The sequence below is a fragment of the Nerophis ophidion genome, linkage group LG21 (assembly GCF_033978795.1).
Source record: "Nerophis ophidion isolate RoL-2023_Sa linkage group LG21, RoL_Noph_v1.0, whole genome shotgun sequence".
NCBI classification, from domain to species: Eukaryota; Metazoa; Chordata; class Actinopteri; order Syngnathiformes; family Syngnathidae; genus Nerophis; species Nerophis ophidion.
The window spans coordinates 47,175,544-47,247,632 of NC_084631.1; the positions used below are offsets into that span (position 1 = coordinate 47,175,544).

At 28.6% G+C, this 72,089-nt stretch overlaps 1 protein-coding gene across 1 annotated transcript; it reads right to left on the reverse strand.

The window, feature by feature from the left end:
• Positions 1-14,639: 14,639 nt before the first annotated feature.
• LOC133540236 (endonuclease 8-like 1) lies at positions 14,640-28,355 on the reverse strand. The gene is made up of 9 exons (XM_061882827.1): positions 28,296-28,355; positions 26,063-26,120; positions 21,329-21,437; positions 21,177-21,261; positions 20,966-21,087; positions 20,862-20,889; positions 20,710-20,780; positions 20,454-20,645; positions 14,640-14,755 (listed from the first exon to the last, which is right to left on the reverse strand). Exons 2-9 carry the CDS (start codon positions 26,068-26,070, stop codon positions 14,729-14,731), a joined length of 642 nt encoding a protein of 213 aa, XP_061738811.1. The 5' UTR covers positions 26,071-26,120; positions 28,296-28,355; the 3' UTR covers positions 14,640-14,728.
• Positions 28,356-72,089: the final 43,734 nt, after the last annotated feature.

A 72,089-nucleotide genomic window follows, 5' to 3' on the forward strand; every position in this document is an offset into this window, starting at 1 on the left:
ACATGATGTGTGATACATGATGTGTGATACATGATGTGTGATACATGATGTGTGATACATGATGTGTGATGCATGATGTGTGATACATGATGTGTGATACATGATGTGTGATACATGATGTGTGATACATGATGTGTGATACATGATGTTTGATACATGATGTTTGATACATGATGTGTGATACATGATGTGTGATACATGATGTGTGATACATGATGTGTGATATATGATGTGTGATGCATGATGTGTGATACATGATGTGTGATACATGATGTGTGATACATGATGTGTGATATATGATGTGTGATGCATGATGTGTGATACATGATGTGTGATACATGATGTGTGATACATGATGTGTGATACATGATGTTTGATACATGATGTGTGATACATGATGTGTGATACATGATATGTGATACATGATGTGTGATACATGATGTGTGATACATGATGTTTGATACATGATGTGTGATACATGATGTGTGATACATGATGTGTGATACATGATGTGTGATACATGACGTGTGATACATGATGTGTGATACATGATGTATGATACATGATGTGTGATACATGACATGTGATACATGATGTGTGATACATGATGTGTGATACATGATGTGTGATACATGATGTGTGATACATGACGTGTGATACATGATGTGTGATACATGATGTGTGATACATGACGTGTGATACATGATGTGTGATACATGATGTGTGATACATGATGTGTGATACATGATGTGTGATACATGATGTGTGATACATGACGTGTGATACATGTGTGATACATGACGTGTGATACATGATGTGTGATACATGATGTGTGATACATGATGTGTGATACATGACGTTTTTTACATGATGTGTGATACGTGATGTGTGATACATGATGTTTGATACATGACGTGTGATACATGATGTGTGATACATGATGTGTGATACATGATGTGTGATACATGATGTGCGATACATGATGTGTGATACATGATGTGTGATACATGACGTGTGATACTTGATGTGCGATACATGATGTGTGATACATGATGTGTGATACATGACGTGTGATACATGATGTGTGATACGTGATGTGTGATACATGATGTTTGATACATAACGTGTGATACATGATGTGTGATACATGATGTGTGATACATGATGTGTGATACATGATGTGTGATACATGATGTGTGATATATGATGTGTGATACATGACGTGTGATACATGATGTGTGATACATGACGTGTGATACATGATGTGTGATACATGATGTGTGATACATTATGTTTGATACATGACGTGTGATATATGATGTGTGATACATGACGTGTGATACATGATTTGTGATACATGATGTGTGATACATGATGTGTGATACATGATGTGTGATACATGACGTGTGATACATGATGTGTGATATATGATGTGTGATACATGACGTGTGATACATGATGTGTGATATATGATGTGTGATACATGACGTGTGATATATGATGTGTGATACATGACGTGTGATACATGATGTGTGATATATGATGTGTGACACATGATGTGTGATACATGATGTTTGATACATGATGTGTGATATATGATGTGTGATACATGACGTGTGATATATGATGTGTGATACATGACGTGTGATACATGATGTGTGATATATGATGTGTGACACATGATGTGTGATACATGATGTGTGATACATGATGTGTGATACATGATGTGTGATACATGATGTGTGATACATGACGTGTGATACATGATGTGTGATACATGATGTGTGATACATGATATGTGATACATGATGTGTGATATATGATGTCTGATACATAATGTGTGATACATGATGTTTGATACATGATGTGTGATACATGATGTGTGATACATGATGTGTGATACATGATGTGTGATATATGACGTGTGATACATGATGTGTGATACATGATGTGTGATACATGATGTGTGATACATGATGTTTGATACATGATGTGTGATACATGATGTGTGATACATGATGTGTGATACAAGATGTTTGATACATGATGTGTGACACATGATGTGTGATACATGATGTGTGATACATGATGTGTGATACATGATGTGTGATACATGATGTGTGATACATAATGTGTGATACATGATGTGTGATACATGATGTGTGATGCATGATGTGTGATACATGATGTTTGATACATGATGTGTGATACATGATGTGTGATACATGATGTGTGATACATGATGTTTGATACATGATGTGTGACACATGATGTGTGATACATGATGTGTGATACATGATGTGTGATACATGATGTGTGATACATGATGTGTGATACATAATGTGTGATACATGATGTGTGATACATGATGTGTGATGCATGATGTGTGATACATGATGTGTGATACATGATGTGTGATGCATGATGTGTGATACATGATGTGTGATACATGATGTTTGATACATGATGTTTGATACATGATGTGTGATACATGATGTGTGATACATGATGTGTGATACATGATGTGTGATATATGATGTGTGATGCATGATGTGTGATACATGATGTGTGATACATGATGTGTGATACATGATGTGTGATACATGATGTTTGATACATGATGTGTGATACATGATGTGTGATACATGATGTGTGATACATGATGTGTGATACATGATGTGTGATACATGATGTGTGATACATGATGTTTGATACATGATGTGTGATACATGATGTGTGATACATGATGTGTGATACATGATGTGTGATACATGAGGTGTGATACATGATGTGTGATACATGATGTATGATGCATGATGTGTGATACATGATGTGTGATACATGATGTGTGATACATGATGTGTGATACATGACGTGTGATACATGATGTGTGATACATGATGTGTGATACATGACGTGTGATACATGATGTGTGATACATGATGTGTGATACATGATGTGTGATACATGACGTGTGATACATGATGTGTGATACATGATGTGTGATACATGATGTGTGATACATGATGTGTGATACATGATGTGTGATACATGACGTGTGATACATGTTTGATACATGACGTGTGATACATGATGTGTGATACATGATGTGTGATACATGATGTGTGATACATGACGTGTGATACATGTTTGATACATGACGTGTGATACATGATGTGTGATACATGATGTGTGATACATGACGTTTTTTACATGATGTGTGATACGTGATGTGTGATACATGATGTTTGATACATGACGTGTGATACATGATGTGTGATACATGATGTGTGATATATGATGTGTGATACATGACGTGTGATACATGATGTGTGATACATGACGTTTTTTACATGATGTGTGATACGTGATGTGTGATACATGATGTTTGCTACATGACGTGTGATACATGATGTGTGATACATGATGTGTGATACATGATGTGTGATACATGATGTGTGATACATGATGTGCGATACATGATGTGTGATACATGATGTGTGATACATGACGTGTGATACATGATGTGCGATACATGATGTGTGATACATGATGTGTGATACATGACGTGTGATACATGATGTGTGATACGTGATGTGTGATACATGATGTTTGATACATAACGTGTGATACATGATGTGTGATACATGATGTGTGATACATGATGTGTGATACATGATGTGTGATACATGATGTGTGATATATGATGTGTGATACATGACGTGTGATACATGATGTGTGATACATGACGTGTGATACATGATGTGTGATACATGATGTGTGATACATTATGTTTGATACATGACGTGTGATATATGATGTGTGATACATGACGTGTGATACATGATTTGTGATACATGATGTGTGATACATGATGTGTGATACATGATGTGTGATACATGATGTGTGATACATGACGTGTGATACATGATGTGTGATATATGATGTGTGATACATGACGTGTGATACATGATGTGTGATATATGATGTGTGATACATGACGTGTGATATATGATGTGTGATACATGACGTGTGATACATGATGTGTGATATATGATGTGTGACACATGATGTGTGATACATGATGTTTGATACATGATGTGTGATATATGATGTGTGATACATGACGTGTGATATATGATGTGTGATACATGACGTGTGATACATGATGTGTGATATATGATGTTTGACACATGATGTGTGATACATGATGTGTGATACATGATGTGTGATACATGATGTGTGATACATGATGTGTGATACATGACGTGTGATACATGATGTGTGATACATGATGTGTGATACATGATGTGTGATACATGATATGTGATACATGATGTGTGATATATGATGTGTGATACATAATGTGTGATACATGATGTTTGATACATGATGTGTGATACATGATGTGTGATACATGATGTGTGATACATGTGTGATATATGACGTGTGATACATGATGTGTGATACATGATGTGTGATACATGATGTGTGATACATGATGTTTGATACATGATGTGTGATACATGATGTGTGATACATGATGTGTGATACATGATGTTTGATACATGATGTGTGACACATGATGTGTGATACATGATGTGTGATACATGATGTGTGATACATGATGTGTGATACATGATGTGTGATACATGATGTGTGATACATGATGTGTGATGCATGATGTGTGATACATGATGTGTGATACATGATGTGTGATACATGATGTGTGATACATGATGTGTGATACATGATGTTTGATACATGATGTGTGATACATGATGTGTGATACATGATGTGTGATACATGATGTGTGATATATGATGTGTGATGCATGATGTGTGATACATGATGTGTGATACATGATGTGTGATACATGATGTGTGATACATGATGTTTGATACATGATGTGTGATACATGATGTGTGATACATGATGTGTGATACATGATGTGTGATACATGATGTGTGATACATGATGTGTGATACATGATGTTTGATACATGATGTGTGATACATGATGTGTGATACATGATGTGTGATACATGATGTGTGATACATGACGTGTGATACATGATGTGTCATACATGATGTATGATACATGATGTGTGATACATGACGTGTGATACATGATGTGTGATACATGATGTGTGATACATGATGTGTGATACATGACGTGTGATACATGATGTGTGATACATGATGTGTGATACATGACGTGTGATACATGATGTGTGATACATGATGTGTGATACATGATGTGTGATACATGACGTGTGATACATGATGTGTGATACATGATGTGTGATACATGATGTGTGATACATGATGTGTGATACATGATGTGTGATACATGACGTGTGATACATGATGTGTGATACATGACGTGTGATACATGATGTGTGATACATGATGTGTGATACATGACGTGTGATACATGATGTGTGATACATGATGTGTGATACATGATGTTTGATACATGACGTGTGATATATGATGTGTGATACATGACGTGTGATGCATGATGTGTGATACATGATGTGTGATACATGATGGGTGATACATGATGTGTGATACATGATGTTTGATACATGACGTGTGATACATGATGTGTGATACATGATGTGTATCACACATCATGTACCTCATCATACTTTACTAAGGCCGGGAGTCATCGATTACATTTGTGTATGGACTAAAATCCTTCCTTTACAAGACTGAAAGTAGCCCAGTGGTTAAGACTGTTGCATGAGAACAAACTGTACAGAGTTCAAACCCCACTCCGGTCAGCAGTATTTTTTCCACCTCATCTTACTCCAGTGAGTCAGGGGTCGTAGATAACATTTGTGTATGGAAAGAAATCCTCTCTTCACAGGACCAGGGATAGCTCAGTGCTTAAGACAGGTACTGGGTTCGAATCCCACTCATGTTGACAAAATTGAGTTTAAGCTTGTCACACTTTACTGAGCCAGGAGTCCTCGATTACATTTGTGTTTAGAACACAATCTTCTCTTCACAAGACCCAGAATAGACCAGGGGTTACGACATCTGACTCGGAATGAAAAGTACTGGGTTCAAATCCCACTCAGGTTGACTGTATTTTGTTCTATCTCATCAAACTTTACTGGGCCATCAGTCCTCGATTAGATTTGTGTATGAAAAAAAAAAATCTCATCAAGACGCAGGATAGCCCAGTGGTTAAGACTGCTGACTCTGAATGACAGGTACTGGGTTCGAATCCCACTCATGTGGACAAAATTTTGTTTAAGCTTGTCATACTTTACTGAGCCAGGAGTCCTCGATTACATTTGTGTATAGGACACAATCTTCTCTTCACAAGACCCAGGATAGACCAGGGGTTAAGTCATCTGACTCGGAATGAAAAGTACTGGGTTCAAATCCCACTCAGGTTGAGTGTATTTTGTTTTACCTCATCAAACTTTACTGGGCCATCAGTCTTCGATTACATTTGTGTATGAAAAAAAATATCTCATCAAGACCTAGGATAGCCCAGTGGTTAAGACTGCTGACTCTGAATGACAGGTACTGGGTTCGAATCCCACTCATGTTGACAACATTTTGTTTAAGCTTGTCATACTTTACTGAGCCAGGAGTCCTCGATTACATTTGTGTATAGAACACAATCTTATCTTCACAAGACCCAGGATAGACCAGGGGTTAAGACATCTGACTCGGAATGAAAAGTACTGGGTTCAAATCCCACTCAGGTTGAGTGTATTTTGTTCTACCTCATCAAACTTTACTGGGCCACAGTCCTCGATTACATTTGTGTACGAAAAAAAATTGTCTCATTTAGACCCAGGATAGCCCAGTGGTTAAGACTGTTGACTCACGTTGAAGACTGTGGGGTTCGACTCCTGCTTGGGTCGATGTGAAATTTAAAAGATCAGCTGGAGGCTGCAAGTTGACAAATATTGTAACTGTGTCATTTCTCCCATGTAATGTTAAAATAATAATTTAATTTACTTTTTTTTTATCCAATTACAATTAACCTATTTTATTTTATTTGTACCCAGGAGAGCTCATTGGTCAACGCTCTTTATTTATCCTATTCCCACCCACCTCAGGAGTTACACTCACTCGCACACACTCCTACACACACACACACACACACACACACACGCGCACTCATTCTCACACACACACACAGGTAACCCCTGAGGTGTCATCATTGACTATTTGACATTTTATTTTGGATTATTATTAGCTTTAGTGTTGACTTAATTTTTCAACTATATGTTAGTCAAAGAAGTAGCACATAACATTAGTCTGTGTGGGGGAGAAGAAGCAGCCCACAATGTATGTCGTCTTGACGCCATACTGCCAAATTACTGACTCCATGTATGGGATTTGAACTCACTACCCCTGTATTAGGAGCCCACAGTGTTGACCATTGAGCTATCCTGGGTCCCAACAAAGTTTGGTTTTCGCTCATATACAAATGTTATCAGTGAACTATGATCAAGGCAAAACAAAGAACAAGAACTTCCCAGATGTGGATTTGAACCCAGTAGTACTGCGTGTGAGGAAGCAGTGTTAACCATTGAGCTATCACAGGTCCCACTAAGTATTGTTTTTCACTCATATACAAATGTAATCAGTGAACTATGATCAAGGCAAAACAAAAAACTAGCTCTTCCTACAAATGGATTTGAACCCAGTAGTTCTGCATGAGAGGCAGCAGTCTTAACCATTGAGCTATCCTGAGTCTTGTTGGAAGTGTAGCCTGGCTCCTTCATTAATGGAATCGTGACATCTGTCCCAGTAAACTACGATTGAGGTGGAGCTCAATTTTGAACTGAAGTTACATATCAAACCAATTGGGATTCAAACCCAGTACCCCCATATTTGAAGCTCACAGTGTTGACCATTGAGGTATCCTGGGTTCCATCAAGACATGATTTTCACTCATATACAAATGCAATCATTTAACAATGATAGAGATGAAACAAAAAACAAGACCTCCCATCTTGTGGATTTGAACCCAGTAGTACCGTGTGAGAGGCAGCAGCCTTTACCATTGAGCATTTTGGGTTCTACTACTTCCTGATCTGGATCAATATACCAATGTTACATACCTGTTGTTGAGTAGTTGGTGTGTGCCATGTCTCTCAGGTGTGACATACCTGTTGTTGGTTTGTGCCATGTCTCTCAGGTGTGACATACCTGTTGTTGGTGTGTGCCATGTCTCTCAGGTGTGACATACCTGTTGTTGGTGTGTGCCATGTCTCTCAGGTGTGACATACCTGTTGTTGGTGTGTGCCATGTCTCTCAGGTGTGACATACCTGTTGTTGGTGTGTGCCATGTCTCTCAGGTGTGACATACCTGTTGTTGGTGTGTGCCATGTCTCTCAGGTGTGACATACCTGTTGTTGGTGTGTGCCACGTCTCTCAGGTGTGACATACCTGTTGTTGGTGTGTGCCACGTCTCTCAGGTGTGACATACCTGTTGTTGGTGTGTGCCACGTCTCTCAGGTGTGACATACCTGTTGTTGTCATACCTGCCAGCTTGTCTGCAGCAATAAACAAGTCATCAATTGAGTCCACAACATGTTTGATGTTTATTCCTCTCATGTTGAAGTAGTTCCCATCTGCAGTTCGCCCACTGCACTCTATCGCCACCATGTGGTCATACCTGCAACAACTTCATAGTTCTTTGAAACTATCGCCACCATGTGGTCATACCTGCAACAACTTCATAGTTCTTTGAAACTATCGCCACCATGTGGTCATACCTGCAACAACTTCATAGTTCTTTGAACCTAAAATCTATTGAGATATATATCGTATATATGGAGCGGAAAACACAACCCAAAATTCAAAGTTTCTTCATGCGACGTAGCCGGCCTACTTCACCACAGTCTGTAGTCTATTGCCCCCCCCCCAGGCAAAGATGAGATGGAGATGTGATGGTGACGACTAACACATTTTCTGGGGGGGAAATCACTGCATAGATAACATTTGTGTATGGAAAGAAATCTGTTCTTTACAAGACCAAGGATAGCTCAGTGGTTAAGACTGCGGACTCTGAATGAGAGGTACTGGTTTCGAATGCCAATCTAGTTGACATCATTTTGTTCAAACTCATCATACTTTACTGAGCCAGGAGTCCTCAATTACATTTGTGTATGGAACACAATCATAGCTTCACAAGACCCAGGACAGTCCAGTGGTTAAGACTTCTCACTTGGAATTAAGCGCACTGGGTTCAAATCCAGCTCTAATTGATTTTTATTTTTTTTTTCCCCAAGATGGCGCTGCTGTAGTGGCTGCTGTTGGCAGGAGCTCCGTGCTCTTGTGTCATCATTTTGTGTTTCCCTCTTGTTTTCATGTCTTATTATATTTTTTTGCCTTTTGGTCCGGGACCCTTTGGGACTGTGTGACAAGGGGGGGCACTTTCGTGACCTCTGTGGTGCTTTTTGTGGAATTCTGGATCTTCCTCCCAGGAGCCTTTTGACCATGGAGACCAGCTGCTGGGTGTCTGCCACACCGGAGTCGCTTTGGAGGGACTGGAGGAGATGCGGATGAAGGGACAGGTCTGCGGAGCAAGCTCTGAGCGCTGGGACGGAGAGGCTTGGCGGTGTCTTGGCTGGGTGAGCGGGTGTCGTACACCTCAGTCTCCTTGGACGTATCCTCGCTCATCCATGCGGACTGGACACTGGCCGAGTGTTGGTTGGCGGCTTAGAGTGGAGTCAGTTCTCTTGGTTGCTTTGTTGGGTCTGCTCCTGTTTCTGGCCACGCTCCCTCCACCCCAGTGGACGATGGCGTGGAACAGCGCAGAGACCACCACAGTGTCTATGTTTCTTTTAGTTGTTATTCATAGCTGGATGTAGAAGTGTCTGCTTGTATCCGCTGCTTTAATGTCTTTCATGTCCTTTGTCTTCTTTGATGTTTACCTCTTACACACATGTGAGAGGGATGCGTACTATGGCTATGAGTTGTTGTTGTTTTTTCCCTTGGCCTCAGTCTGGACCCCTTCTCCAGGGCCCAGGTTTAGACCATTTTTATTTTAGTATATTTTATTTTATTTTATTTTAATCTTCTATTTTTTTCACCCATTCCCAACCTCATTATACTTTACAGAGCCAGGAGTCCTCGATTACATTTATGTATGGAACACAATCTTATTGTCACAAGACCCAGGGTAGACTAGGGGTTGAGACTGCTGACTTTGAATGAAAAGTGCTGAGTTCAAACCTCACTCTGGTTGATAGTATTTTTTTTTTTACCTCATCATACTTTACGAAGGCCGGGAGTCATCGATTACATTTGTGTATGGACTAAAATCCTACCTTTACAATACTGAAAGTAGTCCAGTGGTTAAGACTGTTGCATGAGAACAAACTGTACACAGTTCAAACCCCACTCCGGTCAGCAGTATTTTTTCCACCTCATCTTACTCCAGTGAGTCAGGGGTCGTAGATAACATTTGTGTATGGAAAGAAATCCATTCTTCACAGGACCAGGGATAGCTCGGTGGTTAAGACTGCTGACTCTGAATGACAGGTACTGGGTTCGAATCCCACTCATGTTGACAAAATTTAGTTTAAGCTTGTCATACTTTACTGAGCCAGGAGTCCTCGATTACATTTGTGTATAGAACACAATCTTCACTTCACAAGACCCAGGATAGACCAGGGGTTAAGACATTTGACTCGGAATGAAAACTACTGGGTTCAAGTCACACTCAGGTTGACTGTATTTTGTTCTACCTCATCAAACTTTACTGGGCCATCAGTCCTCGATTACATTTGTGTATGAAAAAAAATATATCTCATCAAGACCCAGGATAGCTCAGTGGTTAAGACTGCTGACTCTGAATGACAGGTACTGGGTTCAAATCCCACTCATGTTGACAAAATTTAGTTTAAGCTTGTCATACTTTACTGAGCCAGGAGTCCTCGATTACATTTGTGTATAGAACACAATCTTCTCTTCACAAGACCCAGGATAGACCAGGGGTTAAGACATCTGACTCGGAATGAAAAGTACTGGGCTCAAGTCCCACTCAGGTTAACTGTATTTTGTTCTACCTCATCAAACTTTACTGGGCCATCAGTCCTCGATTACATTTGTGTATGAAAAAAAATATATCTCATCAAGACCCAGGATAGCCCAGTGGTTAAGACTGCTGACTCTGAATGACAGGTACTGGGTTTGAATCCCACTCATGTTGACAAAATTTTGTTTAAGCTTGTCATACTTTACTGAGCCAGGAGTCCTCGATTACATTTGTGTATAGAACACAATCTTCTCTTCACAAGACCCAGGATAGACCAGGGGTTAAGACATCTGACTTGGAATGAAAAGTACTGGGTTCAAATCTCACTCAGGTTGTGTGTCTTTTGTTCTACCTCATCAAACTTTACTGTGCCACAGTCCTCGATTACATTTGTGTATGAAAAAAAATTGTGTCATCAAGACCCAGGATAGCCCAGTGGTTAAGACTGTTGACTCAGGTTGAAGAGTGTGGGGTTCGACTCCTGCCTGGGTCGATGTGTAATTTAAAAGATCAGCTGGAGGCTGCAAGTTGACAAATATTGTAACTGTGTCATTTCTCCCATGTAATGTTAAAATAATAATTTAATTTACTTTTTTTTTATCCAATTACAATTAACCTATTTTATTTTATTTGTACCCAGGAGAGCTCATTGGTCAACGCTCTTTATTTATCCTATTCCCACCCACCTCAGGAGTTACACTCACTCGCACACACTCCTACACACACACACACGCGCACTCACGCACTCATTCTCACACACACACACACACTCACAGGTAACCCCTGAGGTGTCATCATTGACTATTTGACATTTTATTTTGGATTATTATTAGCTTTAGTGTTGACTTAATTTTTCAACTATATGTTAGTCAAAGAAGTAGCACATAACATTAGTCTGTGTGGGGGAGAAGAAGCAGCCCACACTGTATGTCGTCTTGACGCCATACTGCCAAATTACTGACTCCATGTATGGGATTTGAACTCACGACTCCTGTATTAGGAGCCCACAGTGTTGACCATTGAGCTATACTGGGTCCCAACAAAGTTCGGTTCTCGCTCATATACAAATGTTCTCAGTGAACTATGATCAAGGCAAAACAAAGAACAAGAACTTCCCAGATGTGGATTTGAACCCAGTAGTACTGCGTGTGAGGCAGCAGTGTTAACCATAGAGCTATCCCAGGTCCCACTAAGTATTGTTTTTCACTCATATACAAATGTTATCAGTGAACTATGATCAAGGCAAAACAATAAACTAACGCCTCCTAACAATGGATTTGAACCCAGTAGTTCTGCATGAGAGGCAGCAGTCTTAACCATTGAGCTATCCTGAGTCTTGTTGGAAGTGTAGTCTGGCTCATTCATTAATGGAATCGTGACATCTGTCCCAGTAAACTACGATTGAGGTGGAGCTCAATTTTGAACTGAAGTTACATATCAAACCAATTGGGATTCAAACCCAGTACCCCCATATTTGAAGATCACAGTGTTGACCATTGAGGTATCCTGGGTTCCATCAAGACAGGATTTTCACTAATATACAAATGCAATCATTTAACAATGATAGAGATTAAACAAAAAACAAGATCTTGTGGATTTGAACCCAGTAGTACCGTGTGAGAGGCAGCAGCCTTAACCATTGAGCATTTTGGGTTCTACTACTTCCTGATCTGGATCAATATACCAATGTTACATACCTGTTGTTGAGTAGTTGGTGTGTGCCATGTCTCTCAGGTGTGACATACCTGTTGTTGGTGTGTGCCATGTCTCTCAGGTGTGACATACCTGTTGTTGGTGTGTGCCACGTCTCTCAGGTGTGACATACCTGTTGTTGGTGTGTGCCACGTCTCTCAGGTGTGACATACCTGTTGTTGGTGTGTGCCACGTCTCTCAGGTGTGACATACCTGTTGTTGGTGTGTGCCACGTCTCTCAGATGTGACATACCTGTTGTTGGTGTGTGCCACGTCTCTCAGGTGTGACATACCTGTTGTTGGTGTGTGCCACGTCTCTCAGGTGACATACCTGTTGTTGGTGTGTGCCACGTCTCTCAGGTGTGACATACCTGTTGTTGGTGTGTGCCACGTCTCTCAGGTGTGACATACCTGTTGTTGGTGTGTGCCACGTCTCTCAGGTGTGACATACCTGTTGTTGGTGTGTGCCACGTCTCTCAGGTGTGACATACCTGTTGTTGGTGTGTGCCACGTCTCTCAGGTGTGACATACCTGTTGTTGGTGTGTGCCACGTCTCTCAGGTGTGACATACCTGTTGTTGGTGTGTGCCACGTCTCTCAGGTGTGACATACCTGTTGTTGGTGTGTGCCACGTCTCTCAGGTGTGACATACCTGTTGTTGGTGTGTGCCACGTCTCTCAGGTGTGACATACCTGTTGTTGGTGTGTGCCATGTCTCTCAGGTGTGACATACCTGTTGTTGGTGTGTGCCATGTCTCTCAGGTGTGACATACCTGTTGTTGGTGTGTGCCATGTCTCTCAGGTGTGACATACCTGTTGTTGGTGTGTGCCATGTCTCTCAGGTGTGACATACCTGTTGTTGGTGTGTGCCATGTCTCTCAGGTGTGACATACCTGTTGTTGGTGTACCAAAAAGTTCTATCTTGGTTTCATCTGACCACATGACATTCTCCCAATCCTCTGCTGTATCATCCATGTATCCATTTTGTTATAAACTCAACTCGTCGTATTTGGAGAATACTAAGTTGCATCCCAAAAACACCATACCTACTGTGAGGCATGGGGGTGGAAACATCATGCTTTGGGGCTGTTTTTCTGCTAAGGGGACAGGACGATTGATCCGTGTTAAGGAAAGAATGAATGGGGCCATGTATCGTGAGATTTGGAGCCAAAACCTCCTTCCATCAGTGAGAGCTTTGAATGGTTGACCAAATACTTATTTTCTACCGTAATTTACGAATAAATTATTTAAAATTCCTACAATGTGAATTCCTGGATTTTTTTTCCACATTCCGTCTCTCACAGTTGAAGTGTACCTATGATGAAAATGACAGACCTCTGTCATCATTTGAAGTGGGAGAACTTGCTGACTAAATACTTTTTTGCCCCACTGTATGTATACATTTTACAGGACTCTCATCGTCTGCCTCAGAGACCCAAGTAGTTTTTAGTGTATTATGCAAATGAGCCATGTTAGTCATTGTAGGAGCCAGATCATGTGTGTATGTCACGTGGTGTTTGTGGATGTGTACACAAGGAACAGAAGCATGTGTCACGTGACATAGGTGGCCGTCACCATAAAGAAGGTTTTTTTACCTGTACTCAAGAGGGAGAGAGGAAAGAGTAGAGCTCGGTAGCCATCATTTCTGCTCGGTTGGTAGAGTGGCCGTGCCAGCAACCTGAGGGTTCCAGGTTCGATCCCCGCTTCTGCCAACCTAGTCACTGCTGTTGTGTCCTCGGGCAAGACACTTTACCCACCTGCTCCCAGTGCCACCCACACTGGTTTCAAAATGTAACTTAGATATCGGGCTACACAATGTAAAGCGCTTCGAGTCACAAGAGAAAAGCGCTATATAAATATAATTAACTTCACATTAAATCAAATAATTTACTGTATTGTGAATTGTGATTGAAAAGTATGCCAAGAATAAACGTGTGGAATGTTTATTAAAAATATGTATCATGGAATAAAAACAGTATTTTCCAATAGATGTCCTTTACTTGACATTCTGTCTTGTCAGTCTCCCGCTACGTGTCTTGAAGCCTGCAACAAAAAGTACGTTTACCACACTTATAGTATAATCTACAAAAGGTTTATGTGTATCAAAACACATGCAAACTTGTTAGCACACGCAAAGCTGATCTAAATATTTGTCGATTAATGAGCAAAATAAGGAGTGCAATCCATCCCATCCATCCATTTTCTACCGCTTATTCCCTCCATTTAACATATTTGTCTTAATGATGTATGCAGAATATATGTTGATTATCAGAATGCCCACAATACTGGGAGGAGAAAATGCAAATACAAATCACTCAACATGAACAGTGAGATTTATCAATGCTGAAAGTGTCCTGCAGGCAGTATCGTGCCTCTTAAAAAGTCTGAAATCTGCGTGCAAACTGGCATAGTTGCACACAGGGCTGTGAGAAAGGAGGCCATCATGCTGCAAAGACAACTGACATAGTTGCACACAGGGCTGTGAGAAAGGAGGCCATCACGCTGCAAAGACAACTGACATAGTTGCACACAGGGCTGTGAGAAAGGAGGCCATCACGCTGCAAAGACAACTGACATAGTTGCACACAGGGCTGTGAGAAAGGAGGCCATCACGCTGCAAAGACAACTGGCATAGTTGCACACAGGGCTGTGAGAAAGGAGGCCATCACGCTGCAAAGACAACTGACATAGTTGCACACAGGGCTGTGAGAAAGGAGGCCATCACGCTGCAAAGACAACTGACATAGTTGCACACAGGGCTGTGAGAAAGGAGGCCATCACGCTGCAAAGACAACTGACATAGTTGCACACAGGGCTGTGAGAAAGGAGGCCATCACGCTGCAAAGACAACTGACATAGTTGCACACAGGGCTGTGAGAAAGGAGGCCATCACGCTGCAAAGACAACTGACATAGTTGCACACAGGGCTGTGAGAAAGGAGGCCATCACGCTGCAAAGACAACTGACATAGTTGCACACAGGGCTGTGAGAAAGGAGGCCATCACGCTGCAAAGACAACTGACATAGTTGCACACAGGGCTGTGAGAAAGGAGGCCATCACGCTGCAAAGACAACTGACATAGTTGCACACAGGGCTGTGAGAAAGGAGGCCATCACGCTGCAAAGACAACTGACATAGTTGCACACAGGGCTGTGAGAAAGGAGGCCATCACGCTGCAAAGACAACTGACATAGTTGCACACAGGGCTGTGAGAAAGGAGGCCATCACGCTGCAAAGACAACTGACATAGTTGCACACAGGGCTGTGAGAAAGGAGGCCATCATGCTGCAAAGACAACTGACATAGTTGCACACAGGGCTGTGAGAAAGGAGGCCATCACGCTGCAAAGACAACTGACATAGTTGCACACAGGGCTGTGAGAAAGGAGGCCATCATGCTGCAAAGACAACTGACATAGTTGCACACAGGGCTGTGAGAAAGGAGGCCATCATGCTGCAAAGACAACTGACATAGTTGCACACAGGGCTGTGAGAAAGGAGGCCATCATGCTGCAAAGACAACTGACATAGTTGCACACAGGGCTGTGAGAAAGGAGGCCATCACGCTGCAAAGACAACTGACATAGTTGCACACAGGGCTGTGAGAAAGGAGGCCATCACGCTGCAAAGACAACTGACATAGTTGCACACAGGGCTGTGAGAAAGGAGGCCATCACGCTGCAAAGACAACTGACATAGTTGCACACAGGGCTGTGAGAAAGGAGGCCATCACGCTGCAAAGACAACTGACATAGTTGCACACAGGGCTGTGAGAAAGGAGGCCATCACGCTGCAAAGACAACTGACATAGTTGCACACAGGGCTGTGAGAAAGGAGGCCATCACGCTGCAAAGACAACTGACATAGTTGCACACAGGGCTGTGAGAAAGGAGGCCATCACGCTGCAAAGACAACTGACATAGTTGCACACAGGGCTGTGAGAAAGGAGGCCATCACGCTGCAAAGACAACTGACATAGTTGCACACAGGGCTGTGAGAAAGGAGGCCATCACGCTGCAAAGACAACTGACATAGTTGCACACAGGGCTGTGAGAAAGGAGGCCATCACGCTGCAAAGACAACTGACATAGTTGCACACAGGGCTGTGAGAAAGGAGGCCATCACGCTGCAAAGACAACTGACATAGTTGCACACAGGGCTGTGAGAAAGGAGGCCATCACGCTGCAAAGACAACTGACATAGTTGCACACAGGGCTGTGAGAAAGGAGGCCATCACGCTGCAAAGACAACTGACATAGTTGCACACAGGGCTGTGAGAAAGGAGGCCATCACGCTGCAAAGACAACTGACATAGTTGCACACAGGGCTGTGAGAAAGGAGGCCATCACGCTGCAAAGACAACTGACATAGTTGCACACAGGGCTGTGAGAAAGGAGGCCATCACGCTGCAAAGACAACTGACATAGTTGCACACAGGGCTGTGAGAAAGGAGGCCATCACGCTGCAAAGACAACTGAACAGAGAAGCCTTTGTTCTACGTGTGCATGTCATATTTGGACTGTTAGAAATAAAAAGAAGAAGATATATATTCAGCAATATCATTTTATAGCTGCTGGACAACTTAAAGGGCCGATTAAACCAAAGTCTATTAATTTATGTTGTTTTTTAATGGTATTCCTTTTTTGATTTAGAAAATATGCACCGTATTTTTCGGACTATAAGTAGCAGTTTTTTTTTCATAGTTTGGCCGGGGGTGCGACTTATATTCAGGAGCGACTTATGTGTGAAATTATTAACACATTACCGTAAAATATCAATATTATTTATCTCATTGACGTAAGAGACTAGACGTATAAGATTTTATGGGATTTATGGATTAGGAGTGAGAGATAGTTTGTTAAAGGTATAACATGTTCTATATGTTCTAGTTATTTGAATGACTCTTACCATAATATGTTAGCTTAACATAGCAGTTGCTTATTTATGCCTCATATAACCTACACTTATTCAGCCTGTTCTTCACTATTCTTGATTTATTTTAAATTGCCTTTCAAATGTCTATTCTCGGTGTTGGCTTTTATCAAATAAATTTCCCCCCAAAAATGCGACTTATACTCCAGTGCGACTTGTATGTTTTTTTTCCTTCTTTATTATGCATTTTCGGCAGGTGCGACTTATACTCCGAAAAATATGGTATTGAACAAATATATAAACGCAACACTTTTGTTTTTGCTCCCATTTATCATGAATTGAACTTAAAGATCTGAAACTTTTACGATAGAGAAAATATATATTCCTCTCAAAAATTACTTACTGGGTGACATGTCCGGTGAGTATGCTGGTCATGCAAGAACTGGGATGTTTTTAGCTTCCAGATCCTTGCAACATGAGTTAGTAAATGTTATTTATAAAGGTGATGGCCTCGGGTGATTAGTACAACAATGGGGCTCAGGGTCTCGTGACGGTATCTCTGCGCATGGAAAATGCCATCAATAAAATGCACGTGGTTTCGCTGTCAATAATAACATACCAAAACCTCTGTATTGTGCCAGACGCCATTGAGTGTGAGCATTTGCCCACTCAAGTTGGTTAAGAAGACAAACTGCAGTTAGGTCGAGACCCCGATGAGGACCACGAGCATGCAGATGAGCTTTCTTGAGACAGATTGATTGATTGATACTTTTATTAGTAGATTGCACAGTTCAGTACATATTCCGTACAATTGACCACTAATTGGTAACACCCCAATATGTTTTTCAACTTGTTTAAGTCGGGGTCCACGTTAATCAATTCATGGTAGTTTCTTACAGTTTGTGCAGAAATGCTATGGTTAAGCAAACCAATTGTTGTAGCAGCTGTCCAGGTGGCAGGTCTCAGCCAATCAATATGGTCTGCGGCTGTGAGGCCAGTTGGATGTATTGCCAAATTCTCTGAAACACCTTTGGAGGCGGCTTATACTAAACGGCCTGGGCTACTGGGTGTGAAGTTGGAGAAGATGCAGGTGGAGGCCCCCTTGGTGTCCTGGGTTGTAGATTACCTGACTGACAGACCACAGTATATGCCACTGCAGGACTGTGTGTCTGACAGGCTGGTCAGCAACACCGGGGCCCCGGAGGCTACAGTACTCTTCCCCCTTCCTCTACACCATTTACACCACCCATTTCCACTATCAGTCAGAGTCCTGCCACCTTCAGAAGTTTTCTGATGACTCTGCGATAGTGGGGTGTATTGAGGAAGGTGATGACGAGGAATACAGGACACTGGTGGAGGACTTTGTCACATGGTGTGGAAAGAACCACCTCCGGCTCAATGTTACGGAGACCAAGGAGCTGGTTGTGGACCTGGGAAGGAGGAGGAGTACTCTGGCGACCCCTCTTTCCATCAAGGGGGTGGATGTGTACATGGTAGAGGATTATAAATACCTCGGAGTACACATGGACAACAAGCTGAATGGGTCAAAACACGCTGAGGCCCTCTACAAGAAGGGACAGAGCCGAATCTATATTTCCTTTGGAGGCTAGGATCCTTCAACGTCTGTACAAAGATGTTGAAGATGTTCTACGAGTCGCTGGTGGCAGGCGCCCTCTTGTACGCCGTGGCCTGCTGGGGCAGTGGGCTGAGAGTGAGGGACACATACAGACTGGACAAGTTGGTAGAGAAGGCCAGTAACAAGATGGGAGTGGAGCTGGACTCTCTGGCGGTGGTGTCAGAGAGAAGTCTAGCAAAACTCCTAGCCATTATGGACAACACCTCCCACCCACTACACTCGGACCTTGCAGAGAGAATGAGCACCTTCAGTGGAAGGCTCAGACTCCCAAAATGCAACACGGAACGACACAGGAGGTCCTTCACACCGACAGCCATCAGACTGTATAATGCATATGTTCCTTGACTGCACTTAAATGTAGAATATATTTATATTATTCATATATATTATATTATTTATTATTATCATTGTTTATTGTGAGCGAACTGTGGTGCTGAATTTCCCCCAGGGATCAATAAAGTACTTTCTATTCTATTCTATTCTTATGGCGGAGAAATAAACATTTAATTGACGGGCAACAGCTCTGGTGGACATTGCTGCAGTCAGCATGCCTACTGCACGCTCCCTCAAAACTTGCGACATCTGAAGCATTGTGTTGTGTGATAAAACTGCACATTTCACAGTGGCCTTTTATTTTGGACAGCTCAAGGCACACCTGTCAGGTGGGATGGATTATCTTGGCAAAGAAAAAATGCTCACTAACAAATGTATACAGATTTGTGAACAATATTTGAGAGGAACAGGTATTTTGTGTTTATAGTCAAAGTTTTCGATCTTTGAGTTCATTTAAATTGGGAACAAGAACAAAAGCAATGCGTTTTTTTTTTTGTATTTAGTATAACTCCTAAAAAAAATGTCTTGCAATATGCAGTTTGATCATTCCTGCTGCAAATAGTATACATACTGTGATTCTATATTGCAGAAAAGGTGTTAGATGATCGATATGTGCTATAATCTAATATAAGCCCCCCTCCAGTGTGGAGAGCATAATAACATGAATGTAGAGGGAAAGAAGTGTTTCCAAGGGCACATAATGCTTCTAGTACACAAAAATAGGGTGATCTGTGCCACTTTTGCTGCTATCAATTGCACAAAGTAGATCACATACAACACGTCCACCAACAGTACATGCAATTTTATAGTTTGCGCACACAGATAAGTGTGTGGGAATTGGATCCTCAAAGATCAGGCTCTTAATATTTTCAGAAAATGGGAGTATTATTAGAATCAGACCTGCAGCTGGCTCTGTATTGTTCTTTTTCCTCCTGCCTGACGTGGATTCGGTTCTTGCTGAGGTGTGTTTGCTGATCTTCTTCTGGGTGTGGCTTCTTCTTGAGGTCCATTTTCTTCTTCCTTTGCTGCTTTTGTGGGCTTTTTGGCTGCTTTTTTCTTCACTGTGCTGTCAGAGTTGTGTTTCCTGGACACCTGAAGTACAGCCACAATGGGGTTAGATTTCTATGTGCTGGTGGTGATTACCTACTGAATATACCTTTTTCTTGCGGGGGTAATCATGGTCTGCATCTGTATCTTTTCTCTTTTTGGCCTTTGGAGACTTTGATTCTGGTGTGTGAGAAAAGATAAAGACACACTAAGCTTTCTCTTATGTGTAATGGTATCTCAACTATTTTTTCTGGCGTTTACCTTTAGGAGCCATAGGACCTGGATCGCCCTGAAATGACACCATTTTCTATTAGTCAATACATGCTACAAATATAGTTGTTACGTATGAAAATGTGTTTGCATACTTTGAACCACATAGTCCTGCCATTGTGGTCGCGTACAGACTTCATTCCATCCACATAGTAACACTGCAACCAGGCCTCAAAACCTGAGTAGTCTTTCTTCTCTGGATCGTAACCTTTCCCACCTCCATAAACAAAAAGTCTAAATAAGAGGAGCACCTTTGTGTCGTTGTCTTCCCCCCACCCCGATCAACCTTGAAACATGGATTCTTACCTAAGTTCACCACCTCCAGCGGTACTGTGTGGCAAAGTCTGAGCAGGTCTGTATTCTCCTCTTCCATTTTGTCCTTTTTGGCTCCCTTAACATTTTTGGGCAAAATAAACTGTTAATAATCGAGGTAAAATACTTGTTTGTACTTATTTGACCTTTTTGCTATGGATCTCCTTTTTTACAGCTTTCTTGTCTTCACACGCATCCTCTGACTCGAGGCCTTCCAGCACAGTCCGGGCAGGCACAAAGGGTGGAATGTTCAACCTGGAAGACACACATGGGCATCTTTCCAAAAACAGAAGGTATTTTGTGTGGAAACAGTGCTACACTTTTATAGTAAACACATTTCCAAGTGAAATTAGGAATTGCTTGTTTATTCATCCAAGATGATTAGAATCTGGGGAATACAAAAACATTCTTCACTCTCCTTTTCAGATCACGGTGACCTGAGTATGTATCTTCATTCAATGGTCATTTCTTTTACAGCAGGCTCTTTGGTGAAGTGTAATATTATTGCTAGGAGTCTTGCAAAAGTACTTCACACAGTGGGCACGGCTGTAACAAAATAACACTGCAATGTACTGTCAACATGTACAAAACCCCAAACCAGTGAAGTAGCACGTTGTGTAAATGGTAAATAAAAACAGAATACAATGATTTGTAAATCCTTTTTAACTTATATTCAATTGAATAGACTGCAAAGACAAGATATTTGATGTTGGATCTGAGAAACTTTTTTTTTTGCAAATATTAGCTCATTTTGGAATTTGATGCCTGCAACATGCTTAAAAAAAGCTGGCACGAGTGTCAAAAAAGACCGAAAAAGTTGAGGAATGCTCATCAAACACTTGTTTCCCATAGCAAAGCAAAATTGAAGATGAGATCTCATGTATGTCTTATATATATCTCCTAGACATAAAAGAGCACTAATGGAGACCAAAGTAGTTTTCTCATTCTTCTCAAATGTATCTCCTGAGAAATAAGGCTCACAGTGAGCATTATGAGAGATCTCATAGTTGTCTAATAGTTATCTCTTTTCCCCATTTCAACTAAGACCAAAATGAGAGATGAATGAGCTGGTCTCCAATATGTCTCAATTATGACTCAGTGAGAGAAACACCTGGTTTTGTTTCTCACTACTCACTGTTTGAGTTCTCAGATGTCTCTTTTCTATTTCGGCAAAAAGACAATTGATGAGTATTGGTTTCAATATGTCTCAATGATGTCTCAGTGAGAGATATACTTGGTTTTGTCTCTCACTGCTCACTATTTGAGTTGTTAGATATACCCGTTTTCTAAAAAAATGCATTTTAATGGGCTCAATTTAGTTATACCTCAATCATATTCCAGTTGATCTCATGCCAACATTGGGAGAAAATAATGAATTCAGACAATATGGATATATGGTCTGTAATCTAAATGGTTTATTTAAATAAAGTTGGACTTAATTTGTTGATTTCTTATCCACACGTCATGTACAGTAACTCAGTGACTACAATTGTGAGATTTAAAACTGAACCCAAACAATACTGATATGATCACAAGACACTTTGTAAGAGCTTTTAACATTTGTGAACTTTCTAGAGCAGTGGTTCTCAAACTCTTTTAACAAAGTACCACTTCAGAAGATATTTGGCTCTCCAACCACCATCATAAGGACTAATATTAAAATGCAGTAGCATAGTAGGCCTATGTATTCATTAAAAAAGACAGTGGCTTTATTAAACAAGTAAATGTAATATATTTGCCACTGAAATATTACACACAATGCAAAAACATCATCAACAATGATACTCCATATACAGTACATATTTACAGAATCCACGGCAACATCACATCAGTGTGTATTTTCAGAGCATTTATAACAATGATTAAAGATTTGATTTGTGGCTTCTTAGGCCAGTTCAGTTCTTCATTATTTCAAACTTTTCAAGTGTGTTGGGGAAATGAACTGCAATCACTATGCCAGGCATAGATGTGAAGTCAAGGAAAACAACTTTACCCAATATGTCATCCAAGAATACTACTGTAGTGCAGAGGTTTCCAATAGGGGAATAACATGACTGCATGTCTCATATGTTACACTATCTTGCAGCAAAGAAAAACCTGCATGTTTATATTCACCAACGAGGGCCCATTTGGCACATGAATGTGCTGTGGTAAACAAGAAATCAATCTGTACATACTTTAAAAAAAGGATGAGAATCTTTCTTCTGACACACTGGTCCCACAAAGCAGGCATTTTATTTGTTTACTTTCTATTGGCCCAAAACAATTCTTGGAGGATTTATATAATATAGTAGGCGATGATGCAGAGTGGGATAAAAAAAAGTTTTGGAACTTCTGCACACTGTTTAAGCAGTCTGTGTTCAGACTATCGGGATAAAGCAACTTGAACATTTTGAGCATATGGCTTAGGGCCTTACCTGTGACTTTAGGACAGTTTACATAACCCATGCTGATCAGAAGGCACTCTGCCATGGTTTCTGATGCATTGTCATGTATTGGTTTGTCTGTTGTGTCCTTGAAATTGGACTCTTCTGCACACTCCTCACTCAAACCATCTTCAAATCCTTCATTAAACGTATGTCCGTCATTGTACATCCAATCCCCTATATCAGGGAGAGCTTCCTCAAATGATTGAAATGGATCATACTCAGCATCGACATGTCATTCAGTTGTTAGGCCATCAGGAGGATGTATGAGGGCTGATCTGGAAAATGGTTTTCCATTCTCTTCGATGGTCAGAAGTAGAAATATTTTCATGTGCTGAAATTAAAATAGAATACAAATCACTAACGGTTTTTGATAACATTTTGTCACAAGGCAAAACGTATAACATCTCAGCATATCGCTCACATTCTTACACTCCAAAGTTTGTCACATTTGAGCAGGATTTGCTTTGTGACAAAATTCACAGCAAAACATTATTCAGCCACAGAAGATGGTGGGTGTACCTGGCAGGTGGGGAGAGGCTTGATGTTCCAGAGTGGTACATCCTGCACGGTCACCTGAAGGTTGGATGTGTTCCATTTGAAGAGCAGTGTTTTGGGCTCCTTCAGGGGGCACCGCCTCATGCAGTGTTACCCTGCTGCTACCCCCTGACACAAAGAAGAGGAACCAAAAAACTCTAAAGATTCAAATCATTGAAAAAAAAAAACAGACAAAAACATGCAAAACAAGAAGGAAGTTGACATAAATTGAACACATTATACAAATCCAGCTAATGGAATGCATTTCCTTTTTCCCCACATCTTGAGCGCATTGTAGTTCATGTTTACGTATCTTCTGTGTTTGTGGTAACACATCATCCACAGTGTTAAATGTAACTCATCACAATACAACACACACTATAAAAAGAAAGTTGTGGATGCTAATGCCAATCATTAGTAAATACACAACAGCAAACCAAACCTATGAGAAAGGATCTTGACGAGGGATGCAACATTATTGTAAATATAACCTTATTTTGATTTCAAAATTGTCACAATAATGCCGTGATGTGTGACGCTATCAAACGAGAACACCAGTCGCTGTGTTTTTTTCTGACAATATTAAGTGGGCTCATCTGAGAAGTAAACTGGTTCTCCCATGAAAACCCGCCGTGTGGGAAAACAAGGTTCAAACGGGACATTATAGAAGGGCGAAAAAGTGGAAGTGTGCAGGAGTGATGGGAACGTTTGTGCTTAGGTTAGCCGAGGAATTGTTGCTGTGAAATATTTCTGTGCCTATAACTGTCGTGTTAGTTGAACCTTAAACAAAGTCTGCATACTGCAAGGTAAAGCATGCCACGTTCATCCAGACCATTTCCAAATCGACCCAGAGCCCTTGCAGCTCACCAGAGGAAATGTGGACATGCACAAAATAAGACATTTGCTGACACTACACACCACAATGTCTACAATAAGTTAGGGAATAGGAGTAATATATTAGAATGAGTTATATGTTAGAACCGTTATTTGGAAAATATCGTTCATGTGAAACCAAGATGTCAGCAAGGGAAAATATGCATTTGTGAGGTATTTACATGATTAAAAGTCAAATTATTAGTTAACTCTTAAGAATCAGTATTCTACAAACTAATACAATTTGGACTGCAAAGGGCAGTTTCTTAGGAAGTTCAAAGTTTAAAAACACTCAACTAAACAGCAGTGATGTAACAATATCAAAATGTCATATCACCGTTACTGTGACCAAAATGATCACTGTTTGCATTATAATGGCAGTATTGTTGAATGTGCTAAAAAGGTCATCAAACCCACAATAATACCAAGTTGTGTTGAAAAAAAAACATACCGGACACACAGTATAGTTTCTTGGCAAAAGAAACATTATTGTTCTACATTAGTTACACTGGATGTTTACTGTTTATGTCAGTTTAAAGACACTTATTTGAAAATGTTGGTTTTTGTGTGTTACTTGAAATTCTGCACCATTCCTTTGCACCTAAAATACCTGTTTTTAATGATAAATATGATTACAACATATGAAAATGATGTTTGTGTTCAATTACAGTAAGTGTGTTTATCCTAAACATTCCTCCCACGTCATTTAACACACTTTGACATTTTTGTAACAATATCTTACCCTGGCTTTAACACTATGACGATATCATACCGTGAAATGTTGATATTGTTACATCCTTAGTCATGACCTGATGTTACCTACCAGCTTTAACTTGGAGGTGAAAGGTTCCAAAAACATGAATTACACATGCTGAGATAACTCCTATTTGAAGTTTCATTCTTCATATGTGCTAATGTAATCAGGGTCAAAGAAAGCAATATTTTCATGTTTGTTCCTGACAAACTGTGGACAGCTTTTTATCTGTAAATCTCAATCAGAACTACTTGACTTCAAGAAAGAACAGGCATATACATATAACTTACTTGGACATTGCTGGTCATTCTCCACATTCACATAGGTGCATGCTGCAGGACGGGATGACTGCAGGAAGAAAAAGAAAGTATCACATATTATATCTGCTGCCAGTTTAATGCACCACCACTATACCAGTCTACTCAGCAACTTTACAGTCCTTCTTGATCTTTTATTTGATTCCACTTCTTTACCAGTTCTTCTTCATCCTTTTCCAGCTTTTCCTTTTGTCATTTCGACACTCCAATACTATATAAATCAATCAATCAATCAATGTTTATTTATATAGCCCCAAATCACAAATGTCTCAAAGGACTGTACAAATCATTACGACTACAACATCCTCGGAAGAACCCACAAAAGGGCAAGGAAAACTCACACCCAGTGGGCAGGGAGAATTCACATCCAGTGGGACGCTAGTGACAATGCTGACTATGAGAAACCTTGGAGAGGACCTCAGATGTGGGCAACCCCCCCCCCTCTAGGGGACCGAAAGCAATGGATGTGGAGCGGGTCTAACATGATACTGTGAAAGTTCAATCCATAGTGGCTCCAACACAGCCGCGAGAGTTCAGTTCAAGCGGATCCAAGACAGCAGCGAGAGTCCCGTCCACAGGAAACCATCTCAAGCGGAGGCGGATCAGCAGCGTAGAGATGTCCCCAACCGATACAGGCGAGCGGTCCATCCTGGGTCCCGACGAGCGGTCCATCCTGGGTCTCGACTCTGGACAGCCAGTACTTCATCCATGGTCATCGGACCGGACCCCCTCCACAAGGGAGGGGGGGACATAGGAGAAAGAAAAGAAGCGGCAGATCAACTGGTCTAAAAAGGAGGTCTATTTAAAGGCTAGAGTATACAGATGAGTTTTAAGGTGAGACTTAAATGCTTCTACTGAGGTGGCATCTCCAACTGTTACCGGAAGGGCATTCCAGAGTACTGGAGCCCGAACAGAAAACGCTCTATAGCCCGCAGACTTTTTTTGGGCTCTAGGAATCACTAATAAGCCGGAGTCTTTTGAACGCAGATTTCTTGCCGGGACATATGGTACAATACAATCGGCAAGATAGGATGGAGCTAGACCGTGTAGTATTTTATACGTAAGTAGTAAAACCTTAAAGTCACATCTTAAGTGCACAGGAAGCCAGTGCAGGTGAGCCAGTATAGGTATATATGTATGTATATATGTATATAAAGGTATATACAGTATAGGTATATATGTATGTATATATGTATATAAAAGGTGTATACAGTATAGGTATATATGTATGTATACATGTATATAAAGGTATATACAGTATATATGTATGTATATATGTATATAAAGGTATATACAGTATATATGTATGTATATATGTATATAAAGGTATATACAGTATATATGTATGTATATATGTATATAAAGGTATATACAGCATATATGTATGTATATATGTATATAAAGGTATATACAGTATATATGTATGTATATATGTATATAAAGGTATATACAGTATATATGTATGTATATATGTATATAAAGGTATATACAGTATATATGTATGTATATATGTATATAAAGGTATATACAGTATATATGTATGTATATATGTATATAAAGGTATATACAGTATATATGTATGTATATATGTATGTATATATGTATATAAAGGTATATACAGTATAGGCGTAATGTGATCAAACTTTCTTGTTCTTGTCAAAAGTCTAGCAGCCGCATTTTGTACCAACTGTAATCTTTTAATGCTAGACATGGGGAGACCCCAAAATAATAGGTTACAGTAATCGAGACGAGACGTAACAAACGCATGGATAATGATCTCGGCGTCTTTAGTGGACAAAATGGAGCGAATTTTAGCGATATTACGGAGATGAAAGAAGGCCGTTTTAGTAACGCTTTTAATGTGTGCCTCAAAGGAGAGAGTTGGGTGGAAGATAAATACAGACAAAGGTTGCTGGAATATAGCTGGAACTTCTTGTAAATGTAAAACTCTATATTATGTGTTCAGTAATGTATATTGTTCCACTTCAAATGTTCTCTGAACATTTATTTCTCTCATTGTTATTTCACTTCTTGTTATTATACTTACCTCGGTGGAGGTAACTATCACAACTTCTAGCAAGGTGCTTGCGGCATTTATAGCTCTATTTCCGTAACTGCGTGACGTTCCAGTAGTTTAAAACAAATAACTGGTGTGTGTTAAAGTCATATAAATACCAAAAGAGAAACAATAAATGGTATTACTTACTTTCAGTTGTTATTCCTTCGATGCTGAATATTATTTCTTCCCATCGAAATCATTACATCCGCCCACTTAATGCGCATGCGTGTTTTTCAGGAAAAGCCAATCTGATTGGACAGATTCATGGAGTGCCGTGCCAAATCTCGCGATCTCAGGATTTACATCAAGTTCATTTTCTCCTTATATGTCCATCTGAAAATAGCCCTTTTTGGCTAGGACATCATTTTCAAATGATTTGAAAATGTATGCTTTCTATCAGACGGCGGCGGACATGACGCGTTATTTGCCATCAGTTAACGTCAGAAGAAGAAGAAGCGGGGAAACAGTAGGTGGCGTAACATTTGAAGGTTGTCAGTGCGCCTACCTTCAACTAAAACAAGGAAGAAGAAGAAAGCCAACACTTAGTTGTTTTTTTTAAAGGTTTATTTATAAATGTCAACAATTACAAACAGTAAGACAAACAACAATATACAACATTATAAAACATTATGAAAACAGTACAAAGCAGCGCCAGGGGGTTGTAAGTTCAAAATAATAAAAAAAAAAGAATAAAAACATATATATATAAATAATAAACAAAATGCAAAGCCGTAGGCTTATTCAGATTCATCAAACAACTTAAATGTGGAACACAGCATCATCGTTTTCACAGCTTTTTTGTTGTTAGAGGTAGAGAGCGTTTTAATGTAAAGTTCCAGATCTTTTTTAAAGGCACAAAAGATAGGACGGGTATTAAGAAACTTACATTTATGAATATAAAACTTAGCCAATAAAATAATGAGCTTGCAAGGGTAGAATTCCTTTTCAATTTTTTGTTCATACAGTGTAAAACCAAAAATCACATCTTTAAAGTAAAGCACAAATTTGTCATAAATATTGTCCAGGATGAAGCGACAGATGCCTGCCATAGTGATGGAGTGTTTTCACAAGTATAAAACAAGTGGTTAACAGTCTCTGGGTGCATGTTACAAAAGGTGCAGGTGACATCAATGTCCTTTTTGTATCTAACCATCACAGTCTTTACAGGGTAATAGCGATGGATGATTTTAAATGATATCTCTTTGACTTTGTTGCTAAGTAAATACCTGTTAGGAAGGGACCACGTTTTGGTCCAACAGATGTCATTTACAACATTATTCCATAAGGAAATGACATAGGAGACAGACACACAATCATTTTGGAATAAGCTGCGGATTTTTCTGTTATTTTTTTGATCAAAGCAAAGTTTCCCCACGGGAGTGTCAAGTGGATCATTCACAATGTTTACAGCAGAAAGAGGAGGTGTGTAAGCCATGTACAACATAATAACACCTGTTGGAATGTACAACATAATAACACCTGTTGGAATGTACAACATAATAACACCTGTTGGAATGTACAACATAATAATACCTGTTGGAATGTACAACATAATAATACCTGTTGGAATGTACAACATAATAATACCTGTTGGAATGTACAACATAATAACACCTGTTGGAATGTACAACATAATAACACCTGTTGGAATGCACAATATAATAACACCTGTTGGAATGTACAACATAATAACACCTGTTGGAATGTACAACATAATAACACCTGTTGGAATGTACAACATAATAACACCTGTTGGGATGTACAACATAATAACACCTGTTGGAATGTACAACATAATAACACCTGTTGGAATGCACAATATAATAACACCTGTTGGAATGTACAACATAATAACACCTGTTGGAATGCACAATATAATAACACCTGTTGGAATGTACAACATAATAACACCTGTTGGAATGTACAACATAATAACACCTGTTGGAATGTACAACATAATAACACCTGTTGGGATGTACAACATAATAACACCTGTTGGAATGTACAACATAATAACACCTGTTGGAATGCACAATATAATAACACCTGTTGGAATGTACAACATAATAACACCTGTTGGAATGTACAACATAATAACACCTGTTGGAATGTACAACATAATAATACCTGTTGGAATGTACAACATAATAACACCTGTTGGAATGTACAACATAATAACACCTGTTGGAATGCACAATATAATAACACCTGTTGGAATGTACAACATAATAACACCTGTTGGAATGTACAACATAATAACACCTGTTGGAATGTACAACATAATAACACCTGTTGGGATGTACAACATAATAACACCTGTTGGAATGTACAACATAATAACACCTGTTGGAATGTACAACATAATAACACCTGTTGGAATGTACAACATAATAACACCTGTTGGAATGTACAACATAATAACACCTGTTGGAATGTACAACATAATAACACCTGTTGGAATGTACAACATAATAACACCTGTTGGAATGTACAACATAATAACACCTGTTGGAATGTACAACATAATAACACCTGTTGGAATGTACAACATAATAACACCTGTTGGAATGTACAACATAATAACACCTGTTGGAATGTACAACATAATAACACCTGTTGGTCAGCTTGGTCAGCTGTGCTGATTGATTTAGTTTCAGTTAAGGTATCCATAAACTTAAGTTGAAAAACTTATTGGGGTGTTACCATTTAGTGGTCAATTGTACAGAATATGTACTGAACTGTGCAATCTACTAATAAAAGTTTCAATCAATCAATCAATAGTGCGTATTCAGAGCGCATGTGTAAAAAAAAAAAAAAAAAAAAAAAATTCCCAGTCCACAACTATCCTCATTCACAACACGTTCTCTTAGATTTCCATGTTATGATACATGTTCACATTATTTATTGACTGTATCTAAAAAGTATTTAAAAAAAAGTATTATTATTTAAATGAAGATATGAAATAATCCTAAATGAAATTCAATGACTTGGTTTATATTATTGGATATACTCGGTCATAAAATCAGTGTCAGTTGAGTTGGTCCATAGATTTCCTGTAGGGAATTTTAATGTCCAGCAGATGTCAGTATTTAGTGACACAGGATCAATACAGTTTATAAATGTGTCAAAAGGCTGTGCAACGCCTCATCAACCCATCACTAACAATCACACAGGTCAGGTAATGTCAAGACTTTAATCTACACTGGACATAGGCAGTCTTCTTTACTGTCAAATACTTTTTGACAAATCAATCAAACAGAGCCCCCAGTCAAATGACAAATTCAGTATTACTTTTCAACAGACATTTATTTAATCTTGTTGTTTGTGGTCTGGACATTTGACACAGGAATTTAACTTTTCCACACACCATCCTGAATCACGGTTTCAATCGTAGTCCATGTTAACTACCAAACCGTAACTTAAAAGGGTTGGTTGAACAAGTATAAGGACTAGCAGGTCATTGCTAATGTTGCTAATAGGCACAGTACTCATGGACTAAGTTTTGGGGAAATTCCTATTGAAATCAATGGGACATCCTTCAAAGTTCCACTTATTCCGTCTGATTCCAACTGTTCCAACTTCAAAATTTTCAGACTCTTCAGGAATCGTGTGCTTGATTTCAACAATGCTAAAATAATTTCAGGATTTCGGTTCATCATCAGCATTGGAGCAATCACACGCAATTCCTTCAGGAATTGCCTCATCTAGTTTTTAATGTTTAATAAAAAATAACAAATAAAATAACGACAAAAAAAGATACAGCATTACAACATTTCGAAGTTTTAACCTATTCAAACCATTCCACCTTCGACTCATTGCACCATTCTGGAAATTCAAACTTCCCCTTTTCCTTGTCAAAAAAAGTTGAGGATTTTCCAGAATTCCTGCTTTTCCGAAGCCCTATTTCCACCCTTTTTCTGGCGACTACACCTTCCACATTTTTCAACGCGTTTTAACTGTTCCACCGTCAAAGCTTTCTTCTGCATAGGAAGTTGAAGAATTCTCTGTTTTCCCGAAATTCCGTATTACCATTTGTCATTTCAACATGTTATTACTTCAACAATTCTCCACCGATTGAAAAATTGTCCAAGACATCAATAAATTTAGATTAGATACTACTTTATTTATTCCTTCAGGAGAGTAAATGCCTTGGCAGAAGACACCTCCTGCCAAAGATGCCTATACCGCAGGATTTTTAATTGTTCAAATGATCATCAAATGTTGCCGTTGACATCAGTGATGCTGTTTGGAACAGAAATGATATATTTAGTAAGTAGAAAGAAAACACAAGGAGCCCGGGCAACAGCAGCGAAGGTCTGCCCGGCCGCCGGGCAGCCCATGCATGCTGTGCCCTCCGGGCAACAGCAGCGAAGGTCTGCCCGGCCGCAGACTGGCTGCGTAGTCCTTATAGCTGTTCTACCAACCTTTTTAAGTAACGGTTGGGTAGTTAACATGGGTGCCAATTGCCTCGTACCTTAGTAGCTGTTTAGCCAACCCTTTTAAGTTACGGTTTTAAGAAGTACCAAATGTTGAAACCGTAGGTCAGGATGGTGTGTGTAAAAGCAAAATGCCTGTGTCAGTCCGCAGCATTGGAGCCTTTGCACACAACTCCTTCAGGAATTGCCTCATCTACTTTTAAATGTGTTTGATAAAAATGGAATATAACTACTAAAAAAAAGATGCAACAATATAACGTTTCCACATTTTTTAAGCTATTACACCATTCTGGAAAATCCAGGATTTTCCAAAATTCTTTCTTCTACAAAGCCTTCTTTGCAGCAAATATTCTTTTCACAGTTTTCAACATGTTATAACTTTCAAAGTCTGCCCGGCCGCAGACTGGCTGCGTAGTCCTTATAGCTGTTCTATAGCTGTTCTACCAACCTTTTTAAGTTGGCCGCCGGGCAGCCCCTCGCATGCTGTTGCCCGGACAGAAAATACTTTTTTTTTTTCATGTTTTTCCATATTAAATTCAGTTTTCAAAAAAAAATAACATATGAGGCGCTGTGGCTTAGCCTAGCGTATAAAATAAAATAAATCAAAATCATTAGAGTCTGCAAAACAAGGTGTGACTCTTTCTACTTCCTCTCTTGTTCACACATACGCACGCACACACACACTTACTCCGGGCAACAGCATGCGAGGGTCTGCCCGGCCGCAGACTGGCTGCGTAGTCCTTATAGCTGTTCTACCAACCTTTTTAAGTAACGGTTGGGTAGTTAACATGGGTGCCAATTGCCTCGTACCTTAGTAGCTGTTTAGCCAACCCTTTTAAGTTACGGTTTTAAGAAGTACCAAGTGTTGAAACCGTAGGTCAGAATGGTGTGTGTAAAAGCAAAATGCCTGTGTCAGTCTCCCAGCATTGGAGCGTTCGTATACAATTCCTTCAGGAATGGCCTCATTTACTTTTAAATGTTTAATAAAAAAGGAAAATAACTATAAATAAAGATACAACAATACAATGGTTCCACATTTTTTAACCTATTAAACCATATTGGAAAGTCCAGGATTTTCCAAAATTCTTGCTTCTACAAAGCCTTCTTTGCAGCGATTACTCTTTTCACAGTTTTCAACATGTTACAACTTTCAGAGTCCAACGGTTTTGCTATTAATAGAACATTGACGGTCTACTTCACTGTTTAGGCAGCACATCAAAATCACCAGTCGATGGTAAAACCAATATCGAATGTCACATTTTAATAGAGCATTCGTTTAAAAGTTTGCTTTCACAATTTTATCATCAGGGAGACTAACACGGGCATTTAGCTTTTCCACACACCATCCTGACTCACGGTTTCAACAATTGGTACTTGTTAAAACTGTAACTTAAAATGGTTTGCTGAACAGCTATCAAGGTTCGATGCAATAGGCGCCCATGTTAACTACCCAACCGTAACTTAAAAAGGTTGGTTGAGCAGGTATAACGACTATGCGGCCAGTTTCCCAGGTGACTGGGCATTTCATTGCTACTGTTGCCCAGAGGGCACAGTATGCATGGGCTGCCTGTGCAATATCTCAATTCCTGATTATTCTGAATGATAATTAGTGGGAGACCCGACAACACTGATGCATCGACATCTGCGTGTGCAGTAACAGCTAATCCTTTCGATAGCTCAGTTGATAAAGTGGAAAGCTGTATTAGCTTATGCTGAGTTCTTTAGGGCACTGGTTCGAATCCAGCTCGATGGATCACTCATTACGTTTTTACCATGAATTGATTAACGTGGAAACACTAAACATGTATTTAATAATTTTATACTAAACATGTATTTAATATTCATATACTAAACATGTATTTAATATTTATATACTAAACATGTATTTAATATTCATACACTAAACATGTATTTAATATTTACACACTAAACATGTATTTAAACATGTTTAGTGTGTAAATATTAAATACAAGTTTAGTGTATGAATAGTAAATACATGTTTAGTGTGTAAATATTAGATACATGTTTAGTATAAAAAATATTAAATACACGTTTAGTGTATGAATATTAAATACATGTTTAGTGTATGAATATTAAATTAATGTTTAGTGTATAAATATGAAATACATGTTTAGTGTATAAATATTAAATACATGTTTAGTGTATGAATATCAAATACATGTTTAGTGTATGAATATTAGATACATGTTTAGTATAAAAAATATTAAATACATGTTTAGTGTATGAATATTAAATACATGTTTAGTGTATAAATATTAAATTAATGTTTAGTGTATGAATATCAAATACATGTTTAGTGTATGAATATTAAATAAATGTTTAGTGTATAAATATTAAATACATGTTTAGTGTATAAATATTAAATACATGTTTAGTGTATAAATATTAAATACATGTTTGGTGTATGAATATGAAGTACATGTTTAGTGTATAAATATTAAATACATGTTTAGTATATAAATATTAAATACATATTTAGTGTATGAATATTAAATACATGTTTAGGATATAGATATTAAATACATGTTTAGTGTATAAATATTAAATACATGTTTAGTGTATGAATATTAGATACATGTTTAGTATAAAAAATATTAAATACATGTTTAGTGTATGAATATTAAATTAATGTTTAGTGTATAAATATGAAATACATGTTTAGTGTATAAATATAAAATACATGTTTAGTGTATGAATATTAGATACATGTTTGGTATAAAAAATATTAAATACATGTTTAGTGTATGAATATTAAATACATGTTTAGTATATAAATATTAAATACATGTTTAGTGTATAAATATTAAATACATGTTTAGTGTATAAATATAAAATACATGTTAAGTGTATAAATATTAAATACATGTTTATTGTATAAATATTAAATACATGTTTGGTGTATGAATATGAAATACATGTTTAGTGTATAAATATCAAATACATGTTTAGTATATAAATATTAAATACATATTTAGTGTATGAATATTAAATACATGTTTAGTGTATGAATATTAAATACATGTTTAGTATATAAATATTAAATATATGTTTAGTGTATGAATATTAAATACATGTTTAGGATATAAATATTAAATACATGTTTAGTGTGTAAATATTAAATACAAGTTTAGTGTATGAATATTAAATACATGTTTAGTGTATAAATATTAAATACATGTTTAGTGTATAAATATTAAATACATGTTTAGTATATAAATATTAAATACATATTTAGTGTATGAATATTAAATACATGTTTAGTGTATAAATATTAAATACATGTTTAGTATATACATATTAAATATATGTTTAGTGTATGAATATTAAATACATGTTTAGTGTGTAAATATTAAATACAAGTTTAGTGTATGAATATTAAATACATGTTTAGTGTATGAATATTAAATACATGTTTAGGATATAAATATTAAATACATGTTTAGTGTATAAATATTAAATACATGTTTAGTGTATGAATATTAAATACATGTTTAGTGTGTAAATATTAAATACAAGTTTAGTGTATGAATATTAAATACATGTTTAGTGTATGAATATTAAATACATGTTTAGTGTATGAATATTAAATACATGTTTAGTATAAAAATATTAAATACATGTTTAGTGTATAAATAGGAAATACATGTTTAGTGTATGAATATTAAATACATGTTTAGTGTATAAATATTAAATACATGTTTAGTATATAAATATTAAATAGTGAAGTGAATTATATTTATATAGCGCTTTTTCTCTAGTGACTCAAAGCGCTTTACATAGTGAAACCCAATATCTAAGTTACATTCAAAGCAGTGTGGGTGGCACTGGAAGGAGGTGGGTAAAGTGTCTTGCCCAAGGACACAACGGCAGTGACTAGGATGGCGGAAGCGGGAATCGAACCTGCAACCCTCAAGTTGCTGGCACGGCCACTCTACCAACCAAGCTAAACCGCCCCACAAATACATGTTTAGTGTATAAATAGGAAATACATGTTTAGTATATAAATATTAAATACATGTTTAGTGTATAAATATTAAATACATGTTTAGTATATAAATATTAAATACATATTTAGTGTATGAATATTAAATACATGTTTAGTGTATGAATATTAAATAAATGTTTAGTGTATAAATATTAAATACATGTTTAGTATATAAATATTAAATACATGTTTAGTGTATAAATATTAAATACATGTTTAGTATATAAATATTAAATACATATTTAGTGTATGAATATTAAATACATGTTTAGTGTATAAATATTAAATACATGTTTAGTGTATAAATATTAAATACATGTTTAGTGTATAAATATTAAATACATGTTTAGTATATAAATATTAAATATATGTTTAGTATATGAATATTAAATACATGTTTAGGATATAAATATTAAATACATATTTAGTGTATAAATATTAAATACATGTTTAATGTATGAATATTAAATACATGTTTAGTGTATGAATATTAAATACATGTTTAGTGTATGAATATTAAATACATGTTTAGTATAAAAATATTAAATACATGTTTAGTGTATGAATATTAAATACATGTCTAGTATAAAAATATTAAATACATGTTTAGTGTGTAAATATTAAATACAAGTTTAGTGTATGAATATTAAATACATGTTTAGTGTATAAATATTAAATACATGTTTAGTGTATAAATATAAGTGATTGAGAAACCAAACTTATGTAAAAAAAATAAAAATAAACGTAACAAAAACAAAAGAAAAAGAGAGAGAGAGAGGACCAGATTTATAAAGAGGGAACGTGCGCCCTCCTGTGGACTTCTGCCGCAACTACACAAAAATAAATTAATTATTTCCGAGTGTGCCTTATTTAGAGAATAATAAATACATGTTTACTTTATTAATATTACAAAATATGATTAGTATATGAATATTAAATATGTGTTTAGTATATGATTATTAAATACATCTTCAGTGTATGAATATTAAATACATGTTTAGTGTATGAATATTAAATACACGTTTAGTAAATAAATATTAAATACATGTTTAGTGTACGAATATTAAATACATATTTAGTGTATGAATATTAAATACATGTTTAGTGTGTAAATATTAAATACATGTTTAGTATATAAATATTAAATACATGTTTAGGGTACAAATATTAAACACATGTTTAGTGTATGAATATTAAATACATGTTTAGTGTCTGAATATTAAATACATGTTTTGTGTATTAATATTAAAAAATATGATTAGTATATGAATATTAAATACATGTTTAGTATATGATTATTAAATACATGTTTAGTGTATGAATATTAAATACATGTTTAGTATATAAATATTATATACATGTTTAGTGTATTAATATTAAATACATGTTTAGTGTATAAATATAAGTGACTGAGAAACCAAACTTATGTAAAAAAAAATAAAATAAACGTAACAAAAACAAAAGGAAAAAGAGAGAGAGAGAGGACCAGATTTATAAAGAGGGAACGTGTGCCCTCCTGTGGACTTCTGCCGCAACTGCACAAAAATAAATTAATTATTTCCGAGTGTGCCTTATTTAGAGGATAATAAATACATGTTTACTGTATGAATATTAAATACATGTTTAGTGTATGAATATTAAATACATGTTTAGTGTATAAATATTAAATACATGTTTAGTAAATAAATATTAAATACATGTTTAGTGTATAAATATTAAATACATGTTTAGTATATAAATATTAAATACAGGTTTATTGTATAAATATTAAATACATGTTTAGTATATAAATATTAAATACATGTTTAGTGTATAAATATTAAATACATGTTTAGTGTATAAATATGAAATACATGTTTAGTGTATGAATATTAAATACATGTTTAGTGTATGAATATTAAATACATGTTTAGTGTATAAATATTAAATACATGTTTACTGTATAAATATTATATACATGTTTATTGTATAAATATTAAATACATGTTTATTGTATAAATATTAAATACATGTTTAGTATATAAATATTAAATACATGTTTAGTGTATAAATATTAAATACATGTTTGGTGTATAAATATTAAATACATGTTTAGTGTATAAATATTAAATACATGTTTGGTGTATAAATATTAAATACATGTTTGGTGTATAAATATTAAATACATGTTTAGTGTATAAATATTAAATACATGTTTAGTGTATGAATATTAAATACATGTTTAGTGTATAAATATTAAATACATGTTTAGTGTATTAATATTAAATACATGTTTAGTGTATGAATATTAAATACATGTTTAGTGTATTAATATTAAATACATGTTTAGTGTATAAATATAAGTGTATGAGAAACCAAACTTATGTAAAAAAAATAAAAGAAACAAAAAAAAAATGAAAAAGAGAGAGAGAGAGACGGAGAGGACCAGACTTATTAAGAGGGAACGTGCGCCCTCCAGTGGACTTCTGCCGCAACTGCACACAAAAAATAAATTATTTCCGAGTGTGCCTTATTTAGAGAATAATAAATACATGTTTACTGTATGAATGTCAAATATATGATTACTATATAAACATTAAATATATGTTTAGTTTATTAAAATTAAATACATGTTTTTGTATTAATATTAAATACATGTTTAGTGTATTAATATTAAATACATGTTTAGTGTATGAATATTAAATATATGTTTAGTTTATTAAAATTAAATACATATTTTTGTATTAAGATTTTCATTTTTTCATTTTTATTCATCTCATTCATTGATGTGCATTTAGAACGATAAATAATTATATCGCAATTATACAATTTAAATTCACACAATTCCTGAGAAGGAGCAGGATGAAGAAAATCTTATAATTTCCTGCCCCCTTTGACATAATACATTATCTTACTTCATGAATATCATTTAAGCCGACTCATATATGTTTAGTGTATTAATATTAAATACATGTTTAGTGTATAAATATTAAATACATGTTTAGTGTATGAATATTAAATACATGTTTAGTGTATTAATATTAAATACATGTTTAGTGTATAAATATTAAATACATGTTTAGTGTATAAATATTAAATACATGTTTAGTGTAAAAATATTAAATACATGTTTAGTGTATTAATATTAAATACATGTTTAGTGTATAAATATTAAATACATGTTTAGTGTATAAATATTAAATACATGTTTAGTGTATAAATATTAAATACATGTTTAGTGTAAGAATATTAAATACATGTTTAGTGTATTAATATTAAATACATGTTTAATGTATGAATATTAAATACATGTTTAGTGTATTAATATTAAATACATGTTTAGTGTATAAATATTAAATACATGTTTAGTGTATAAATATTAAATACATGTTTAGTGTAAGAATATTAAATACATGTTTAGTGTATTAATATTAAATACATGTTTAATGTATGAATATTAAATACATGTTTAGTGTATGAATATTAAATACATGTTTAGTGTATAAATATTAAATACATGTTTAGTGTATAAATACAAGTGTATGAGAAACCAAACTTATGTAAAAAAAAATTAAAAGAAACAAAAAAAAGGAAAAAGAGAGAGAGAGAGACGGAGAGGACCGGACTTATTAAGAGGGAACGTGCGCCCTCCTGTGGACTTCTGCCGCAACTGCACACATAAAGAAATTCATTATTTCCAAGTGTGCCTTATTTAGAGGATAATAAATACATGTTTACTGTATGAATGTTAAATATATGATTAGTATATAATTACATATATGTTTAATATATGATTATTAAATACATGTTCTGTGTATTAATATTAAATACATGTTTACTGTATGAATATTAAATATATGTTTAGTGTATGAATATTAAATACATGTTTAGTGTATGAATATTAAATACATGTTTAGTGGATAAATAATAAATTCATATTTAGTGTATTAATATTAAATGCATGTTTAGTGTATAAATATTAAATACACGTTTAGTGTATAAATATTAAATACATGTTAAGTGTATTAATATTAAATACATGTTTAGTGTATAAATATTAAATACATGTTTAGTGTATTAATATTAAATACATGTTTAGTGTATAAATGTTAAATACATGTTTAGTGTATGAATATTAAATACAATTTTAGTGTTTAAATATTAAATACATCAATAGTGTATTAAAATTAAATACATGTTTAGTGTATGAATATTAAATACATGTTTAGTGTATAAATATTAAATACATGTTTAGTGTATGAATATTAAATACATGTTTAGTGTATGAATATAAAATACATGTTTAGTGTATGAATATTAAATACAAGTTTAGTGTGAAAATATTAAATACATGTTTAGTGTATAAATATTAAATACATGTTTAGTGTATTAATATTAAATACATGTTTAGTGTATAAATATTAAATACATGTTTAGTGTATTTATATTAAATATATGTTTAGTGTATAAATATTAAATACATGTTGAGTGTATTAATATTAAATATATGTTTAGTGTAGGAAAATTAAATATATGATTAGTGTATAATTACATACACGTTTAGTATATGAATATTAAATACATGTTCAGTGTATTAATATTAAATAAATGTTTGGTGTATAAATATTAAACACATGTTTAGTGTATAAATATTAAATACATGTTTAGTGTATTAATATTAAATACATGTTTAGTGTATTAATATTAAAAACATGTTTAGTGTATGAATATTAAATACATGTTTAGTGTATAAATATTAAATACATGTTTAGTTTATTAAAATTAAATACATGTTTTTGTATTAATATTAAATACATGTTTAGTGTATTAATATTAAATACATGTTTAGTGTATTAATATTGAATACATGTTTACTGTATAAATATAAGTGTATGAGAAACCAAACTTGTGTAAAAAAAATAAAAGAAACAAAAAAAAAAAGGAAAAAGAGAGAGAGAGAGACGGAGAGGACCAGACTTATTAAGAGGGAACTTGCGCCCTCCTGTGGACTTCTGCCGCAACTGCACACATAAAGAAATTCATTATTTCCAAGTGTGCCTTATTTAGAGAATAATAAATACATGTTTACTGTATGAATATTAAATATATGATTAGTATATAATTACATATATGTTTAATATATGATTATTAAATACATGTTCAGTGTATTAATATTAAATACATGTTTAGTGTATGAATATTAAAAACATGTTTAGTGTATAAATATTAAATACATGTTTAGTGTATGAATGTTAAATACATGTTAAGTGTATTAATATTAAATACATGTTTAGTGTATTAATATCGAATACATGTTTAGTGTATGAATATTAAATACATGTTTAGTGTATAAATATTAAATACATGTTTAGTGTATGAGTATTAAATACATGTTTAGTGTATAAATAATAACTACATGTTTAGTGTATGAATATTAAATACATGTTCAGTGTATTAATATTAAATAAATGTTTGGTGTATAAATATTAAACACATGTTTAGTGTATAAATATTAAATACATGTTTAGTGTATTAATATTAAATACATGTTTAGTGTATTAATATTAAAAACATGTTTAGTGTATGAATATTAAATACATATTTAGTGTATAAATATTAAATACATGTTTAGTTTATTAAAATTAAATACATGTTTTTGTATTAATATTAAATACATGTTTAGTGTATAAATATTTAATACATGTTTAGTGTATTAATATTAAATACATGTTTAGTGTATAAATATTAAATACATGTTTAGTGTATTTATATTAAATATATGTTTAGTGTATAAATATTAAATACATGTTGAGTGTATTAATATTAAATATATGTTTAGTGTAGGAAAATTAAATATATGATTAGTGTATAATTACATACACGTTTAGTATATGAATATTAAATACATGTTCAGTGTATTAATATTAAATAAATGTTTGGTGTATAAATATTAAACACATGTTTAGTGTATAAATATTAAATACATGTTTAGTGTATTAATATTAAATACATGTTTAGTGTATTAATATTAAAAACATGTTTAGTGTATGAATATTAAATACATGTTTAGTGTATAAATATTAAATACATGTTTAGTTTATTAAAATTAAATACATGTTTTTGTATTAATATTAAATACATGTTTAGTGTATTAATATTAAATACATGTTTAGTGTATTAATATTGAATACATGTTTACTGTATAAATATAAGTGTATGAGAAACCAAACTTGTGTAAAAAAAATAAAAGAAACAAAAAAAAAAAGGAAAAAGAGAGAGAGAGAGACGGAGAGGACCAGACTTATTAAGAGGGAACTTGCGCCCTCCTGTGGACTTCTGCCGCAACTGCACACATAAAGAAATTCATTATTTCCAAGTGTGCCTTATTTAGAGAATAATAAATACATGTTTACTGTATGAATATTAAATATATGATTAGTATATAATTACATATATGTTTAATATATGATTATTAAATACATGTTCAGTGTATTAATATTAAATACATGTTTAGTGTATGAATATTAAAAACATGTTTAGTGTATAAATATTAAATACATGTTTAGTGTATGAATGTTAAATACATGTTAAGTGTATTAATATTAAATACATGTTTAGTGTATTAATATCGAATACATGTTTAGTGTATGAATATTAAATACATGTTTAGTGTATAAATATTAAATACATGTTTAGTGTATGAGTATTAAATACATGTTTAGTGTATAAATAATAACTACATGTTTAGTGTATGAATATTAAATACATGTTTAGCTTATGAATATTAAATACATGTTTAGTGTATAAATATTAAATACATGTTTAGTGTATGAATATTAAATACATGTTTAGTGTATAAATAATAACTACATGTTTAGTGTATGAATATTAAATACATGTTTAGTGTATGAATATTAAATACAAGTTTAGTGTATTAATATTAAATATATGTTTAGTTCATTAAAATTAAATACATGTTTTTGTATTAATATTAAATACATATTAAGTGTAAGAATAATAACTACATGTTTATTGTATGAATATTAAATACATGTTTAGTGTATAAATATTTAATACATGTGTAGTGTATTAATATTAAATACATGTTTAGTTTATTAAAATTAAATACATGTTTTTGTATTAATATAAAATACATGTTTAGTGTATGAATATTAAATACATGTTTAGTGTATTAATATTAAATACATGTTTAGTTTATAAATATTGAATACATGTTTAGTGTATAAATATAAGTGTATGAGAAACCAAACTTGTGTAAAAAAAATGAAAGAAACAAAAAAAAAAGGAAAAAGAGAGAGAGAGAGACGGAGAGGACCGGACTTATTAAGAGGGAACGTGCGCCCTCCTGTGGACTTCTGCCGCAACTGCACACATAAAGAAATTCATTATTTCCAAGTGTGCCTTATTTAGAGGATAATAAATACATGTTTACTGTATGAATATTAAATATATGATTAATGTATGATTACATATACGTTTAATATATGATTATTAAATACATGTTCTGTGTATTAATATTAAATACATGTTTACTGTATGAATATTAAATATATGATTAGTGTATGAATATTAAATACATGTTAAGTGTATTAATATTAAATACATGTTTAGTTTATAAATATTGAATACATGTTTAGTGTATAAATATAAGTGTATGAGAAACCAAACTTGTGTAAAAAAAATGAAAGAAACAAAAAAAAAAGGAAAAAGAGAGAGAGAGAGACGGAGAGGACCGGATTTATTAAGAGGGAACGTGCGCCCTCCTGTGGACTTCTGCCGCAACTGCACACATAAAGAAATTCATTATTTCCAAGTGTGCCTTATTTAGAGGATAATAAATACATGTTTACTGTATGAATATTAAATATATGATTAGTATATAATTACATATATGTTTAATATATGATTATTAAATACATGTTCTGTGTATTAATATTAAATACATGTTTACTGTATGAATATTAAATATATGATTAGTATATAATTACATATACGTTTAGTATATGATTATTAAATACATGTTCTGTGTATTAATATCAAATACATGTTTAGTGTATGAATATTAAATACATGTTTAGTGTATAAATATTAAATACATGTTTAGTGTATGAATATTAAATACATGTTTAGTGTATGAATATTAAATATATGATTATTAAATACATGTTCTGTGTATTAATATTAAATACATAATCAGTGTATTAATATCAAATACATGTTTAGTGTATGAATATTAAATACATGTTTAGTGTATGAATATTAAATACATGTTTAGTGTATTAATATCAAATACATGTTTAGTGTATGAATATTAAATACATGTTTAGTGTATAAATATTAAATACATGTTTAGTGTATGAATATTAAAAACATGTTTAGTGTATAAATATTAAATATATGTTTAGTTCATTAAAATTAAATAAATGTTTTTGTATTAATATTAAATACATATTAAGTGTAAGAATAATAACTACATGTTTATTGTATGAATATTAAATACATGTTTAGTGTATAAATATTTAATACATGTGTAGTGTATTAATATTAAATACATGTTTAGTTTATTAAAATTAAATACATGTTTTTGTATTAATATAAAATACATGTTTAGTGTATGAATATTAAATACATGTTTAGTGTATTAATATTAAATACATGTTTAGTGTATGAATATTAAATACATGTTTAGTGTATGAATATTAAATACATGTTTAGTGTATAAATAATAACTACATGTTTAGTGTATGGATATTAAATACATGTTTAGTGTATGAATATTAAATACAAGTTTAGTGTATTAATATTAAATATATGTTTAGTTCATTAAAATTAAATAAATGTTTTTGTATTAATATTAAATACATATTAAGTGTAAGAATAATAACTACATGTTTATTGTATGAATATTAAATACATGTTTAGTGTATACATATTAAATACATGTTTAGTGTATAAATATTAAATACATGTTTAGTGTATGAATATTAAATACATGTTTAGTGTATAAATATTAAATACATGTTTAGTGTATTAATATTAAATACATGTTTAGTTTATAAATATTAAATACATGTTTAGTGTATAAATATTAAATACATGTTTAGTGTATGAATATTAAATACATGTTTAGTGTATAAATATTAAATACATGTTTAGTGTATGAATATTAAATACATGTTTAGTGTATAAATATTAAATACATGTTTAGTGTATAAATATTAAATACATGTTTAGTGTATTAATATTAAATACATGTTTAGTGTATTAATATTAAACACATGTTTAGTGTATTAATATTAAATACATGTTTAGTGTATTAAAATTAAATACATGTTTTTGTATTAATATTAAATACATGTTTAGTGTATAAATATTTAATACATGTTTACTGTATTAATATTAAATACATGTTTAGTGTATAAATAATAACTACATGTTTAGTGTATAAATATTAAATACAAGTTTAGTGTATTAATATTAAATATATGTTTAGTTTATTAAAATTAAATACATGTTTAGTGTATGAATATTAAATACATGTTTAGTGTATGAATATTAAATACATGTTTAGTGTATTAATATTAAATATATGTTTAGTTTATTAAAATTAAATACATGTTTTTGTATTAATATTAAATACAGGTTTAGTGTATTAATATTAAACACATGTTTAGTGCATTAATATTAAATACATGTTTAGTGTATAAATATTAAATATATGTTTAGTGTATTAAAATTAAATACATGTTTTTGTATTAATATTAAATACATGTTTAGTGTATTAATATTAAATACATGTTTAGTGTATACATATTTAATACATGTTTACTGTATTAATATTAAATACATGTTTAGTGTATAAATAATAACTACATGTTTAGTGTATGAATATTAAATACATGTTTAGTGTATGAATATTAAATACATGTTTAGTGTATGAATAATAACTACGTGTTTAGTGTATGAATATTAAATACATGTTTAGTGTATAGATATTAAATACAAGTTTAGCGTGAAAATATTAAATACATGTTTAGTGTACATCTGTCATCTCTATCTTTTTTTTTAATTTATTTTTTATTTATTTATTTATTTTATTTATTTTTTTTAAATTTATACTACCATATTGTATATGCACCTTAGGAGGAGCTGCTCCAATTTCGTTGTTCTTTGAACCTGTTCATTGCAATAATGACAATAAAACTCTATTCTATTCTATTCTATTAATATTAAATACATGTTTAGTGTATAAATATTAAATACATATTTAGTGTATTAAAATTAAATACATGTTTTTGTATTAATATTAAATACATGTTTAGTGTATTAATATTAAATATATATATGTTTAGTTTATTAAAATTAAATACATGTTTTTGTATTAATATTAAATACATGTTTAGTGTATAAATATTTATTACAGGTTTAGTGTATGAATATTAAATACATGTTTACTGTATAAATATTAAATACATGTTTAGTGTATTAATATTAAATACATGTTTAGTGTATAAATATTAAATACATGTTTAGTGTATGAATATTAAATACATGTTTAGTGTATAAATATTAAATACATGTTTAGTGTATGAATATTAAATACATGTTTACTGTATGAATATTAAATACATGTTTAGTGTATTAATATTAAATACATGTTTAGTGTACAAATATTAAATACATGTTTAGTGTATGAATATTAAATACATGTTTAGTGTATGAATATTAAATACATGTTTAGTGTATAAATATTAAATACATGTTTAGTGTATTAATATTAAATACATGTTTAGTGTATAAATATTAAATACATGTTTAGTGTATGAATATTAAATACATGTTTAGTGTATAAATATTAAATACATGTTTAGTGTATGAATATTAAATACATGTTTACTGTATGAATATTAAATACATGTTTAGTGTATATTTATTAAATACATGTTTGGTGTATAAATATTAAATACATGTTTAGTGTATAAATATTAAATACATGTTTAGTGTATAAATATTAAATACATGTTTAGTGTATAAATATAAGTGTATGAGAAACCAAACTTATGTAAAAAAAAATAAAAGAAACAAAAAAAAAGGAAAAAGAGAGAGAGAGAGACGGAGAGGACCGGACTTATTAAGAGGGAACGTGCGCCCTCCTGTGGACTTCTGCCGCAACTGCACACATAAAGAAATTCATTATTTCCAAGTGTGCCTTATTTAGAGGATAATAAATACATGTTTACTGTATGAATATTAAATATATGATTAGTATATAATTACATAAATGTTTAATATATGATTATTAAATACATGTTCTGTGTATTAATATTAAATACATGTTTACTGTATGAATATTAAATATATGATTAGTGTATAATTACATATACGTTTAGTATATGATTATTAAATACATGTTAAGTTTATTAATATTAAATACATGTTTAGTGTATTAATATCAAATGCATGTTTAGTGTATGAATATTAAATACATGTTAAGTGTATTAATATTAAATACATGTTTACTGTATGAATATTAAATATATGATTAGTATATAATTACATACACGTTTAGTATATGAATATTAAATACATGTTCAGTGTATTAATATTAAATAAATGTTTAGTGTATAAATATTAAATACATGTTTAGTGTATAAATAATAACTAGATGTTTACTGAATGAATATTAAATACATGTTTAGTGTATAAATATTAAATACATGTTTAGTATATAAATATTAAATACAGGTTTAGTGTGTGAATATTAAATACATGTTTAGTTTGTAAATATTAAATACAAGTTTAGTGTATGTATATTAAATACATGTTTAGTAAATGAATATTTAATACATGTTTAGTGTATGAATATTAAATTAATGTTTACTATATAAATATTAAATACATGTTTAGTGTATGAATATTAAATACATGTTTAGTGTATGAATATTAAATACATGTTTAGTGTATGAATATTAAATACATGTTTAGTGTATAAATATTAAATACATGTTTAGTGTATAAATATTAAATACATGATTAGTGTATTATTAAATTCCATTTTAGTGTATTATTATTAAATACATGTTTAGTGTATAAATATTACATACATGTTTAGTGTATAAATATTAAATACATGTTTGGTGTATAAATATTAAATACATGTTTAGTGTATAAATATTAAATACATATTTAGTGTATAAATATTAAATACATGTTTAGTATATAAATATTAAATACATGTTTAGTGTATAAATATTAAATACATGTTTAGTGTATAAATATTAAATACATGTTTAGTGTATAAATATTAAATACATGTTTAGTGTATAAATATTAAATACATGTTTAGTGTACAAATAGTAAAATAATGTTTAATGTATAAATATTAAATACATGTTTAGTGTATAAATATTAAATACATGTTTAGTGTATGAATATTAAATACATGTTTACTGTATGAATATCAAATACATGTTTAGTGTATGAATATTAAATACATGTTTAGTTTATTAATATTAAATACATGTTTAGTGTATGAATATTAAATACATGTTTAGTGTATGAATATTAAATACATGTTTAGTGTATTAATATCAAATACATGTTTAGTGTATGAATATTAAATACATGTTTAGTGTATAAATATTAAATACATGTTTAGTGTATGAATATTAAAAACATGTTTAGTGTATAAATATTAAATATATGTTTAGTTCATTAAAATTAAATAAATGTTTTTGTATTAATATTAAATACATATTAAGTGTAAGAATAATAACTACATGTTTATTGTATGAATATTAAATACATGTTTAGTGTATAAATATTTAATACATGTGTAGTGTATTAATATTAAATACATGTTTAGTTTATTAAAATTAAATACATGTTTTTGTATTAATATAAAATACATGTTTAGTGTATGAATATTAAATACATGTTTAGTGTATTAATATTAAATACATGTTTAGTGTATGAATATTAAATACATGTTTAGTGTATGAATATTAAATACATGTTTAGTGTATAAATAATAACTACATGTTTAGTGTATGGATATTAAATACATGTTTAGTGTATGAATATTAAATACAAGTTTAGTGTATTAATATTAAATATATGTTTAGTTCATTAAAATTAAATAAATGTTTTTGTATTAATATTAAATACATATTAAGTGTAAGAATAATAACTACATGTTTATTGTATGAATATTAAATACATGTTTAGTGTATAAATATTAAATACATGTTTAGTGTATAAATATTAAATACATGTTTAGTGTATGAATATTAAATACATGTTTAGTGTATAAATATTAAATACATGTTTAGTGTATTAATATTAAATACATGTTTAGTTTATAAATATTAAATACATGTTTAGTGTATAAATATTAAATACATGTTTAGTGTATGAATATTAAATACATGTTTAGTGTATAAATATTAAATACATGTTTAGTGTATGAATATTAAATACATGTTTAGTGTATAAATATTAAATACATGTTTAGTGTATAAATATTAAATACATGTTTAGTGTATTAATATTAAATACATGTTTAGTGTATTAATATTAAACACATGTTTAGTGTATTAATATTAAATACATGTTTAGTGTATTAAAATTAAATACATGTTTTTGTATTAATATTAAATACATGTTTAGTGTATAAATATTTAATACATGTTTACTGTATTAATATTAAATACATGTTTAGTGTATAAATAATAACTACATGTTTAGTGTATAAATATTAAATACAAGTTTAGTGTATTAATATTAAATATATGTTTAGTTTATTAAAATTAAATACATGTTTAGTGTATGAATATTAAATACATGTTTAGTGTATGAATATTAAATACATGTTTAGTGTATTAATATTAAATATATGTTTAGTTTATTAAAATTAAATACATGTTTTTGTATTAATATTAAATACAGGTTTAGTGTATTAATATTAAACACATGTTTAGTGCATTAATATTAAATACATGTTTAGTGTATAAATATTAAATATATGTTTAGTGTATTAAAATTAAATACATGTTTTTGTATTAATATTAAATACATGTTTAGTGTATTAATATTAAATACATGTTTAGTGTATACATATTTAATACATGTTTACTGTATTAATATTAAATACATGTTTAGTGTATAAATAATAACTACATGTTTAGTGTATGAATATTAAATACATGTTTAGTGTATGAATATTAAATACATGTTTAGTGTATGAATAATAACTACGTGTTTAGTGTATGAATATTAAATACATGTTTAGTGTATAGATATTAAATACAAGTTTAGCGTGAAAATATTAAATACATGTTTAGTGTACATCTGTCATCTCTATCTTTTTTTTTAATTTATTTTTTATTTATTTATTTATTTATTTATTTTTTTTATTTTTTTTAAATTTATACTACCATATTGTATATGCACCTTAGGAGGAGCTGCTCCAATTTCGTTGTTCTTTGAACCTGTTCATTGCAATAATGACAATAAAACTCTATTCTATTCTATTCTATTAATATTAAATACATGTTTAGTGTATAAATATTAAATACATATTTAGTGTATTAAAATTAAATACATGTTTTTGTATTAATATTAAATACATGTTTAGTGTATTAATATTAAATATATATATGTTTAGTTTATTAAAATTAAATACATGTTTTTGTATTAATATTAAATACATGTTTAGTGTATAAATATTTATTACAGGTTTAGTGTATGAATATTAAATACATGTTTACTGTATAAATATTAAATACATGTTTAGTGTATTAATATTAAATACATGTTTAGTGTATAAATATTAAATACATGTTTAGTGTATGAATATTAAATACATGTTTAGTGTATAAATATTAAATACATGTTTAGTGTATGAATATTAAATACATGTTTACTGTATGAATATTAAATACATGTTTAGTGTATTAATATTAAATACATGTTTAGTGTACAAATATTAAATACATGTTTAGTGTATGAATATTAAATACATGTTTAGTGTATGAATATTAAATACATGTTTAGTGTATAAATATTAAATACATGTTTAGTGTATTAATATTAAATACATGTTTAGTGTATAAATATTAAATACATGTTTAGTGTATGAATATTAAATACATGTTTAGTGTATAAATATTAAATACATGTTTAGTGTATGAATATTAAATACATGTTTACTGTATGAATATTAAATACATGTTTAGTGTATATTTATTAAATACATGTTTGGTGTATAAATATTAAATACATGTTTAGTGTATAAATATTAAATACATGTTTAGTGTATAAATATTAAATACATGTTTAGTGTATAAATATAAGTGTATGAGAAACCAAACTTATGTAAAAAAAAATAAAAGAAACAAAAAAAAAGGAAAAAGAGAGAGAGAGAGACGGAGAGGACCGGACTTATTAAGAGGGAACGTGCGCCCTCCTGTGGACTTCTGCCGCAACTGCACACATAAAGAAATTCATTATTTCCAAGTGTGCCTTATTTAGAGGATAATAAATACATGTTTACTGTATGAATATTAAATATATGATTAGTATATAATTACATATATGTTTAATATATGATTATTAAATACATGTTCTGTGTATTAATATTAAATACATGTTTACTGTATGAATATTAAATATATGATTAGTGTATAATTACATATACGTTTAGTATATGATTATTAAATACATGTTAAGTTTATTAATATTAAATACATGTTTAGTGTATTAATATCAAATACATGTTTAGTGTATGAATATTAAATACATGTTAAGTGTATTAATATTAAATACATGTTTACTGTATGAATATTAAATATATGATTAGTATATAATTACATACACGTTTAGTATATGAATATTAAATACATGTTCAGTGTATTAATATTAAATAAATGTTTAGTGTATAAATATTAAATACATGTTTAGTGTATAAATAATAACTAGATGTTTACTGAATGAATATTAAATACATGTTTAGTGTATAAATATTAAATACATGTTTAGTATATAAATATTAAATACAGGTTTAGTGTGTGAATATTAAATACATGTTTAGTTTGTAAATATTAAATACATGTTTAGTAAATGAATATTTAATACATGTTTAGTGTATGAATATTAAATTAATGTTTACTATATAAATATTAAATACATGTTTAGTGTATGAATATTAAATACATGTTTAGTGTATGAATATTAAATACATGTTTAGTGTATAAATATTAAATACATGTTTAGTGTATAAATATTAAATACATGATTAGTGTATTATTAAATTCCATTTTAGTGTATTATTATTAAATACATGTTTAGTGTATAAATATTACATACATGTTTAGTGTATAAATATTAAATACATGTTTGGTGTATAAATATTAAATACATGTTTAGTGTATAAATATTAAATACATATTTAGTGTATAAATATTAAATACATGTTTAGTATATAAATATTAAATACATGTTTAGTGTATAAATATTAAATACATGTTTAGTGTATAAATATTAAATACATGTTTAGTGTATAAATATTAAATACATGTTTAGTGTACAAATAGTAAAATAATGTTTAATGTATAAATATTAAATACATGTTTAGTGTATAAATATTAAATACATGTTTAGTGTATGAATATTAAATACATGTTTACTGTATGAATATTAAATACATGTTTAGTGTATATTTATTAAATACATGTTTGGTGTATAAATATTAAATACATGTTTAGTGTATAAATATTAAATACATGTTTAGTGTATAAATATTAAATACATGTTTAGTGTATAAATATAAGTGTATGAGAAACCAAACTTATGTAAAAAAAATGAAAGAAACAAAAAAAAAAGGAAAAAGAGAGAGAGAGAGACGGAGAGGACCGGACTTATTAAGAGGGAACGTGCGCCCTCCTGTGGACTTCTGCCGCAACTGCACACATAAAGAAATTCATTATTTCCAAGTGTGCCTTATTTAGAGGATAATAAATACATGTTTACTGTATGAATATTAAATATATGATTAGTATATAATTACATATATGTTTAATATATGATTATTAAATACATGTTCTGTGTATTAATATTAAATACATGTTTACTGTATGAATATTAAATATATGATTAGTGTATAATTACATATACGTTTAGTATATGATTATTAAATACATGTTAAGTTTATTAATATTAAATACATGTTTAGTGTATTAATATCAAATACATGTTTAGTGTATGAATATTAAATACATGTTAAGTGTATTAATATTAAATACATGTTTACTGTATGAATATTAAATATATGATTAGTATATAATTACATACACGTTTAGTATATGAATATTAAATACATGTTCAGTGTATTAATATTAAATAAATGTTTAGTGTATAAATATTAAATACATGTTTAGTGTATAAATAATAACTAGATGTTTACTGAATGAATATTAAATACATGTTTAGTGTATAAATATTAAATACATGTTTAGTATATAAATATTAAATACAGGTTTAGTGTGTGAATATTAAATACATGTTTAGTTTGTAAATATTAAATACATGTTTAGTAAATGAATATTTAATACATGTTTAGTGTATGAATATTAAATTAATGTTTACTATATAAATATTAAATACATGTTTAGTGTATGAATATTAAATACATGTTTAGTGTATGAATATTAAATACATGTTTAGTGTATGAATATTAAATACATGTTTAGTGTATAAATATTAAATACATGTTTAGTGTATAAATATTAAATACATGATTAGTGTATTATTAAATTCCATTTTAGTGTATTATTATTAAATACATGTTTAGTGTATAAATATTACATACATGTTTAGTGTATAAATATTAAATACATGTTTGGTGTATAAATATTAAATACATGTTTAGTGTATAAATATTAAATACATATTTAGTGTATAAATATTAAATACATGTTTAGTATATAAATATTAAATACATGTTTAGTGTATAAATATTAAATACATGTTTAGTGTATAAATATTAAATACATGTTTAGTGTATAAATATTAAATACATGTTTAGTGTACAAATAGTAAAATAATGTTTAATGTATAAATATTAAATACATGTTTAGTGTATAAATATTAAATACATGTTTAGTGTATGAATATTAAATACATGTTTACTGTATGAATATTAAATACATGTTTAGTGTATATTTATTAAATACATGTTTGGTGTATAAATATTAAATACATGTTTAGTGTATAAATATTAAATACATGTTTAGTGTATAAATATTAAATACATGTTTAGTGTATAAATATAAGTGTATGAGAAACCAAACTTATGTAAAAAAAATGAAAGAAACAAAAAAAAAAGGAAAAAGAGAGAGAGAGAGACGGAGAGGACCGGACTTATTAAGAGGGAACGTGCGCCCTCCTGTGGACTTCTGCCGCAACTGCACACATAAAGAAATTCATTATTTCCAAGTGTGCCTTATTTAGAGGATAATAAATACATGTTTACTGTATGAATATTAAATATATGATTAGTATATAATTACATATATGTTTAATATATGATTATTAAATACATGTTCTGTGTATTAATATTAAATACATGTTTACTGTATGAATATTAAATATATGATTAGTTTATAATTATTAAATACATCTTCAGTGTATGAATATTAAATACATGTTTAGTAAATAAATATTAAATACATGTTTAGTGTACGAATATTAAATACATATTTAGTGTATAAATATTAAATACATGTTCTGTGTATTAATATTAAATACATGTTTACTGTATGAATATTAAATATATGATTAGTTTATAATTATTAAATACATCTTCAGTGTATGAATATTAAATACATGTTTAGTAAATAAATACTAAATACATGTTTAGTGTACGAATATTAAATACATATTTAGTGTATAAATATTAAATACATGTTTAGTGTGTAAATATTAAATACATGTTTAGTATATAAATATGAAATACATGTTTAGTATATAAATATGAAATACATGTTTAGTGTATGAATATTAAACACATGTTTAGTGTATGAATATTAAATATGTGTTTAGTATATGATTATTAAATACATGTTTAGTATATAAATATTAAATACATGTTTAGTGTATACATATTATATACATGTTTAGTGTATTAATATTAAATACATGTTTAGTGTATAAATATAAGTGATTGAGAAACCAAACTTATGTAAAAAAATAAATAAATAAACGTAACAAAAACAAAAGGAAAAAGAGAGAGAGAGAGGACCAGATTTATTAAGAGGGAACGTGCGCCCTCCTGTGGACTTCTGCCGCAACTGCACAAAAATAAATTAATTATTTCCAAGTGTGCCTTATTTAGAGGATAATAAATACATGTTTACTGTATGAATATTAAATATATGATTAGTATATAATTACATATAAGTTTAGTATATGATTATTAAATACATGTTCTGTGTATTAATATCAAATACATGTTTAGTGTATGAATATTAAATACATGTTTAGTGGATAAATAATAAATATGTGTTTAGTTTGTTAAAATTAAATACATGTTTTTGTATTAATATTAAATACATATTAAGTGTAAGAATAATAACTACATGTTTCTTGTATGAATATTAAATACATGTTTAGTGTATTAATAGTAAATATGTGTTTAGTTTATTAAAATTAAATACATGTTTTTGTATTAATATTAAATACATATTAAGTGTAAGAATAATAACTACATGTTTACTGTATTAATATTAAATACATATTTAGTGTATAAATAATAACTACATGTTTAGTGTATGAATATTAAATTCATGTTTAGTGTATAAATATTAAATACATGTTTAGTGCATAAATATTAAATACATGTTTAGTGTATTAATATTAAATATATGTTTAGTTTATTAAAATTAAATACATGTTTTTGTATTAATATTAAATACATGTTTAGTGTATAAATATTAAATACATGTTTAGTGCATTAATATTAAATACATGTTTAGTGTATGAATATTAAATACATGTTTAGTGTATAAATATTAAATACATGTTTAGTGTATTAATATTAAATATATGTTTAGTTTATTAAAATTAAATACATGTTTTTGTATTAATATTAAATACATGTTTAGTGTATAAATATTAAATACATGTTTAGTGTATTAAAATTAAATACATGTTTTTGTATTAATATTAAATACATGTTTAGTGTATTAATATTAAAAACATGTTTAATGTATAAATATTAAATACATGTTTAGTGTATAAATATTAAATACAGGTTTAGTGTATAAATATTTAATACATGTTTACTGTATTAATATTAAATACATGTTTAGTGTATTAAAATTAAAAACATGTTTTTGTATTAATATTAAAAACATGTTTAGTGTATAAATGTTAAATACATGTTTAATGTATTTATATTAAATATATGTTTAGTTTATTAAAATTAAAAACATGTTTTTGTATTAATATTAAATACATGTTTAGTGTATTAATATTGAATACATGTTTAGTGTATGAATATTAAATACAATTTTAGTGTTTAAATATTAAATACATCAATAGTGTATTAATATTAAATACATGTTTAGTGTATGAATATTAAATACATGTTTAGTGTATAAATATTAAATACATGTTTAGTGTATAAATATTAAATACATGTTTAGTATATGATTATTAAATACATGTTTAGTATATAAGTATTAAATACATGTTTACTGTATTAATATTAAAAAATATGATTAGTATATGAATATTAAATATGTGTTTAGTATATGATTATTAAGTACATGTTTAATATATAAATATTAAATACATGTTTAGTGTATGAATATTAAATACATGTTTAGTGTATAAATATTAAATACATGTTTAGAGTATGAATATTAAATACATGTTTTGTGTATGAATATTAAATACATGTTTAGTTTATTAAAATTAATTATATGTTTTTGTATTAATATTAAATACATGTTTAGTGTATTAATATTAAATATATGTTTAGATTATTAAAATTAATTATATGTTTTTGTATTAATATTAAATACATGTTTAGTGTATTAATATTAAATACATGTTTAGTGTATAAATGTTAAATACATGTTTAGTGTATTAATATTAAATACATGTTTAATGTATGAATATTAAATACAATTTTAGTGTTTAAATATTAAATACATCAATAGTGTCTTAATATTAAATACATGTTTAGTGTATGAATATTAAATACATGTTTAGTGTATGAATATTAAATACATGTTTAGTGTATAAATATTAAATTAATGTTTAGTGTATGAATATTAAATACATGTTTAGTATATGATTATTAAATACATGTTTAGTATATAAGTATTAAATACATGTTTACTGTATTAATATTTAAAAATATGATTAGCATATGAATATTAAATATGTGTTTAGTATATGATTATTAAATACATGTTTAATATATAAATATTAAATACATGTTTAGTGTATGAATATTAAATACATGTTTAGTGTATAAATATTAAATACATGTTTAGTGTATAAATATTAAATACATGTTTAGTATATGAATATTAAATACATGTTTAGAGTATGAATATTAAATACATGTTTAGTGTATGAATATTAAATACATGTTTAGTTTATTAAAATTAATTATATTTTTGTATTAATATTAAATACATGTTTAGTGTATTAATATTAAATACATGTTTAGTGTATTAATGTTAAATACATGTTTAGTGTATTAATATAAAATACATGTTTAGTGTATGAATATTATATACAATTTTAGTGTTTAAATATTAAATACATCAATAGTGTATTAATATTAAATACATGTTTAGTGTATGAATATTAAATACGTGTTTAGTATATGATTATTAAATACATGTTTAGTATATAAATATTAAATACATGTTTAGTGTATGAATATTAAAGACATGTTTAGTGTATGAATATTAAATACATGTTTAGTAAATAAATATTAAATACATGTTTAGTGTATAAATATTAAATACATGTTTAGTATATAAATATTAAATACATGTTTAGTATATGAATATTAAATACATGTTTAGTGTATAAATTTTAAATACATGTTTAGTGTATTAATATTAAATACATGTTTAGTGTATGAATATTAAATACATGTTTAGTGTAAAAATATTAAATACAATTTTAGTGTATAAATATTAAATACATGTTAAGTGTATTAATATTAAATACATGTTTAGTGTATAAATATTAAATACATGTTTAGTGTATAAATAATAACTACATGTTTAGTGTATGAATATTAAATTCATGTTTAGTGTATAAATATTAAATACATGTTTAGTGTATAAATATAAATACATGTTTAGTGTATTAATATTAAATATATGTTTAGTTTATTAAAATTAAATACATGTTTTTGTATTAATATTAAAAACATGTTTAGTGTATAAATATTAAATACATGTTTAGTGCATTAATATTAAATACATGTTTAGTGTATGAATATTAAATACATGTTTAGTGTATTAATATTAAATATATGTTTAGTTTATTAAAATTAAATACATGTTTTGTATTAATATTAAATACATATTTCGTGTATAAATATTAAATACATGTTTAGTGCATTAATATTAAATACATGTTTAGTGTATGAATATTAAATACATGTTTAGTGTATAAATATTAAATACATGTTTAGTGTATTAAAATTAAATACATGTTTTTGTATCAATATTAAATACATGTTTAGTGTATTAATATTAAATATATATATGTTTAGTGTATTAATATTAAATACATGTTTAGTGTAAAAATATTAAATACATGTTTAGTGTATAAATATTAAATACATGTTTAGTGTATTAATATCAAATACATGTTTAGTGTATGAATATTAAATACATGTTTAGTGTATTAATAGTAAATATGTGTTTAGTTTATTAAAATTAAATATATGTTTTTGTATTAATATTAAATACATATTAAGTGTAAGAATAATAACTACATATTTACTGTATTAATATTAAATACATGTTAAGTATATAAATATTAAATACATGTTTAGTAAATAAATATTAAATACATGTTTAGTGTATAAATATTAAATACATGTTTAGTGTATGAATATTAAATACATGTTTAGTGGATAAATAATAAATAAATGTTTAGTTTATTCAAATTAAATATATGTTTTTGTATTAATATTAAATACATATTAAATGTAAGAATAATAACTACATGTTTAGTGTATGAATATTAAATTCATGTTTAGTGTATAAATATTAAATACATGTTTAGTGTATAAATATTAAATACATGTTTAGTGTATTAATATTAAATATATGTTTAGTTTATTAAAATTAAATACATGTTTTTGTATTAATATTAAATACATGTTTAGTGTATAAATATTAAATACATGTTTAGTGTATTAATATTAAATATATGTTTAGTTTATTAAAATTAAATACATGTTTTTGTATTAATATTAAATACATGTTTAGTGTATAAATATTAAATACATGTTTAGTGCATTAATATTAAATACATGTTTAGTGTATGAATATTAAATACATGTTTAGTGTATAAATATTAAATACATGTTTAGTGTATTAATATTAAATATATGTTTAGTTTATTAAAATTAAATACATGTTTTTGTATTAATATTAAATACATGTTTAGTGTATTAAAATTAAATACATGTTTTTGTATTAATATTAAATACATGTTTAGTGTATTAATATTAAAAACATGTTTAGTGTATAAATGTTAAATACATGTTTAGTGTATTTATATTAAATATATATATGTTTAGTTTTTAAAATTAAATACATGTTTTTGTATTAATATAAAATACATGTTTAGTGTATAAATATTAAATACATGTTTAGTGTATGAATATTAAATACATGTTTAGTGTATGAATATTAAATACATGTTTAGTGTATTAATATTAAATACATGTTTAGTGTATAAATATTAAATACAATTTTAGTGTTTAAATATTAAATACATCGATAGTGTATTAATATTAAATACATGTTTAGTGTATGAATATTAAATACAAGTTTAGTGTGAAAATATTAAATACATGTTTAGTGTATTAATATTAAATACATGTTAAGTGTATAAATATTAAATACATGTTTAGTGTATTAAAATTAAATACATGTTTTTGTATTAAAATTAAATACATGTTTAGTGTATTAATATTAAAAACATGTTTAGTGTATAAATGTTAAATACATGTTTAGTGTATTTATATTAAATATATATATGTTTAGTTTATTAAAATTAAATACATGTTTTTGTATTAATATTAAATACATGTTTAGTGTATGAATATTAAATACATGTTTACTGTATAAATATTAAATACATGTTTAGTGTATTAATATTAAATACACGTTTAGTGTATAAATATTAAATACATGTTTAGTGTATGAATATTAAATACATGTTTATTTTATAAATATTAAATACATGTTTAGTGTATAAATATTAAATACACGTTTAGTGTATAAATATTAAATACATGTTTAGTGTATGAATATTAAATAAATCTTTAGTGTATGAATATTTAATACGTGTTTAGTGTATGCATATTAAATACATATTTAGTTTTTGAATATTAAATACATGTTTAGTGTATAAATATTAAATAAATGTTTAGTGTATGAATATTAAATACATGTTTGGTGTATAAATATTAAATCCATGTTTAGTATTTAAATATTAAATACATGTTTAGTGTACAAATAGTAAAATATTGTTTAATGTATGAATATTAAATACATGTTTAGTTTATGAATATCAAATACATGTTTAGTGTATAAATATTAAATACATATTTAGTATATAAATATTAAATACATATTTAGTGTATAAATATTAAATACATGTTTAGTGTATGAATATTAAATACATGTCTAGTGTATAAATATTAAATACATGTTTAGTATATAAATATTAAATACAGGTTTAGTGTGTGAATATTAAATACATGTTTAGTGTGTAAATATTAAATACAAGTTTAGTGTATGTATATTAATTACATGTTTAGTAAATGAATATTTAATACATGTTTAGTGTATGAATATTAAATTAATGTTTACTATATAAATATTAAATACATGTTTAGTGTATGAATATTAAATACATGTTTAGTGTATGAATATTAAATACATGTTTAGTGTATGAATATTAAATACATGTTTAGTGTATAAATATTAGATACATGTTTAGTGTATAAATATTAAATACATGATTAGTGTATTATTAAATTCCGTTTTAGTGTATTATTATTAAATACATGTTTAGTGTATAAATATTAAATACATGTTTAGTGTATAAATATTAAATACATGTTTGGTGTATAAATATTAAATACATGTTTAGTGTATAAATATTAAATACATATTTAGTGTATAAATATTAAATACATGTTTAGTATATAAATATTAAATACATGTTTAGTGTATAAATATTAAATACATGTTTAGTGTATAAATATTAAATACATGTTTAGTGTATAAATATTAAATACATGTTTAGTGTACAAATAGTAAAATAATGTTTAATGTATGAATATTAAATACATGTTTAGTGTATAAATATTAAATACATGTTTAGTGTATAAATATAAGTGATTGAGAAACCAAACTTATGTAAAAAAAATAAAATAAACGTAACAAAAACAAAAGGAAAAAGAGAGAGAGAGGACCAGATTTATAAAGAGGGAACGTGCGCCCTCCTGTGGACTTCTGCCGCAACTGCACAAAAAAAATTAATTATTTCCGAGTGTGCCTTATTTAGAGGATAATAAATACATGTTTACTGTATGAATGTTAAAAAAGTATGATTAGAATATGAATATTAAATTTGTTTAGTATATGATTATTAAATACATGTTTAGGGTATGAATATTAAATACATGTTTAGTGTATAAATATTAAATACATGTTTAGTACATAAATATTAAATACATGTTTAATGTATGAATATTAAATACATGTTTAGTATATAAATATTAAATACATGTTTAGTGTATACATATTAAATACAGGTTTAGTATATAAATATTAAATACATGTTTAGTAAATCAATATTAAATACATGTTTAGTGTATAAATTTTAAATACATGTTTAGTGCATTAATATTAAATACATGTTTAGTGTATGAATATTAAATACATGTTTAGTGTATAAATATTAAATACATGTTTAGTGTATTAATATTAAATATATGTTTAGTTTATTAAAATTAAATACATGTTTTTGTATTAATATTAAATACATGTTTAGTGTATTAAAATTAAATACATGTTTTTGTATTAATATTAAATACATGTTTAGTGTATTAATATTAAAAACATGTTTAGTGTATAAATGTTAAATACATGTTTAGTGTATTTATATTAAATATATATATGTTTAGTTTTTAAAATTAAATACATGTTTTTGTATTAATATAAAATACATGTTTAGTGTATAAATATTAAATACATGTTTAGTGTATGAATATTAAATACATGTTTAGTGTATGAATATTAAATACATGTTTAGTGTATTAATATTAAATACATGTTTAGTGTATAAATATTAAATACAATTTTAGTGTTTAAATATTAAATACATCAATAGTGTATTAATATTAAATACATGTTTAGTGTATGAATATTAAATACAAGTTTAGTGTGAAAATATTAAATACATGTTTAGTGTATTAATATTAAATACATGTTAAGTGTATAAATATTAAATACATGTTTAGTGTATTAAAATTAAATACATGTTTTTGTATTAAAATTAAATACATGTTTAGTGTATTAATATTAAAAACATGTTTAGTGTATAAATGTTAAATACATGTTTAGTGTATTTATATTAAATATATATATGTTTAGTTTATTAAAATTAAATACATGTTTTTGTATTAATATTAAATACATGTTTAGTGTATGAATATTAAATACATGTTTACTGTATAAATATTAAATACATGTTTAGTGTATTAATATTAAATACACGTTTAGTGTATAAATATTAAATACATGTTTAGTGTATGAATATTAAATACATGTTTATTTTATAAATATTAAATACATGTTTAGTGTATAAATATTAAATACACGTTTAGTGTATAAATATTAAATACATGTTTAGTGTATGAATATTAAATACATCTTTAGTGTATGAATATTTAATACGTGTTTAGTGTATGCATATTAAATACATATTTAGTTTTTGAATATTAAATACATGTTTAGTGTATAAATATTAAATAAATGTTTAGTGTATGAATATTAAATACATGTTTAGTGTATAAATATTAAATACATGTTTGGTGTATAAATATTAAATCCATGTTTAGTATTTAAATATTAAATACATGTTTAGTGTACAAATAGTAAAATATTGTTTAATGTATGAATATTAAATACATGTTTAGTTTATGAATATCAAATACATGTTTAGTGTATTAATATTAAAAAATATGATTAGTATATGAATATTAAATATGTGTTTAGTATATGATTATCAAATACATGTTTAGTGTATAAATATTAAATACATATTTAGTATATAAATATTAAATACATATTTAGTGTATGAATATTAAATACATGTTTAGTGTATGAATATTAAATACATGTCTAGTGTATAAATATTAAATACATGTTTAGTATATAAATATTAAATACATGTTTAGTGTATGAATATTAAATACATGTTTACTGTATGAATATTAAATACATGTTTAGTGTATTAATATTAAATACATGTTTAGTGTACAAATATTAAATACAAGTTTAGTGTATGTATATTAAATACATGTTTAGTAAATGAATATTTAATACATGTTTAGTGTATGAATATTAAATTAATGTTTACTATATAAATATTAAATACATGTTTAGTGTATGAATATTAAATACATGTTTAGTGTATGAATATTAAATACATGTCTAGTGTATAAATATTAAATACATGTTTAGTATATAAATATTAAATACATGTTTAGTGTATGAATATTAAATACATGTTTACTGTATGAATATTAAATACATGTTTAGTGTATTAATATTAAATACATGTTTAGTGTGTAAATATTAAATACAAATTTAGTGTATGTATATTAAATACATGTTTAGTAAATGAATATTTAATACATGTTTAGTGTATGAATATTAAATTAATGTTTACTATATAAATATTAAATACATGTTTAGTGTATGAATATTAAATACATGTTTACTGTATGAATATTAAATACATGTTTAGTGTATTAATATTAAATACATGTTTAGTGTACAAATATTAAATACATGTTTAGTGTATGAATATTAAATACATGTTTAGTGTATGAATATTAAATACATGTTTAGTGTATAAATATTAAATACATGTTTAGTGTATTAATATCAAATACATGTTTAGTGTATGAATATTAAATACATGTCTAGTGTATAAATATTAAATACATGTTTAGTATATAAATATTAAATACATGTTTAGTGTATGAATATTAAATACATGTTTAGTGTATGAATATTAAATACATGTTTACTGTATGAATATTAAATACATGTTTAGTGTATTAATATTAAATACATGTTTAGTGTATAAATATTAAATACATGTTTAGTGTATTAATATTAAATACATGTTTAGTGTATAAATATTAAATACATGTTTAGTGTATGAATATTAAATACATGTTTAGTGTATAAATATTAAATACATGTTTACTGTATGAATATTAAATACATGTTTAGTGTATATTTATTAAATACATGTTTGGTGTATAAATATTAAATACATGTTTAGTGTATAAATATTAAATACATGTTTAGTGTATAAATATAAGTGTATGAGAAACCAAACTTATGTAAAAAAAAATAAAAGAAACAAAAAAAAAGGAAAAAGAGAGAGAGAGAGACGGAGAGGACCGGACTTATTAAGAGGGAACGTGCGCCCTCCTGTGGACTTCTGCCGCAACTGCACACATAAAGAAATTCATTATTTCCAAGTGTGCCTTATTTAGAGGATAATAAATACATGTTTACTAAATGAATATTAAATATATGATTAGTATATGATTACATATACGTTTAGTATATGATTATTAAATACATGTTCAGTGTATTAATATTAAATACATGTTTAGTGTATGAATATTAAATACATATTTAGTGTATGAATATTAAATACATGTTTAGTGTATGAATATTAAATACATGTTTGTGTATGAATATTAAATACATGTTTACTGTATGAATATTAAATATATGATTAGTGTATGAATATTAAATACATGTTAAGTGTATTAATATTAAATACATGTTTACTGTATGAATATTAAATATATGATTAGTATATAATTACATACACGTTTAGTATATGAATATTAAATACATGTTCAGTGTATTAATATTAAATAAATGTTTAGTGTATAAATATTAAATACATGTTTAGTGTATAAATAATAACTAGATGTTTACTGAATGAATATTAAATACATGTTTAGTGTATAAATATTAAATACATGTTTAGTATATAAATATTAAATACAGGTTTAGTGTGTGAATATTAAATACATGTTTAGTGTGTAAATATTAAATACAAGTTTAGTGTATGTGTATTAAATACATGTTTAGTAAATGAATATTTAATACATGTTTAGTGTATGAATATTAAATTAATGTTTACTATATAAATATTAAATACATGTTTAGTGTATGAATATTAAATACATGTTTAGTGTATGAATAATAAATACATGTTTAGTGTATAAATATTAAATACATGTTTAGTGTATAAATATTAAATACATGATTAGTGTATTATTAAATTCCGTTTTAGTGTATTATTATTAAATACATGTTTAGTGTATAAATATTAAATACATGTTTAGTGTATAAATATTAAATACATGTTTGGTGTATAAATATTAAATACATGTTTAGTGTATAAATATTAAATACATATTTAGTGTATAAATATTAAATACATGTTTAGTATATAAATATTAAATACATGTTTAGTGTATAAATATTAAATACATGTTTAGTGTATAAATATTAAATACATGTTTAGTGTATAAATATTAAATACATGTTTAGTGTACAAATAGTAAAATAATGTTTAATGTATAAATATTAAATACATGTTTAGTGTATAAATATTAAATACATGTTTAGTGTATGAATATTAAATACATGTTTACTGTATGAATATTAAATACATGTTTAGTGTATATTTATTAAATACATGTTTGGTGTATAAATATTAAATACATGTTTAGTGTATAAATATTAAATACATGTTTAGTGTATAAATATTAAATACATGTTTAGTGTATAAATATAAGTGTATGAGAAACCAAACTTATGTAAAAAAAATAAAAGAAACAAAAAAAAAGGAAAAAGAGAGAGAGAGAGAGACGGAGAGGACCGGACTTATTAAGAGGGAACGTGCGCCCTCCTGTGGACTTCTGCCGCAACTGCACACATAAAGAAATTCATTATTTCCAAGTGTGCCTTATTTAGAGGATAATAAATACATGTTTACTGTATGAATATTAAATATATGATTAGTATATAATTACATATATGTTTAATATATGATTATTAAATACATGTTCTGTGTATTAATATTAAATACATGTTTACTGTATGAATATTAAATATATGATTAGTGTATAATTACATATACGTTTAGTATATGATTATTAAATACATGTTAAGTTTATTAATATTAAATACATGTTTAGTGTATTAATATCAAATACATGTTTAGTGTATGAATATTAAATACATGTTAAGTGTATTAATATTAAATACATGTTTACTGTATGAATATTAAATATATGATTAGTATATAATTACATACACGTTTAGTATATGAATATTAAATACATGTTCAGTGTATTAATATTAAATAAATGTTTAGTGTATAAATATTAAATACATGTTTAGTGTATAAATAATAACTAGATGTTTACTGAATGAATATTAAATACATGTTTAGTGTATAAATATTAAATACATGTTTAGTATATAAATATTAAATACATGTTTAGTGTATAAATATAAGTGTATGAGAAACCAAACTTGTGTAAAAAAAATAAAAGAAACAAAAAAAAAAAGGAAAAAGAGAGAGAGAGAGACGGAGAGGACCAGACTTATTAAGAGGGAACTTGCGCCCTCCTGTGGACTTCTGCCGCAACTGCACACATAAAGAAATTCATTATTTCCAAGTGTGCCTTATTTAGAGGATAATAAATACATGTTTACTGTATGAATATTAAATATATGATTAGTATATAATTACATATATGTTTAATATATGATTATTAAATACATGTTCTGTGTATTAATATTAAATACATGTTTACTGTATGAATATTAAATATATGATTAGTTTATAATTATTAAATACATCTTCAGTGTATGAATATTAAATACATGTTTAGTAAATAAATATTAAATACATGTTTAGTGTACGAATATTAAATACATATTTAGTGTATAAATATTAAATACATGTTCTGTGTATTAATATTAAATACATGTTTACTGTATGAATATTAAATATATGATTAGTTTATAATTATTAAATACATCTTCAGTGTATGAATATTAAATACATGTTTAGTAAATAAATATTAAATACATGTTTAGTGTACGAATATTAAATACATATTTAGTGTATAAATATTAAATACATGTTTAGTGTGTAAATATTAAATACATGTTTAGTATATAAATATGAAATACATGTTTAGTGTATGAATATTAAACACATGTTTAGTGTATGAATATTAAATATGTGTTTAGTATATGATTATTAAATACATGTTTAGTATATAAATATTAAATACATGTTTAGTGTATACATATTATATACATGTTTAGTGTATTAATATTAAATACATGTTTAGTGTATAAATATAAGTGATTGAGAAACCAAACTTATGTAAAAAAAAAAAAAAATAAACGTAACAAAAACAAAAGGAAAAAGAGAGAGAGAGAGGACCAGATTTATTAAGAGGGAACGTGCGCCCTCCTGTGGACTTCTGCCGCAACTGCACAAAAATAAATTAATTATTTCCAAGTGTGCCTTATTTAGAGGATAATAAATACATGTTTACTGTATGAATATTAAATATATGATTAGTATATAATTACATATAAGTTTAGTATATGATTATTAAATACATGTTCTGTGTATTAATATCAAATACATGTTTAGTGTATGAATATTAAATACATGTTTAGTGGATAAATAATAAATATGTGTTTAGTTTGTTAAAATTAAATACATGTTTTTGTATTAATATTAAATACATATTAAGTGTAAGAATAATAACTACATGTTTATTGTATGAATATTAAATACATGTTTAGTGTATTAATAGTAAATATGTGTTTAGTTTATTAAAATTAAATACATGTTTTTGTATTAATATTAAATACATATTAAGTGTAAGAATAATAACTACATGTTTACTGTATTAATATTAAATACATATTTAGTGTATAAATAATAACTACATGTTTAGTGTATGAATATTAAATTCATGTTTAGTGTATAAATATTAAATACATGTTTAGTGCATAAATATTAAATACATGTTTAGTGTATTAATATTAAATATATGTTTAGTTTATTAAAATTAAATACATGTTTTTGTATTAATATTAAATACATGTTTAGTGTATAAATATTAAATACATGTTTAGTGCATTAATATTAAATACATGTTTAGTGTATGAATATTAAATACATGTTTAGTGTATAAATATTAAATACATGTTTAGTGTATTAATATTAAATATATGTTTAGTTTATTAAAATTAAATACATGTTTTTGTATTAATATTAAATACATGTTTAGTGTATAAATATTAAATACATGTTTAGTGTATTAAAATTAAATACATGTTTTTGTATTAATATTAAATACATGTTTAGTGTATTAATATTAAAAACATGTTTAGTGTATAAATGTTAAATACATGTTTAGTGTATAAATATTAAATACAGGTTTAGTGTATAAATATTTAATACATGTTTACTGTATTAATATTAAATACATGTTTAGTGTATTAAAATTAAAAACATGTTTTTGTATTAATATTAAAAACATGTTTAGTGTATAAATGTTAAATACATGTTTAATGTATTTATATTAAATATATGTTTAGTTTATTAAAATTAAAAACATGTTTTTGTATTAATATTAAATACATGTTTAGTGTATTAATATTAAATACATGTTTAGTGTATGAATATTAAATACAATTTTAGTGTTTAAAATTAAATACATCAATAGTGTATTAATATTAAATACATGTTTAGTGTATGAATATTAAATACATGTTTAGTGTATAAATATTAAATACATGTTTAGTGTATAAATATTAAATACATGTTTAGTATATGATTATTAAATACATGTTTAGTATATAAGTATTAAATACATGTTTACTGTATTAATATTAAAAAATATGATTAGTATATGAATATTAAATATGTGTTTAGTATATGATTATTAAGTACATATTTAATATATAAATATTAAATACATGTTTAGTGTATGAATATTAAATACATGTTTAGTGTATAAATATTAAATACATGTTTAGAGTATGAATATTAAATACATGTTTTGTGTATGAATATTAAATACATGTTTAGTTTATTAAAATTAATTATATGTGTTTGTATTAATATTAAATACATGTTTAGTGTATTAATATTAAATATATGTTTAGATTATTAAAATTAATTATATGTTTTTGTATTAATATTAAATACATGTTTAGTGTATTAATATTAAATACATGTTTAGTGTATAAATGTTAAATACATGTTTAGTGTATTAATATTAAATACATGTTTAATGTATGAATATTAAATACAATTTTAGTGTTTAAATATTAAATACATCAATAGTGTCTTAATATTAAATACATGTTTAGTGTATGAATATTAAATACATGTTTAGTGTATGAATATTAAATACATGTTTAGTGTATGAATATTAAATACATGTTTAGTGTATAAATATTAAATTAATGTTTAGTGTATGAATATTAAATACATGTTTAGTATATGATTATTAAATACATGTTTAGTATATAAGTATTAAATACATGTTTACTGTATTAATATTTAAAAATATGATTAGTATATGAATATTAAATATGTGTTTAGTATATGATTATTAAATACATGTTTAATATATAAATATTAAATACATGTTTAGTGTATGAATATTAAATACATGTTTAGTGTATAAATATTAAATACATGTTTAGTGTATAAATATTAAATACATGTTTAGTATATGAATATTAAATACATGTTTAGAGTATGAATATTAAATACATGTTTAGTTTATGAATATTAAATACATGTTTAGTTTATTAAAATTAATTATATTTTTGTATTAATATTAAATACATGTTTAGTGTATTAATATTAAATACATGTTTAGTGTATTAATGTTAAATACATGTTTAGTGTATTAATATAAAATACATGTTTAGTGTATGAATATTATATACAATTTTAGTGTTTAAATATTAAATACATCAATAGTGTATTAATATTAAATACATGTTTAGTATATGAATATTAAATACGTGTTTAGTATATGATTATTAAATACATGTTTAGTATATAAATATTAAATACATGTTTAGTGTATGAATATTAAAGACATGTTTAGTGTATGAATATTAAATACATGTCTAGTAAATAAATATTAAATACATGTTTAGTGTATAAATATTAAATACATGTTTAGTATATAAATATTAAATACATGTTTAGTATATGAATATTAAATACATGTTTAGTGTATAAATTTTAAATACATGTTTAGTGTATTAATATTAAATACATGTTTAGTGTATGAATATTAAATACATGTTTAGTGTAAAAATATTAAATACAATTTTAGTGTATAAATATTAAATACATGTTAAGTGTATTAATATTAAATACATGTTTAGTGTATGAATATTAAATACATGTTTAGTGTATAAATAATAACTACATGTTTAGTGTATGAATATTAAATTCATGTTTAGTGTATAAATATTAAATACATGTTTAGTGTATAAATATAAATACATGTTTAGTGTATTAATATTAAATATATGTTTAGTTTATTAAAATTAAATACATGTTTTTGTATTAATATTAAATACATGTTTAGTGTATAAATATTAAATACATGTTTAGTGCATTAATATTAAATACATGTTTAGTGTATGAATATTAAATACATGTTTAGTGTATTAATATTAAATATATGTTTAGTTTATTAAAATTAAATACATGTTTTGTATTAATATTAAATACATATTTCGTGTATAAATATTAAATACATGTTTAGTGCATTAATATTAAATACATGTTTAGTGTATGAATATTAAATACATGTTTAGTGTATAA

Excerpts from the sequence above, each read along its gene's own strand:
- LOC133540236 (XM_061882827.1), bottom strand. Across the intron at positions 20,781-20,861 it reads AGGTCCTATGGCTCCTAAAG|AATCAAAGTCTCCAAAGGCC; the intron begins GTAAACGCCAGA and ends CTCACACACCAG. Across the intron at positions 20,646-20,709 it reads ATTACCCCCGCAAGAAAAAG|GTGTCCAGGAAACACAACTC; the intron begins GTATATTCAGTA and ends GCTGTACTTCAG.